The 72,089-nt window shown below is 33.0% G+C and overlaps 5 protein-coding genes across 9 annotated transcripts in view; 2 read left to right on the forward strand and 3 right to left on the reverse strand.

The window, feature by feature from the left end:
• Positions 1–1,741: 1,741 nt before the first annotated feature.
• On the forward strand, positions 1,742–10,382 carry LOC142622157 (vesicle-associated membrane protein 711-like). Its single transcript, XM_075795589.1, has 4 exons — positions 1,742–2,132; positions 3,402–3,592; positions 4,100–4,263; positions 10,084–10,382. The coding sequence occupies exons 1-4, from the start codon at positions 1,904–1,906 to the stop codon at positions 10,172–10,174; spliced, it is 675 nt and encodes a 224-aa protein (XP_075651704.1). The 5' UTR covers positions 1,742–1,903; the 3' UTR covers positions 10,175–10,382.
• A 7,101-nt stretch (positions 10,383–17,483) lies between these two features.
• Positions 17,484–30,544, forward strand: LOC142621666 (uncharacterized). Of its 4 annotated transcripts, XM_075794997.1 has the most exons (8): positions 17,484–17,654; positions 18,490–18,522; positions 18,959–18,994; positions 22,244–22,434; positions 24,345–25,264; positions 26,244–26,364; positions 28,675–28,734; positions 28,866–30,544. In XM_075794997.1, the coding sequence occupies exons 5-8, from the start codon at positions 24,408–24,410 to the stop codon at positions 30,300–30,302; spliced, it is 2,475 nt and encodes an 824-aa protein (XP_075651112.1). In that variant the 5' UTR covers positions 17,484–17,654; positions 18,490–18,522; positions 18,959–18,994; positions 22,244–22,434; positions 24,345–24,407; the 3' UTR covers positions 30,303–30,544. The 4 variants fall into 4 exon arrangements, with proteins under 4 accessions (XP_075651112.1, XP_075651111.1, XP_075651110.1 ...); XM_075794996.1 differs by lacking the exon at positions 22,244–22,434; XM_075794995.1 differs by lacking the exon at positions 18,490–18,522.
• Positions 30,545–39,849: 9,305 nt separating this feature from the next.
• LOC142621829 (uncharacterized) lies at positions 39,850–43,785 on the reverse strand. The gene is made up of 3 exons (XM_075795195.1): positions 43,046–43,785; positions 42,073–42,257; positions 39,850–40,762 (listed from the first exon to the last, which is right to left on the reverse strand). The coding sequence occupies exons 1-3, from the start codon at positions 43,569–43,571 to the stop codon at positions 40,232–40,234; spliced, it is 1,242 nt and encodes a 413-aa protein (XP_075651310.1). The 5' UTR covers positions 43,572–43,785; the 3' UTR covers positions 39,850–40,231.
• Positions 43,786–49,532: 5,747 nt separating this feature from the next.
• LOC142621397 (putative clathrin assembly protein At5g35200) lies at positions 49,533–56,081 on the reverse strand. Of its 2 annotated transcripts, none has more exons than XM_075794700.1 (16): positions 55,941–56,081; positions 55,141–55,263; positions 54,985–55,054; positions 54,758–54,855; positions 53,886–54,027; positions 53,691–53,791; positions 52,954–53,037; positions 52,701–52,751; positions 52,537–52,602; positions 52,389–52,454; positions 52,208–52,288; positions 52,017–52,094; positions 51,210–51,365; positions 50,922–50,997; positions 50,528–50,640; positions 49,533–50,330 (listed from the first exon to the last, which is right to left on the reverse strand). In XM_075794700.1, exons 2-16 carry the CDS (start codon positions 55,237–55,239, stop codon positions 49,965–49,967), a joined length of 1,647 nt encoding a protein of 548 aa, XP_075650815.1. In that variant the 5' UTR covers positions 55,240–55,263; positions 55,941–56,081; the 3' UTR covers positions 49,533–49,964. The 2 variants fall into 2 exon arrangements, with proteins under 2 accessions (XP_075650815.1, XP_075650816.1); XM_075794701.1 differs by having other exon boundaries at positions 55,141–55,255; positions 55,941–56,060.
• Positions 56,082–67,632: 11,551 nt separating this feature from the next.
• Positions 67,633–72,089, reverse strand: part of LOC142622060 (uncharacterized) — a 10,625-nt gene continuing 6,168 nt past the window's right edge. The window contains exons 9-16 of the mRNA XM_075795474.1: positions 71,194–71,328; positions 70,717–70,815; positions 70,088–70,144; positions 69,703–69,907; positions 69,048–69,166; positions 68,659–68,727; positions 68,148–68,246; positions 67,633–68,067 (exon numbers count right to left, since the gene is read on the reverse strand). Of these exons, the coding sequence (XP_075651589.1) occupies positions 67,828–68,067; positions 68,148–68,246; positions 68,659–68,727; positions 69,048–69,166; positions 69,703–69,907; positions 70,088–70,144; positions 70,717–70,815; positions 71,194–71,328 (1,023 nt within the window). The 3' untranslated portion in view covers positions 67,633–67,827. The remainder of the gene's footprint in view (positions 68,068–68,147; positions 68,247–68,658; positions 68,728–69,047; positions 69,167–69,702; positions 69,908–70,087; positions 70,145–70,716; positions 70,816–71,193; positions 71,329–72,089) is intronic.

Consider the following 72,089-nt stretch of genomic DNA (forward strand, 5'->3'; position numbering starts at 1 on the left):
GAACATGATGCTTTTACTGTGCAGTTTCAATGGACAAACATAAAATTTTCTTAAACAATTGAGGTGATAAGTTTTTATCTTGGAGCACTGTTGATATTACTTTATCATGTGTTGTTCACAACTTGCCATCTCAGTAGATGTAAAATATTTTGTGCAAATTGTTGTGAATCTAGACTTATTGTTTTCAATATGAAATGTTTTGCCTATATGCTAAGACTTAGGACATGTATGGTATGTTATAATATATCCTATAATAGAATGACTATATATGTGGTATAGCTATTTGATTATTTGGTTGCATTTTTATTATAAGTAATATCATTCTTAGTAATAGTTATTCCTTAATTGAGGAAAAACTATTCCTCTCTAAAAAAATGTAATATCTATTTTTTAATATGTATAATAACTTTTAAAATTAATATGTTTTCAAACGTATAAACTTTTCTTATGCACGTAATAGTTTTTTTTTTTTATTGGTGCAAATAATAATTAAAAATTATCAAAATAATCTCTCTCAAATTATAAAACTATTAGTTTTTAGGAAATATAAATAAATATGTAATATATTCCAAAAATATAAATCTTGAGTTTTATTCTAATGTTAAGACAATAGAAGTTAGTCCATTACAACATTTTTATTTTTAGTAATAAATTTTATCATTCTTATTGTAATCTCTATTCAGGGGCGGAGGTAGGGGGGTCGAGAGGGGGCAATTGCCCCCCCTGACCTCACCCAAACCCCACCCCCCTTTTATATATATATATATATATATATATATATATATATATATATATATATATATATATATATATCTTTTAGATTTAGTATTTGTTTTGTATAAGTTTTTGTTTGCTTTAAGCTTATGGTCTTCAACTTTGTAATTGCATGTAATTGTGCTACGAGGTTGTCACTCTTGGCTCCAGTTGTAATATATTCTTCTAGGCCGGTGATTAGTAAAAAGCTCTTTCAACTTTGTATAATAATGACTATATATTGATTTTTTTTTTTTTTAACTTTTACCTGTTTGAAAAATATACTTATAGTTACCTATGAAGTATCTTAAATACAACAACATTTATACTAAATCTAGCATTACGCACAAGGAAAAAAAAAAAAACTTAACACTTACGTTATATTTATATGTTAATCAAATTTTTTGTTTAATTAGTCAAGTATTTTTTTATTATACTAATTAAAAAAATTGAAATTAATTTTCTCTTCAGTTCTTTATTTTTATCTTGTCCCCCTTAAATTAAAATATTGGCTCTGCCACTATCTCTATTCATTATATGTTTCAAGTGAGTTGGCACCGTGTTTGACGATCTCTTTGGTGTATATGACTAATGTGGATGGCTGCTCCAAGTGTTTCGTGCACACTCGCTTTCTCTATTAATCATTATTTTCTATTAATAACTCATAGATGTGAAAATTTTAATCTTCAATAAAAAAAAAAAAATATTATCGGCTCATATACTGATATACAAGCCCAGATGTACCAGAAGGCAGATGCCACCCAAAGTCCTATTTTTTTTTTTTAATTATTATTTTGAAAAGGGAAGTCCTATTTAATTAGGACAACAATTTTCACCTTAACCATCTTAAATAGTTTGGAAAATTCCTCACTCTTTCTCTGGACACCCTTTGGCCCTAGTCCGTTCAAATTCCACTCTGTCCTTTCCCAAAAAGGAGTTGAATGAAAGTTGAAAAGTTGAAACCCAACGTCCAGTGTCCACTTTCCACATGGACATGGTAATAGACTCTCGCTCTATCTCTCCTAAATTTATGTTTTGTTCTTCCAAACCCCACCTCTCTGCCGTAAGGCTAACCTAGCAGCTGAAACCTCCTCATCTCTCTCTGTTTCTAGAATTTGATAGACAGACAGACAGACAGACAGAGACAGAGATGATGGGTATATTTTACTGCTTGGTGGCGAGGGGCAACGTGGTATTGGCTGAGTCCAGCGCCGCCTCAGCCACCAATGCAAGCTCCTTAGCCAGGCAAGTCCTTGAGAAGACGATGCAAGCAGCTAAAGATAACAGCAATGCCTCTTACTCCCATGATCGCTGCATTTTTCACGTCAAGAGAACCGATGGCCTCACCGTTCTTTGCATGGCTGACGACGCCTTTGGACGTAATTATTATTATTTACACTTTATTTTCTTCTGCTTTCACGATTTATTTTTTATTGGATATATATATATATGCAGGAAGGGATGATTTAATCCTTGAACGTCTCCGACTCACGTTAGAGACATCAAAAAGTGTCAATTAAGCTATACAAATTTTTGGCTGTCTGTCTTTGTCACAATTAATCCCCCTCCATTTGTTTTGTTTTTTTGTCTGTTGATATTGGTTTATGTTATGTAAGCAACAACTTGCATGGTAGATGAGGTGAATCTAAGCCTTCGAATTCTACATTTGTTTGGCCTGTGAATTATTTCATGGTCCTTTTGTTTAATCAATTAATTAATTAGTATATCGTTTTATGTTATGGAATTTTTGGTTTGATGATGTGAATTATTTGGAATGAGTTTTGATAAACGGAATGAAGTTTAGGAATTTGTATTTATTTTTCTTCTGGGTTTTTTTTTTTTGTTGGGCTAAAAAATTGTGGTTTTGTTAGGACTTAGGAATGCAGGATTTTCTCTCTTTTTAAGATCATGTTTTGTGTATCGGAAATATAGTGATATTTGAAGTCAACAAGTCACGTTGCGTGTCCACGCATCTAATATAGTGATCACTTTTGTGATGATAGATATAGTAGTTCTTGGAAATTTAATGACATACTGAGCTAACATTTACAATGAAAAAAGTTTTAGGATGGTCACATGATTTTGCGGGGTTGAGATTTAAGGATATCCAGGGGTAATTATTATTTGTTAACAGTGACTTCCACTTAACAAAATGGCTATATGAATGAAAAGAAGGAGAATAGCTACTAGGAAAGAATTTCAAAATTATATTTCTGGAGGGCTATTTAAGAGATTTGTACACTGCATTTGGCCATTGTTACATATAACCTAATGCTTTGAAACAAGAAGATGTGGCTGGAATTTATAATTGGTGAAACGGTTGAAATCATGAGGATCTTTAGACTTGCTCTTCGCTTTTAACTGCAAACAGACTCGTTTTGCAATACACTAATTTATGCAGAAACTCTGATGTAATTTTGAAATTAAGGTCAAGTAGTTTTTGTGGTTGGGGGGGGGGGGGGGGGGGGTGGTTTAGAAGAATGTCAGATTGTTAGTATGAAATAAAATTGAGACTTCAGTAACAGTTATTACTCTATTACATACAATACTTTCTGTGGAAATGTTTGTAGTACTCTAACATCAGGATGAAATTCAGTCTTGTTTCTATTGATTTGTAATGCGTGTCCACTTGAATTAATTATGCACAGGGAGACTCCCTTTTGCATTTCTTGAAGATATTCATCTAAAGTTTGTGAAGACTTATGGTCGTGCTATTCTTTCTGCTCCTGCTTATGCCATGAATGAGGAATTCTCAAGGGTCTTGAGCCAACAGATGGACTATTACACAAATGATCCAAATGCTGATAGATTAAATCGTTTGAAAGGTGAAATGAGTCAGGTAAGTTCATATTATATGTCTCTATATTCTTTCTATAAAAATATGGGTGTCTGTATATGCCTGTGTGAGCATGTGTGAGTTTATATACATTGGTTTATTGGATTGTAGTTACTTGTTTCTCTATCATATTCATTCATGCTTGTCTTTTGAAAGACATGATTCCTTTTAACTTTCCATGTTTAGTTGGTAACTGTCCAATTTGTACTGGCTCTTGTCAATTGCTCCTGTTGTGCAGTTAACTATGAATAAATGCTAGTTGGTTTATTATGAAAGATATCCCACACGAGATTCTAGGGATGGATTTGGAATCATTTAACCAAATTGATTTTTTTGGGCTTTGGGGAGGTTTTACCAATCATTTTAGTCACCATGCTATTTGTTATTAGATATCTTCACTCAGCTTGGCTTTGAATGGTCTCAAAATACACTAGAATGTGATATCCAGATTATCTATAATTGATTCTGAAGATTAAATTCTTTCATATGTTGGTCATGTGATGATGATAGGTGCAAAGTGTCATGATTGACAATATTGAAAAAGTCTTGGACAGGGGTGACCGCTTGGCATTGCTGGTTGATAAAACTACTTCATTTCAAGGGAGTGCAGTTCGCTTCAACAGGAGTTCCCGTCGTTTTAAGAATACTCTATGGTGGAGAAATGCCAAGCTTATGTAAGTAAGCTTGATGCTGTCCACTTTCACATAAATGGACTCGTTAAACATTTGCAAATGTGTGTACAGATGCTGTGCAAGTCACTATTGTCAATGAAACTACTCTATTAATTGGATGCCACTTGTTAGGTTAACTTGTCTTTAGATTTCAAGTTGTCATATTATGGAGGTGCAGCCCTTGAGTTTCTTGTCAAGAATGCTTCTTTTTCTTCCATTATTTTCATTATATTAAGAAAATGAAATCTTTTTAGTGTCATTAATTCTTTGAACACTGGCACAAAAGAATTCTTCCCGAGAGTTTTCTAGTTGCCATCACTTGCAGTCGATATGAAATGGTGGCTATTTGTCACCATTAGATCTCTCTCTCTCTCTCTCTCTCTCTCTCTCTCTCTCTCACACACACACAATATTAGGAAAACAGAGAAGATTCTGGAATGAATTTCCGTATACATTGATTAGAAATGAAAAAGATACAACTATAATGAAAACAGAAGGTAACTAACTAACTAACAGATTTTCCCTCCAAAACCTAACAAACTAACAAACTCCATCACATGTGGCGTCCACACACTTCACATTTAATTTATATACAGTAATCTAAACTACATGCCGTTTATACGCTATTGCTACATAACATTTATAAATCAACTCTATCGTTTAGGCTTGACTGCTTGATTTGTGATGGTTTTCTTCTTTCCTTGATCTTTGATTCTGTCGTTCTTCTTAGTATCTTGACACCCCCCCCCCCCCCTCAAGTGGAAGAGGGGCATGTATATTGACCATATTCAACTTGGACACAAGCAAAGAAAACTGTTGTGCATTCATAGCCTTTGTCAACAAATCTGCAATTTGTGAATTGGTTCTAACATGTAGCATTCTGATATAACCTTCCAACACTTTGTCTCTCACAAGGCGACAATCAATTTCAATGTGTTTGGTTCTTTCATGAAACACCGGATTTGTAGCTATGTGAAGAGCTGCTTGGCTGTCACAGAATAACAGAGTTGCTTGAGGGTGCCTTATTTGGATATCACTAAGCAAATATAGAAGCCAAATAACCTCACAAACTGCTACTGTCATGGCTCTATATTTTGACTCTACTGAGAATTGTGACACAGTTTGTTGCTTCTTGGACTTCCATGAGATCAAAGACTCACCAAGAAAAACACAAAAACCAGTCACTGATCTTCTAGAGTCAGGACAAGAAGCCCAATCTGCATTTCCAAAGGCCTTTAGATGCAATTTTGACTTACTTGAAAAGAACAATCCTTGACTTGGTGTTGCTTTGAGATACTGCAAGATCTTATTGGCTGCATTGAGATGTAGTTCTCTAGGGTGTGCCATAAATGGGCTCAATCTGTGCACAACAAATGTGATATCAGGTTTGGTTATAGTTAGATACAAGAGTCTTCCTACTAACCCCTTATAAGAACTAGGATCTTGTAATTCTTTACCCTCATATTTACTAAGTTTGAGGTTTGGATCCATTGGTATCTTTGCTAGTTTACACCCCAGCATGCCAGCATCACTCAATAGTTCTAGTTTATATTTCCTTTGACATAAATTGATACCATCAGTTGTCCTTGCCACTTCAAGACCCAAAAAGAACTTCAAATCACCTAACTCTTTCAACTTGAATTGCTGATCTAGTAAAACCTTTAACTCATCCACTGCTTGCTTATTGTCACTAGCAATTAAAATATCATCAACATACACCAAAAGGGCAATGAAAGAAGTGGAAGTCTTCTTAGTAAACAAGGAATAGTCAGCCTTGGATTGTGTGAATCCTAGTAAGAGTAAAGCAGTGGAGAATTTGGCAAACCATTGCCTCGAAGCTTGTCTCAAACCATATAAGGATTTAGCAAGCTTACACACCATCCCCCCCTTGCTGTGGAAGCCAGGTGGAAGATCCATATACACCTCTTCCTTCAAGTCACCACGAAGGAAGGCATTGTTGACATCAAGTTGATAATCAAGACCCTCCTTTTGAGTGAAACCTTTAGCTACTAATCTAGTCTTATACCTCTCCACACTCCCATCAAACTTATATTTCACCTTATACACCCATTTGCAACCAATGGTCTTCTTATGAGGTGGAAGGGGAGTGAGGGTCCAAGTATGGTTAGCTTCAAAAGCAGATATCTCAGCTGCCATAGCTTCCCTCCACTTGGGATCTTGAACAGCTTGGAGAATTTGGGTTCCTCAATTAAGGAAATCACATTACAGAAATGCAAGTGTTTAGGTGATAATCTGTGAGAGAACAAATATGAAGATATAGGGAAGGCAGTGCTAGAAGGAACCTAAGACACCAGATTAGAAGAAACTTGATAACACTAATATGCATCTAAGTAGGCAGGTTTATGACTAATCCTAATGGATTTCCTAAGAGGGTGTATAAAGGGAGGAATGGTGGACTGTACATACTGATCAAATGTGGACCATGCAAGCTGATCAGATGTAGTAGATTGACCATGTTGACCAACAGGAAGGGGAGTGGACTGAACAGGTGGAACAGTAGAATCTAGAGGACTGGACTGAGCAGGTGGAGTAGTAGAATCCAAAGAAATTGGTAAAGAACCAATTAAAATGGAAGATGAAGATGAAGATGTAGAGGAGTTTGTAGAATGGTTGGTAACATGAGAGCTAGGAGAGATAGGTTCAATTAGGGGGGCATTTGCCGAAACAGACCTAGGACAAGATGAAGGATCAAAAATAGGATCAAAGGAACTAGATAAGGGCAATGATAAAGGAGGTGAGTTAGACAACAAGGATTTGTAAGAAAAGAGAGAAAGGAAATATGGATTCATGAAAAACAACATCCCTAGAGACAGAAATTTTCCTAGTGTGAAGATTAAGTACCTTGTAACCTTTCATATTGAAATGATAACCAAGGAAAACACAAGGAATAGCTCTAGAATCAAACTTCAACCTATGAACAGAAGGAGTAGAGATAAAACACAAACAACCAAACACTTTAAGATGATTGAAAGAAGGTTTTTTATGAAACAAAACCTCAAAATGAGATTTATGATGTAACAAGGGTACAAGCAATCTGTTAATGAGATAGGCTGCAGTGAGGATGCAATCACCCCAATAAACTAAAGGAAGGTCAGACTGCAACTTAAGGGGATCTAGCAACATTCTGAAGATGTTGATACTTTCTTTCAACCACAGAGTTCTGCTGTGGTGTATAAGCACAACTCTTTTGATATACAATGCCATTAGCACTATAGAAATCAAGTAAGGAAAATTCAGGAGCATTGTCTGATCTGATTGCCTTAATACCAGTGCCAAATTGGGTGAAAATCATGTTAACATGAGATTAAAAGATGTTTAACATCAAACTTAGCTTTCATGAGATACACCAAAGTAGACCTAGTGGCATCATCAACAATGGTAAGGAAAAACTTAAAACCATCATGAGTACAGACAGAATATGGACCCCATACATCCACATGAATCAAAGAGAAAGGTTCATTACACAGATTGTTATGAGAAGGAAAAGGCTATCTCTTTTGCTTAGCCAAAGGGCAAATGGTACAAACATCAATACACTTGGCAGAGAAAGAAGGCAATACACTTTGTAAAACTGTCATTTTACTCAAAGAAGGATGCCCTAATCTAAAATGCCACGGAATTGACATATCTTTCTTTGAAACAGAAGTTGAAAAGGCTTACTTGAAAGGCTTGTTGGTGGAAAGATGATTTGACAGAGAAGGTGCAATCCTAGAATTGGATTTCTGCAGCAAGTACATACCATTTTGGACTTCACCCACTCCAATCATCCTCCAACAAGAAAGGTCCTAAATGAAACAAAATTGAGACAAAAACACAAGACACAAGGGCAATCTTTGAGTGAGTTGGTTGACAGATAAAAGGTTGAATGAAAAAGAAGGAACACAAAGAACATGTGCAAGAATAAGAGAATTGGAAAGCTTAACAATTCCAATGTGAGTGACATGTGCTGATTCACCATTAGGTAATTCAACAACACAATGAGAAACATTGGTGTATGATTGAAAAAGAGTGACAGAACAGACTATATGATCACTTGCTCCTGTATCCATGACCTATGTGTCATTACCAAAGGCAATTCTATTCACAAGTGCAGCAGAAAATATGGAATGCTTGAGATTGCCTACTAGTGGTGTGGACTGAGAAGATGAAGCTTGATTGAAGGAGACATTATTAGCCATAGCAACAATGTTATTCTCAGCTTCAGTGCCTTCAATCATAGCAAGTAACTTCTGACATTGCTCCGATATAAAAGGAAAAGCTTGTTGTGTGGTGGTAACAATAGGCTCTTGAAAAACATCAAAGGATGAAACTTGATTGGCCCTCAATTTGGGTTTGTATCCAAAAGGATAACCATGAAGTTTGTAACACTTCTCCACAGTATGACCACGCAATCCACAGTGGTTGCAAGTAGGCCTTTCCTTTCCTTTCTTTTAGGTCTTTGAATCAAGATTCATTATCTTAGCTGCAAGAGTTATGGATTCAACAAAAGGTCCATTGTTGTTGCCTTGTCCAACTAATCTTTGCTTTTCATCTTGAATTAACAAGGAGTACACCTTGTCAACTAATGGAATAGGATCCATTAACAGAATTTGGCCTCGAATGTGAGAGAAAGAATCATTGAGACCCATCAGAAGTTGCATAATTGCTTCTCTATGATGAAGATTAGAAATCTTCTCATTCACATGACACACACATTTCTCACATGAATAGAGAGAAATTGGTTTATAATTCTATATTTCATCCCACAAAATTGAGAGATTAGTGAAATAATCACTCACAGAAAGTTCTCCTTGATAGAAGCTTGCAAGTCTTTTTGCAATTGGTAAACCCTAGGTCCATTCCCTTGAGAAAACATGTTTTGAAGCTTCTTCCAAACTTTCTTAGCAGTATTGTGATACACCATGTCATTGCATCATGCCCAGCTCTGAACCAAGAGAGGAACTTTCTCCATAACTGAAGTCAGAGAAATAGATCCATCAATCAACCAGAACTTGTTCTTGATTTTGAGGGCTCTATCCATTGATCGTGCCCATGTAGGATAATTCTCTCCTCCAATTAGTGGTTGAGATACAAGTATCGTACCGGGGCTCTTAGCGTGATGAAGAAAGAATGGATGCGATTCATCTATGGTGATGCTTGCAGATGCTTGATCAGTGGAAGCCATTGATGAAGCTTCGAGAACTTGAAGAAGACAAACCCTAACTTTTGGAGAAGAAAAACTGAAAAACTTGTTTTAAGAAACTAAGCGGAAGCCAAAAATTGCTCTGATACCCTATTAGGAAAATAGAGAAGATTCTGGAATGAATTTCTGTATGCATTGATTAGAAATGAAAGAGATACAACTATATATATACAACTAAAATGGAAACAGAGGGTAACTAACTAACTAATAGATTTTTCCTCCAAAACCTAACAAACTCCATCACACGTGCCGTCCACACACTTCACATTTAACTTATATACAGTAATCTAAACTACATGCCATTTATATGCTATTGCTACATAACATTTGTAAATCAACTCTGTCGTTTAGGCTTGACTGCTTGATCTATGATGGTTTTCTTCTTTCCTTGATCTTTGATTCTGTCATTCTTCTTAGTATCTTGACACACAATGTGGCCAAATCCATCTTCTGTATTCATCTGCTATATTATTCTGCATAAAATGGATAGTTCTACACATATTGGTAATCGCCTAAATAATCTGCGAGTGAGATGGATCTGTACTGTTTTAATTAAGTTGCAATGTACCATGTCATGAAAAGCTTACTCAGCTTATTGCGAATTTCATTTCGTGCTGCAGGTTTGCTCTGGTAGCTGTTCTCTTGGTCATCATTTATGTTGTGCTTGTATTTGTTTGTCATGGTCCCTTGCTGGCGTCCTGCTTCAAGTAAACACAGCAGTTGCAGTCGAGTAATTTTTGTATGGCATATTTGTAGATCTTATAGCCTATTCTTTTAAATCTGCTTTTATGATTTATTTATTCAAAGCGAGATGATGCAATTTCACATATAGTACAGTTGTCCCCTTCTTGTAAATCTTACAATTGCTTGTATATGTTTTTTGAATTCCCAGCATTGCCAACATATTGAAGTCATATAATCTCATGTACTGATTAGTTTTGAAAGATCATTCTGATACATACATAGGTGGAATTTAGGACATCGTGACTTTAATGTTTACAACTTTTACAAATTTCTATTACCAATTCCGTAGGAATTGTGCATATGATGGATTGTCCAAAGCATTTCATCAAAAAAAAAATTGTCCAAAGCATTTATTCTTTTCTATATTTTGTTTTTTTGTTTTTTGGGAGAAGAATTCTTTTCTAAACTGAGTCTAAAAGATGTCATTTTTCTGGTAAGAAACAACACTCTTGTAGTAGTTATGATTCGTATGGCTCTGAGAGTCTGAGTGTTACCTCAATATGTATTGGATCGATACATAATTAACTGGGGCAAGTTCTGCCTAACTAACCTCAACCACTAGATGATAGTACATTTTGGGATCCTTTCAACCCAGTTAAAGCTTTCAATGCATAATTGACCGATTGTGGTACATATTAAAACCATACACTATCACTACCTTAAGTAATTTCTATTCGTTAAAAATTAAATAACACTACTCTCTCTTTGAAGTACGTACATAAATTGGTTTTTGTTGCTTATGGGGGACACTAAAACTTTGTAATCAAAATTATTGGTTTTTGTTGCTTATGGGGGACACTAAAACTTTGTAATCAAAATTATTGGTGCTTGGTTTAGACAAGTTGGTTTGGTTTGAACTCGAAGTCAAAATCGCAATATTGTGGGTATCAAGTGTAATCCATTTTTTAATAGTATATGATAAATTTTGGTCAAAGGCTCTCGTTAAAGGATACGGGCTTTTGTGGCTTATTATGTGCAATGGCCCTTTTATGCTAATTTACTATCACCTTAATAATATTCATGATATTTTTCTTCTATAAAAAAAATGATAATCCTCAATTTTGGAGATTATCATTTTACTTTTCATTATCAATTTTTATTTCTCTTTCTTGTTTTCTCTCCTTTTCATTTTTTCCTTCTCCCATTTCTATTCCCTCTTTCTTTGGTTATTATTATCATTTTGCCTCACAAAAAAAAAAAAGGAAAGAAAAAGAAATGTAAAATGCATTCTTCATAAAATGCATTTCAGGAAAATTGAAAAGCTTTACAAAACAAACAAAAAAAAAATTGCAAAATTTATTTTACTACCTAAAAAGATTAAATGCATTTTTTGGTAGAGTTACCAAACATAGGCTTAATAGTATGCAAGTGGGTTCCAGGGAAATTGAAAAGCTTTACAAAACAAGAAAATTGCAATATGTATTTTACTACCTAAAAGATTAAACGCATTTTTGATAGAGTTACCACTTACAAAACATAGGCTTAATAGTATGCAAGTGGGTTCATTTGCTTTTCACTGATGAGATAAGTGATAGTGTCATAGTAATACAAGGGATCCGTAGAAGAAAAGAAAATAAACTATCAGTCCATTATTTTTTGATGGAAAATTTTTTGCGAAGATAGTTTTATGTTTGTTCCATTGTTCAGTAATATCGGAAAAAATATTTTGAAGGAAAACTATCCTTGGTTAATGGAAAATTCTATTGAAAATATGACTTTAAGATTGTTTTTTGCTAAAATATCCCGGAAAAAAAACTATGTCCATGCTAAATGAAGGATGATAAGAGGCAATATGGAAAATATAGAAAATAAATTTATTTTATTTTTTGAGAAATTGAAAACAACTTCATCTCATTTTTAAGGATGCTACCAAAGTGTTACCAAAATAAAAAAGAATGCTACCAAATATAGGAAATAAGGTAATATTAAAAAAAAAAAATACTACCAACCATAGGAAAAATGAGATAAGTTTTTTAAAAATATTAATGTCTAAAAAAAGTTTTGGACAAAGTTTGGCTAAAAAATTTGGTTTTAGCCAATGTCTACAACTTCACTTAATTAATATCTATTGGACAAAATTTGGCTACAAACTTGGTTGTAGCCTAATGCTACAACTCCCACTAAAAAAAAAATTAACATGACTTCATTTTTTGAGAATCTATCAGTTGGAGTTCATGTTCTTTATATTCTTAACACATGTCAAATTTCATGCAAATTAATCAGATGTTATTTAGCACTATTTAATTCATAAACCAATTAATTATGCATAATTTTAAACTACAAAACTTGAAATTTAAACACTTGATTAATGACGTAACTATTGATCTTTAATTTTATATAAATTTTACAAGCATGAGGATACAAAAAAAAAAATTGTAATTCAATGGTGGATTTGTCAAAATTCATATGTAATAAAATTCATGCCATCAAAATTCATATCTAATAAAATGATATTGCAGTTCAAATCAAATAAAATGATATTAAATTTTACAATCAAGTTTGTGGCCAAACATTGTTGATATCTTTTTATTATATGTGAATTTTGACAAATTCACTATTGGATTATATTTTCTTCCTATATCATTCATGCTTGCAAAATTTTCAAAAGATTAGAGATCAATAGTTATGTCATCAATCAAATGTAAATTTCAAGTTTTTGAATAAAATTGTGCATAAAAAAAAGGATAAAGTTTGGCTACAAACTTGGTTGTAGCCAATGACAACTCCACTCAATATCTTTTTATTTAACATGAATTTTGACAAATCCACAATTGGATAACATTTTCTTTTTACATCCTTTATACTTGTGCAAAATTTCTGGAAGATCAAAAATTAAAAGTCATATCATCAATTAAATTTATAAATTTTATGTTTTTGCAATCTAAGATTATGCATAAATAAAAGTTTATGGATTAAATAATAAATAACATTTGTTTGACAATAAATTTGACATGAGTGTTAAACACATTAAGAGCATACAATATAAATATTAGATTTTCAGAATATGTAGCCATGTTAATTTTTTTAGTGGGAATTGTAGCCAAACTTTATCCAAATATAAATATATCTATAAATAGAAAATAAGATCTAATTGATACAACATTTGACATGCGTATTAAAAATATTTAAAAAAAAACATGAAATCCAATGACTAAAATTTCAAAATATATAGCAAAATTTGAAACTATATATGTGTGTGTGTGTGGAGAATAAAAGCAAATGTGTGGGGAGGGGGGGGGGGGGGGGGGGGTAAATACATTCCCCCTGTAGTTAAGGTCAATTTACTTTACTTTCTCACCTTTTCAATGTGATACTTCGTCCTGTTGTGCATTGTTAAGTTAATTAAAAATGCTACCTTTTCCATTACTATTTATGAAATTACTCATATCTACCACACTCTTCCACACATGTGACATAAGTTGAGAAAAATAAAGCCATAAATGTGCTCAACTAGTCTCTCTTTTGGACACACGCAAATCAGCAAAGTGAATGGATAGAGTTTGGATTGAAAAATGAGGACAATCAATCGCACTTTGTGTAGAACCATCTTTAGGTGGCTATTTACTCAAAACTTCATTAGTCTGTGAACAATAATGGACAGACTAACATTTTCAATTGACTCAATACACAAAGGATAAAATGTAGAATTGAAAAGGTCAAAGAATTAAAGTCAAGTAACCATAATTACATGGGGGGTAAACTGTCTTTACCCAAAAAAAAAAAAAGTTAAAGTTTGTCCCCTCTTTTTAAAAGAAATTAATGAACCATATTTACTAGAGTAATGGGATATGAAATTTTTTATGATATCTTATTGGAAAATTTTTAAGTACTCTTAGAATATAGAGATATAGTACTTTATCTTTTCATATTTATAGTGGACCCCATCATAAATTTAATAAGTTGACTCCACCATGAATATGGGAAGAGTAAGTGCCATTCTCGATACTTCTAGAATACTTAAGAATTACTCTATTTTATTCACATTTACTAGCATGATAATCTTCTTTAAAAAAAAAAAAAAAAAAAAAAAACTAGCATGATAAGGTTTTCTTTTTAATTAGAGAATTTAAATTTTATGACATCCACTCTTGATGATTGTTCTTTATCAATTGGTTTTTTTGTGTAGGCAAAAATAAAACCCTAGATCTCTTATTTAAGGATAATAGATTTTACTAATTAAGCTAACTAAAACCCATAAGTAGCATGATAAGGTGTAATTAAAATGACATCACTTTCATATAGGTCTGATATTAACACGAATCACAACATACCGCCTCAACAGTTGTGAAAAAGGTTATAAAATACTTTGAAAATATATTTATTGTATTTAATTTGGAAAATTTTTACATCTAAATTGGTTTGAAGGAAAATTGTTGTAACTTAATATACAGCAATTGATAAACTCATCTATGTGTATATCTACATAATATATTCAATTGGAGGAAAACTTTGTCAATTTAATTATACTTAAAAAAAAATTCTACCAGCATACATGGTAGAATTTTGTGATACTCAAATTAATTAACAAATTTATGTAAGAAATATTTTACAAATATTATTAAAACTATCATAATAATTAGAGTGCCACTTGAAACTCTAAATTAAAAATCACAATGTGTGTGTATGTTGGAGGGGGGGGGGGGGGAGTCGAGGCCCAATGGAAGATTAGACTTGGATCAAGGCCCACTATTATTAATTTGTAAAGATGGGTATGCTGACCAATACTCAAGCTTTCTACATGATGAATTATCTCAAAGAAGTAAGTAAAGGCAAAAAGATTAAGTCAAATAAATTTGATTTAAGGTAAAAAGAGTCGGTTCATTGTTCCTCGAAGTGGCCGAAGAGCCCTTCTACATTTGGAAGATTACAAGGTTTAGTATTTTCTCTCCTCTCTTTGGGATCTGATTCTTATTCATTAAGAATCTCTACCCATTTATAGTCATCCAGCTCTCATCCTGGCCTTCCACATGGAGGGTTGTTGATTTCCCTCCAGGGTACTTGTCTCATCTTTTCTTTTGAGGACATGTTGAGTAAACTACAAGCTATATTGGCACTATTCAAGTGTCATTTAGCCATTAATGCAGTTGACATGGTTGGTGCAGTGCATTCAATGCAGATGTGATGGATGCTTCTTTGGGAAGCTTCCCTTTTCCCCTTATCCATGCTTGTCATTGTAGCCTCCCTTGGTTTCCACATTCCAGCCTTACGTGGCTTTCTCATCCTCTTTGTGTCCTCCTCACCTGAGAGTCTTCCTCAAGCTATCCAACTCTTCGGCTACAAAGCTCTTCTTTTAAGTTATTTTGGCTCATTTGGGTCAAGTTGATTATTAACTAGGCCTACATACTCCTCGGACCTGACCTAACAAGGTTACTACCCTAATGCTCTGTTTGGATGTTAGAGAAAAGTGGGGGAGTAGAATAGAGAGAGGGAGAGTCATTAAATTACCTTATTTGAAAGTTTTTTAAGGAATGAGGGGAAGGATTTGGAGGGGTTATAACTACTTCTAACCCCTCATTTTTAATTCCCCCAAATTGGAGAGATTTGAAGGGAAAGTAGAGTACATAAATTATTGACTAAATGAATTACCCAACTTACTCTTACTATATTAACAAAATTGATCATAGAACAATGTTGCAAGTCCATTTTCAAATAGAGGTAAATTTGTCTATTTAAAAATATTTAAACATTTTCTCTCATTTCTATCTCAATTTTTAAAACATCCAAACAAGAGGAAGGGCTAATTACTCCTCTCTCCCTTACTTAATTTTAAAAACATCCAAATAAGATGAAGGATAATCATTCTCCTGTACTCTCTTCCCCGCTACTCCCCTCTACTCTCCTCCCTCTCTAAACTTCCAAACGGGCCATAAGCCTCCCCCCTCCACAATATATATATATATGACAAAACTTATATATAGTACTTTAGGTACTATTCTTTAAGTTCATCTCTTAAGATTTCACTATGTGGCTACTTAACTAAATAATACATTTCTGTTCCATGAGAAAAAAAACCACATAGCAAAATTTTAAGAGGGGATCCTGAGAAACGGCACCTAAGTATAAAACTTATATATAGTACTTTAGGTGTTGTTCCTTAAGTTCTTCTCTTAAGATTCTGCCATGTGACTACTTAACTAAAAAATACACTTCTATTATATGAGAAAAAAGTCACATGGTAAAATTTTGAAAGGGGATCCCAAGAAACAGCACCTAAAAACTGTACTTAAGTCTTGCCCACATATATATATGTGTGTGTGTGTGTGTGTGTGTTATACCTGGTGTAACTCTAAGCAATATTACACCACCCAATAACTTGTTAATGAATTTATATTTTGAAAATTTCACCGTTAGATTACATGTTCTATACGTTCTAAACATGCAAGCCAATTTTCATACTAATCGGATGTTATTTACCATTCAATTCATAAATTCATCTTTTATGCATTATTTTAAACTACAAAAATTCAAATTTATGCAATTGATTGATGACGTGACTATTGATATTTAATCACCTTGAAGTTTTGTAAGCGTGAAAAATATATAAAAATGATTACAGTCGATTTGTCAAAATTCACATCCAATTTAAGAATATTGATTAATATAATATTACTTAGAGTTACTCCAAGTGTAACTTGAACTCAACCTCTCTCTCTTTCTCTCTATAAATAAATAAATAAATATATATATATATGGACAAAACTTAAATACGGTACCTTAATTGTTATTTCTTAAGTTCTCCTTTTAAGATGCAGTCATGTGGTTACTTAGCTAAAACATATGTTTTCATCCTATAAAAAAATATTTATATAGTAGAATCTTAAAAGGAAAACCTAAGGAATAACACCTAAGTACTGTACTTAAGTCTTATTATATATATATATATATATATATATATATATATTGTATGAATAATACATAATATGCAAATTGAAATACAAAATTATATAGATGATTAAAATAATTAAAATAAATATTAAATTATATTTTAAATTTCTTGAAATTTTTGATAATAAAATTTTTAATTGTACTAGAACATATCATAGGTGTCAAGTTATTATTGACTATTACTAATGTTTAAAAAAATAATTTCGCTACAGATTAGAACCAATTTATGGTGTGGACAATTGACATAGTATTACCCAAAAAAGCAAAAAAAGAGAAGAAAAAAAATTAGGCCAAATTAAGTTTTGGTGAGAAGACGGGTGACGTTAACAATATCCCACCACGACGCTGACAGCAGAATCCCTAAAAACAAAGGCCAGGATTTAATAATCCGTATCAGTATCGCATTCACACCGTTGCTCTAGCATGTACGGCTCCTTCAGATGCTAAGCTATGCCTACAGAGAATCAATGAGATAGAGAGAGAGAGAGAGACACACACACACAGAAGATAACCTTTGAAAACAGCGTCCCTCTTACCCCGCAGGAAGGACCAAGCCCACCAGGTAAAAAACCCCCATCTTTGATTTTCTTGTTTTTGGGAATATTCATGCAGATTTTGACTATGAAATTTTCATTTTCCTCTGTTGCTTTTGGGTATTACATGCTTCAATTGATGCAAGCGCATTGTTTATTGTTGTTGGGGTTTCTTGTTTTTTCGATTTGAGGCATTTGCTTCAGATCCAAACTATTAAAAAGGTGGAATTGTTTCGAGTGCTAAAATGTGGGGTTTTTTTTTTCCTCTCCAAATGTTGAGAATTCTTAATTTTTATCTATAAAACAAAAGAATAGCAAGTGTTTTTCATCTGGGTATAGAGAATTAAGCTGAAAACTGTAAATCTATTTGTTGCTTTGATTGTATTTGGTACTGAATAGGCCTCATATTCCACCCGTTATATATATGAAAATTACATGAAGTTAGATTTCATGTACTCTTTTTCATCACTGTATTAAGTTGTTCTCCCAACTGGGTTGTGATGGGGAGGAAGTTGTTTTCCTTTTGATGTTGGAATTGGATATCTTTTTTTTTTTTTTTCTCAAGTGAAAAAAAATTAATGCAAAAATATATTTATGGAAGACCAATTGCGTCACCTTTATGATCTGGACCATTTTGCCTGCATAAAATCATAGTTGTTCAAGCACATATTAAAATGTTATTAATATTTTTCCCATAGGAGACAACATTGTTTTCAACTAGTTTTAATTGGTAAAGAAATCAGCTTTATTTTATATATGTATGTATGCATTTATTTATGATGATATGAGTTTCTGCTCTTTCTTGAACGAAGCTGTATTGGGGTATCACCTTCTAATTTGTCTTCATTAATTTCTTTGTAGCAGGGAAAATTTCCATATACTTGCATAGATGACAAGGTTGTACATTGTTTTTATTTTGTTCTCTATTACATAATAAGCTTGAAATATAGATTACCAGTCATATGTATAATTTGTTAGCTGGTGCAAACAGTACATTGAGAGATTTTTTTTTTCTAGATAAATAGGGGTGGGTTTTGGTGGGGTTCAAAATCATATCGAGAGAAGATTGCTTTGTTCTTCTTGTTTTTACCACCCTTTTTTGTGCCTTTCGTGTTTGAACTTTGAATTAGCAAATTTACTAGTTTTGGATTGCAGTGAAGTTAAACAATGTCTATGCCAAGAAACAAAAATTCAAGGCTGAATGCACCATTCTTTACATATATAGCTGTTATGCTTTGTTATATAGGATTTAGCATTATCTACAGTTTGTCATAGATGAGCCAGTGGCCTCTTTAATCTGTGGTCTAAACCTGCAATTGTTTTCTCTCTCCAGATGTTATACACCACAGCAGTCAAAGCCAATTACCAGGTAATTTTCTGAGTAAAACTTTTTCGTTATTAACATATTATGCCATTCCATCATGATTCTTTAACTAACCAATTATGTAAAAATATGTTTTAAATTCCATTTGTGAATTGGCAATCCAAAAGATAATTAAGTCTCTCCAATTCTAAGTATGGACCTTTTGGGGAGAACTAGACATCTTTTAATCCCATAAAAGCACTAGACCCTATGTAAAATTGAACAAGTAGAAAGTAGAGAAAAATAATATGGTAAAAAACTTAGGGGTAGGCAAAAACATCATACCTGGTGGTTCCTTAAAATAAATAAATAAATTTAAAAAAAAAGACCTAGGAGTCTTATGCCGTGTTTGGATGGAGGGGGAAAGAGGGGAGTTGAGAAAGGGAATAAAAGTGGTATAATTCACTTTGTTTGGATGTGTTTTTTAAAGGAAGGAGAAGGGGTTTGAGGGGATTTGGAGAGGTAAGATTCCAAACCCCTACTTTTTTATTTCCCCCAAATTGGGGGAAATTGGAGTGGAGGGGTTCCACTTATATAAAAAAATATATATGAAATTGTTAATTTTGCCATGATGATGTCAATTTCTATCTATTTATTTAAATTGAATAAAAGAGAGATATAATTATCAATTTATATGATGTGCTAACATTTCCTTGCCTTCTCAATTTAATTTTTAAAGGGTCCAAACAAAGGGAGCGGGACATATTTATTCTCTTCGCCCAACATTAATTTTAACAATGTTTTTGGATACATGGATGGGGGGGGGGGGGGGGGGGGAGGGGAGAGGGGAGGAGCGTAGAGTGAAAGGGGATGGGGTTTTAATTAGGGGGATTTTGAGAGAGTTTCCACTTTTTTTAAAAAAATAATAATAATTGTTAATTTTGCACTTATGATGTCAATTTCTATCTATTTCTAAAAATTAGATAAAACGGAGGTATAATTGTCAATTTATATGATATCATTTCCTCATATTCCCTTTTTAATTTGTAAAACATCCATACAAAGGAGAGGAATATCTTTTCCCCTCCCTCTACTTAATTTTAAAACATCCAAACAAATGGATCATTCTCCTCCCCTCTCCTCTTTATCACCCCCTCACCCGCTACTTTTCTCTTCCTCCAAATTTCCAAACATATAATAAAATATCCCAAGGGGAAAGGATAATCTCCACTCTCCTCCCCTCTCCTTTTCTTGTATCCTTATTGCCTCACCACACTCCCTCCAAACTTTCAAACACACTGTTGGGCCTCACGCTGAAGGAGGATGTATTTACACAAGTGTGGCACGTTATCATTCTAATGCACTAGAAGGATCGAGCAATTCGTCATTGTTTTGTGCTTAAAAATATGCCAATCAATCATTTAGGTAGAAGAAATGCTTGGAGATTTAGAAAACTGGGAAGTTGATCAATCTTGCTAGTTTAGTGAAGCTAAGACTTGGGATTGGTGAAAGGCTGCTAAAGTGAGCAAGGTTATACATGCTAATAAATCGTACCAAAAGTTCATTATGTATACCAAATGCAAGGGTGAAGTGTGTGTTAGGTGTGTTTTAAAAGAGTTCCCACATTATTTAGTATGGAAGTTTTGTAAGTTTCATTTATTAAAAAAAGAAAAAGAAAAAGAAAGAAGAATAAGCATCTTGCAGCTTAAAATTGACCCAGACTAATAACTAGACCTTCTAAACAAAACCTCACAAACTAGTTGCTGAAATGAATAGAAATAGATCAAATTCCAGCAATTATAAAGTTACAAAGTACCTCAAATCTTCAAATCCAGCAAGTTCCATCCTTTTGTATATATTGCTTGGTAATTTAATCATATATAGTCAAAGGGACATAAACGCAACAAGGGGGTATAATGAAAGTACATAAGAAGTATGCAAGAGAGAAACAAACTCTTAATTGCTATAGACTATTTTTTATTGAAATTTTCCAGCCTTGAAATCGGACTAATTCAAGAATAACCACTTACGAATAAAGTTTGTATTTTTCATGGCCCTCTAATTTCTCCGTCACATACTTTACTAGATTGTCTTGAGAGTAGCTTTTCCTTTATTACCATCCATAGGGTGAAAGAATGTTGCGAGAATTGCTAAGGAAAACCAATAGATATCCATGTAATTCACCATAGGTTTGTTACTGCTAACAGAATTCAATGTATCACTAGAGTTATAAACTCCACTCGGAGAAGAAAGTCGAGTAGTAATCATTTTTATTACTTAAGAAATCAGTTGTGGGAATACCCCTACCCTTTTTGAATCTTCTAGTCTCATTCTCTGTCACTTCCAGCAATTAGAGTAAAACTTAGGTACAATAATTTAGATGCAGTATATTAAGTTTTCTAATTAAATTCAAACACTTGAATGCATTGTCCAATAAAACAAAATTAGTGTTTCTTTTTTAAGGATAATTAAATTTAATGCAATCATAGAATTCAATTGAGAAATCTAATATACTATACCTAAGGTACTATACTTAAGTTTTACCTTAACAATTATTAGTAACAATTTGGCTATGGGTATAATGTTGGTTATCATGCTCTAAGATTTAATTTATTTATTTATTGAGATTTTCAATAACATGCTTTGTGCATAATTTTTTGACTCGGCAAAGAAGTCCGTTGAAGGATGCCTAAACACAATGAAATATGGTCTTTGATAAAGAGTTAGCATAGATTATTAGAATTCCAATTTTAGATATTATAATCATAATAAAATTACAAGTTACCTCTATTTGATTTGGCCTTACCACAATGTAGTCCATAAACTTTCAATTGTTACATTTGACCTTCTAACGTTTGGATTAAAATGAAATTATTAGGGTTTTGTCCAAAGTACCCCTGTTGGTTTTTTTAACCAAACCTTAAGGTGCCAAAATGCAACAGTTGAAAAAGTATGTGGGACTAAGTTGTGATTGGATCAAACCATTATGGGGTAATTTGTTTGTCCAAAAAAAATACAACATCTGTTAATTTGGATGGAACCTAACAATGTCATTTCAATCCAAACTTTAGGGTTCAAATGTAGTAATTGAAGTTTGTGACTAAATTGTGATAGGGTCAATCTATAAAGGGGTACATTATCATGTGATGAGTATAATTATTTATTTACTTTTATTTTTATAAAAGGTGCTATGATGTGTACCGAATGTGGTTATCATGGTTTTAAAATCTTGATGTTAAAGTCATAGATTCTCAAATAGTTATTTATTTTTCTATGAAGCTTGTAATTAAGACAGAATTGAAATGTTTATATTAGGTGGTCTCTTAATTTTAGCAATCAGATAATATGGCCCGTGAGAAGAATGTGAACCGTGCTTTCTTTAAAGTCTGAATATTGGAAAATTATATTTTAAAGATCGTTTTGACAAGGGAGTTGCTGATGCTGGTAGACATATTTTTTCCACATAAATATCGAAGCACCAATGAAATTGGAATCACCAAATTAAGGTAATATTTGTTACAAAAGCCATTGGGATATATACAAATGATGCTATGAGAATTACAACGAACATTTTGATTACATACAAAATTTGATTAAAAACGAATTACAGCTTCGTGTAAAAGCACATATGAAGCAATCAAATATGAACAACTCGTTCATTACAAAAGGAAATTCATGGATATTTATATTTAAATGGAGGGCTCCAGTAAGAAACGTGTGAATATCCAAAGAATAAGATCACACAACCTCGAACCTTAAGAAAGGACTGATTTTCTTTACATGATTATATCCATAGAGCTCTTACAGCCAATACTGCAACGAGAAAGTATCTCATGAGGCGTTTATGGAGTGTTCCTCTCAAATTTGGCGGGTCTAATTATACTCTTGTGGGATCTGTATGTTATGAGGGAAACGCTGCATTAATTGGTTTCATAAGATAATTTTTCTAGTGCAACACGCCTGCATTGAAGAAAATCTTATTCTTATTCTTATCCAAAAATAAAATAAAAGTAACTTGACTAAAGATGTCTTTGTTTGCCAAAGGAACTAACAATTTTATTCGTGAGAAATTCTACTTAAAAATATGAAATTATATTTATAAAAATAAGAAAAGAAAAAAAACCAACAACGTTTGTACACAAGCAGTCTATCAAGAAACCTAGAGTTGCACAAACAGTGATGTATCACCAAAACATGCCAAAAGAATTATTAGGTGTGGACGCTGAAAAGCAATTCCTTTTTTCTGAAGCCAAGTGATAGTCAAGCATGAGAGACAACACAACTATCATATGTCCTTTGAAACAAAAGAGAAAGAAAGAAAAAAAAATGTAAATCTGGCGTTGGCATTAATAAATTATGTAAAATAAAGTAAAAATGGAAGACCTGCCTTTTGAGTGGCTTCAAGAATGATAACCTATATGCATATTTGCATTCTGAATAACCTCAGGTTGTATGTAGCAATTGCACAAAAAGTCTTTTGTTTTGTATAATCAACCCACAAACTTCAGTCCTTGCAGTTCAATTCCCTTTTAGATTTCAAAGAACCACTTTATTTGTGTATTTTTTTTAAAAAAAAAAATCTTTTAGGCTACTTTGTGTTCATTTTTGTGTGCACCAAGTTGTCCATTCTCATAATAAATGCCATTGGGTCATAGTATGCAAAACTCCCACTTTTGTAGGTTTTGGGAAAGGTGATTGTAGATAGTTTTATCTTTTTTTTTTTTTGAGAGGTTGATTCTCGAACTTAAACCTGCTATATATTACTTTTGATGGAAGACACTTGCCATTGCACCAAGTCCGGACTTCAATAGAATACTATTGCTTAAAAAAAAAAGATTAACTGAAGATTGATGATGATATGGTTAGGATGCTATTCATTAGGCTGCTGGAAAATATGTGTAATAAAAATTGAAATCCCATGTCTCAAGTTTCTCATTGTTTGAGGGTGTGCTCACCACCAGAGAATGGTGGCAAAAGTCAAGTGCTATATATTTTCTAAGGGCCAAGTCTGTTCAAGAAGGCTCAGTCTTGGGTATCTTTTGGCTTGTTAAGTTTAGAGGGTTCAAAGGCATTGATGCTTCAGAGATTTACTACTTTTTTTTTTTTTGCTCAACAGATATTTACTAATTGAAATTTAATTGTTCTTATTTACTAGTAACAACTAACACCACCACCAAAAAAAAAAAAAAAAAAACTCTATTGTCTAGTAGAGTAACTTGTTTCATCCAATGGGATATATGGTTGCATGATTTTATAAACTTGGTTTTTAGAAGAAACTGGAAAGTGTAGACAGAATTAAGTTACTTTTGCAAATTGTTAAACTTGAAAATGTTAGCAGTTGCAATAACTTACCTATTAGAATCACTGAATTCTTGCATACTTGGGCCTTGATTGAATTTGTATGTCCTGAATACAGATCTAGTGCAAGAAGAATTATTTGCAAGGACTGAACTTTGTTGGTGGATTGGATTTCTAACATATGTGGCATGAGAAACAAGAGGGCACAATCTTACCAGGTCAGACAATGCATACACCTATAAGTCAGGGTGCATTCATGGAGAACAAGATACTGACACCTCATTCAGGAACTTCTGAATCATCACGAAAGAGGAAGTTAATAGCTGTTGATAAGCAACACACCACTTCTGAACCTGTTCATGAATATGGGTTCCCTAAAGAGATTGAAGAAAATTCCCTTGAATTGTTTTTAAATCAAAGTCAACTGTCAATTAAAACAGTTGGCATCAGGAATCAATCTAAGAAAGATCAATTTGATGGTCAGAATACTCTACCGGCAACTCGACAAAATTATAATGGATATTACAGAAATGGAGCTGAGAAAATAAGCATTGCATCCCCAAGCGTGCTGCCTCAAAGTGATCAGGCTTCAAATTGTGAAGGAATAGAAGTTGCCTCAACTGCTGGACCAGGCTCTTTGTTAGCCCCTGCGGCTATTGAACAAAAATACAAAAATGATATGTCACTGGAAAATGAACTCCAATTTAGCAGTGGCCCTTTAGGTGTTGGCTTGGGTGATAATTATAAAAAGGAAAATGGTAGAGCTCGTGGAGACAGAAATAGCCAAATAGTGAAGAAAGAAGAAGGATCAGAAGTTGAGAATATTAAGCATTCTTTGGAAGAAACTTCACCTAGACATGGTAGTTGTTCTGCTGCTGTGAATATCAGGCATGATCTAAAGCATGGTTCTTTAAAGTCCACCGATAGAACGAAATTACTTGTCAGAAAAGTGGCTCCCACATTTGCTGAGAAGCTCTGGGATGGGTCCCTTCAGTTGAATTCTTCTGTAAATGTGTTTGCAGTTGCCTTCTTTAAGAGGTATATTCATCTTCTTTTAAAGTTCAATTCTTTTTTTAATAGACACTTGAAAATGAAATTCATGGTTGGATTTTTGTCCATGTAACATTTATCACTGTTGCTTGTTCTTTCCCCCCCCCCACGCACACACAAAAAGAAACATAGTTAACAGGATAGAGATTGTAGTAGAATGGAAGAGCGGTGTCTATTGCAAGAAAAAATAAAATTATTTTAATGTCTCCTCCCCTTTTGTAAGAAAATCTGCAAGAAGATTTAGCTGTCCTAGTAATCTTTTGATTGTTCTAAATTATGCATTTCCCATATTTGTGCAGACTGACCCCCCCACCCCCCCCCCCCCCCCAGATGTCTCTCCCCTATTTGTCAAACGCCCATATGAATGAGTCACAAGTTGATCCTACTGTAGTCTGGAGTCCACAACATGAAATCTCTATAAGTTTCTTTGATGGAAGCAACCTATCTGGAAGTTATCCCTCTAATATTATAAGGGATTTCTTCTAATATTGCTTTATTCCTTGTGTTGTTTACAGTGAGCACTAATCTGAAGACACATTTTTGTTTGAAGTGAAGTAAATAGTAGTTTAGGCATCATAGCACAGAACATGGTTTTTGTTTAGTATTACACTTCCATTGCCAATACATTTCCACTTTTCCTAAAAGACCCTATAGACCTTGGATATAAAGCTGACTTTTTGCTTTCATTTGATTGATGCTGGCTGTTGGAATGCTTCATGCACATAAATTTCGTTGCCTTGTGGGACATATAATTCATTAATCACTTAGCATGCTCTTATTTAAAGGGAAAAAAAAAGTCACTTAGTGCAATATAGAACTCCATCTCAAGCAATTTGTCTTGTAGACCACATTCCCAATTGTTTGGGATAATAAACAATAACCAAACATGATATCCACAATGTATGTATAATCTTGAAAGGGTTAAATTTTTTATTGTTAACCTGTGTACGATAATCTTCATGTGTAGCGGTGAGAGGATGCCTAATATCAAGTGGTGTGAATCTGTAGAAGTCAAAGGCAAAGTGAGGTTAGAGGCTTTTGAAAAATATATTCAAGATCTTCCTCGCTCACGAAACCGAGGGTTGATGGTATGATGCTCTTACTTTTGCCCATCATCATGAAATAAGAATTTATATTTCAGGGTCTAAATTAGTTTTATAGAAGTAAATTGAAGATCTGCCTTGCTTATGCTACTCGCTTGCTGATGATTAGTAAGGCAACTGGATAGTAAGTTTCCTTTGCTTCAATGATAATAATGTAAAGAAATGAATGTTATTTTCTGATAGAAAAAAATGATCAAAGACAGTGATAGAAAATGCATGTTATATCAATATAGTTATTTTCTCAGATGCTGTTTGGATGAACTATTAAAATGTGGAAGGAGGAAAGAAAAAACAGAAATGATGGAGAAAATATGGTTAGTTTGTTAGAATCAAAAGACAAAACGAGAACAACCATGATTTTTTCAACTCACTGGTGGATCAAAGGACTTTGGAGGCAATTGAGAATTCAAATGTGGTCCATTCCGGCAATTTATGAAAATTTTCTGCTAATATAGAATCAGATTACCTGGGGTGACTTCACTGTAAACTGAAAGTGTTTCTGAACTAAAGTGGCTGATTTACTATTAATTTCACGAGTTAGATGATATGCATTACTGAAAGCAATTTAGAGGAGGTACAGGAGTGTAAATTAAAGGTGTCAGTGGAACTGGATCTTAAAGGTGTTACAGTTTATTCTGCTGATGTTGACATACGAAAATTGCAGATAGTTATGTGTTCATTGGGAAGTATAGGAGTTGAGACCCCCCCCCCCTCCTTTTTATCTTCTTCTGGAGATCTCATCTTGTGTAATATATAGCATGATTGTGTGATAAAAGATGGATTTTTTTTTTTTTTTTGGGTGCTCTCAATACCAGATTTGCGTGGTAGGAGGCTTCTGTTGCCAAAATTGTTATAAAGATCTTCACTATGGTCATATTGAAGTTTCGAAAGTTAATTTAAGTTTATAATTGGGCGGATATGGTGATTTTGGAGAATCCTTGAAATGAAGAATTATAAATTAGTGCCAATATAAGCCAAGTGCCTTGTAGCTTAACTAGTTGAATATCCTAGTATTTCTAACAAAAACATCTAGGGTTCAAGTCCCCTCCCTCCCTACTAATATTTTATCAAAATAAATTAATTTATTAATGAATGCCAATATAGAATTCTATGTGGGCTAGAGTGTTTAGTTGTTAATATATAAATTAATAGAAGATCCTTCAACTGCCTAAAAGTAGGGGAAGCATTTTGACACTAGATAATGGCCAGCATTTGGATTTGTTGGCTTTCATGCTATTTCAAAATCACATATTGCATACTTGCAAAGTTGCATATATTAGGTCATAGGTTATATAGAAACTACATTTGTGGTGGTGCTTGATGATTGTGTTTGTAAGTTATAAGAGAGTTTTAGTGTGATGGCTTGAATCCCTTTTTGAATTCCGAGTTTTCTTTTTGTCCCATCTCTACACCTTGCGCAAATCCAACCCAAGCTTTTTCCCGCTACTCTGTTTCGTAGACATGAATCAGCTAGATAACCAATGAGTCATATCTAGTCTAGTCCTTGACCCACCATTAACTGAAAGTATGGACTGTAAAGGATCTTGAGCAAGAACAACTTGTGCACCCAGATATCCTGCATTTTTGGGATTAAGTGCCATAAGATCATGTTTGGTTGAGTGAGACAAGAAAATTTTCATTAACTATTGACCAGCTAATTTAATGAAAACCAATCATTTTGGTTGCTATAATAAATATGAATCAGTTGGCAGGTTAAGTGATAAAAATCAGGCGAATGTTGGGCTATTAAGAAGCAAAATGTTCATAAAATAAGTGTAGTTGAAATGAAAATGTTAAGATAGGTAAGTGGAAATACAATGAAAGATATGTTAAGATAGTTTGATTATGTGCAAAGGAGAATGATTAATGCACTAGTGAGAAAGAGTATTTAAGTTGAAGGGACAAAGAGAGGTAGAAGACACCTAAAACAATATTGGTAAAAGTAGTAAAAAATAACATGTTAATTAAGTAGGTGTTATAGATTGGATAGGATAGAATGATGGGGAATATTAGTAACACCCCTGATTTGTCTATTGAGGATCCATAGCTGACCCTAAAATTTTGGAACTTAGGCTGTATTGATAAGAGCCCAAAACATGTCTTATGTAATTCTATAACTACTGACAATTTTACAATGCTAGGATATGTATTACTTATTGCATGATAAGATTCTTGATTCTATTTCCTATGAATAATATCTTTGATGCATTTTGAGTTTTATACTACCTAGAGACCCAACATGTTGCATGTTATACATTCACATGAGATTTAATTAATCTTAGCATTTGTCTTCAGGTAATATCACTTTGCTGGAAAGAAGGGTCTTCTAAAACTGGACTGGCAGGCATGAAAAAGGTGAGTCAAAAAGAGTAATTTGGAAATTATTAACAGATAGTACGGATTTAATTGTTAAATGCTAAAGCTGAATCATAGAAATTTCTGATGAAAAGATGATAATTTTTTTTTCTTGTCATTACATTAAACAGGTTGCAAAAGGGTACAAAGAAGGGGAGAGGGTTGGCTTTGCACAACTCTCTCCAGGTATTGATCTTTACATCTGTCCTCGTAGTGAGACCATTATCACAATACTTGCTAAACATGGGTTCTTCAAGGGCATGGCTGCTGTTGAAGACAACCAAGATTCCTTGATTGGTTGTGTTGTGTGGCGAAGGAACCGAGCAACTTCCAATACTGATGTAAAGAAACTGAATAAAAAGAGTTGTTCCTTGACGGAGCGGCCTGTCAATTCACCTTCTGACTCTCCTACTCAAAGAAGTGCAGAAAATAATTTGTCTCATACACCACCAGCTGAGGAATCCATACCAGTTGCGTCAGCTACAGATTATGCAACTCTTGAGAGTATAGGAAATAATGGTATTGAAAGCAAGAATGTTAAGCATAGTAATGCCCAACTTGAGTTCTGTAATCCTTCCACCAGTTCTAAACCCTTGCCAACACCTTCAGTCCCAAGTGATTCTCTATCTGTTTCAGTAGGAATCAAGACATCATGTTCTGACTGTGACCCTCATCAGGGTTCTTTGGGACAGTCATTGGAAGTTGAAGCTCCTCAAATGCACAATTCAGGACAAGAGAAACCTAAACCGAGTTTGGAACTTCAAAAACCTGTCCTGTCTCTTCCAACTGATGTCACAAAGAAAGTTGTGTCTGTGCCTGACGATGATGATCTTCCTGAATTTGACTTTGGGACTTCATCCGGTATTTCTCAGACTATAACAAGCAAGCCTCTAGATGCTTATATAAGGGAGAAGAAACTTTCAGCTGAAGGATTTAGGAATATTGATAGGTCCCTGCCTCCAACAGTATCACTAATTGTCAATCACAGACGATTGGAAAATTCAAATATTGCACAGCTTCCCCTAGGTGCTATTCAGAAGAAGACTCCCCCGAAGAATTTTTTTGAAAGCAACAATATCTCCAGATTTCCCATTGTGGAAGGAAAACACACTACTCAAACCATAGCTGTCACCACACGAGGTAGCATTAGTGCTGTTCCATGTACAAAGAATCTTTTTCATGATGATGATGACATGCCTGAATGGTGTCCACCTGACGTTGAGCTTCACAGGCAATCGGTTCCAAAGACAAATTGGCCATTAACAACTTCAATCAACTTCAAAGTACCAAACTCAATGTTTGAAAGTTTCCATGCTACTCCAAGTCCTCTGCTTCCTTCTACATCTCGGGTTGCTATTCCTCCACCATTTGCTACTCAAACAGTCCCTTCTGCATATAATTGCCTCAATGAAGTAACTATGAGACCTGTGCAGCCAAGACCAGCTGATGGACATATGCAAAGGGGTCCAACTTCTTTGATGAGATTCAATTCTAATTCACTATTGACACCTACTTTAAACACATTTGATGTCAAATTTCCTATCCATCATGCTGGCTGGAGAGGCTAGAGGTAATGATGCTTGGAAGGAGCAACACAACTAGTAACCTGACACCTTGAACTGTATGTGAAACAGTAAAAAGACGTCTTAGAGAATATTGCTTCAGGTAGAAAAGACACTGAAGAAGTGTGATTTAAATAGGGATATCAAGTTGTAGATATTACATAAGCAGAAAGTTGATGTGCAGGCTCATGCTTAGGGTCTTTTGTTTTCATATATATAAATATATTCATTTCTTTGATATTCTGGTCACACAGTGCTCCCAAGTTTCCAACCAACCATGCGTCAATTAGAAAGTGCATATGAGGACTTCTCAGTCTAAGAAACCGAACCCTGCCATGGCTCAAGAGTCGAGCCATAAAGATGACAATGATATGCAAACTCATGGTATCTCTTAATCTTATTAGTATTATTGAAAAATTATAGAATATTATTTTATTGATAATTTCTCCAACATAATATAATTCTTTCTGATTCAGCTTCCAGTCAATAACAAAAGTTATTTTGTTCCCTCTAAAATAAGATATAAATTAACTCTTTCTTTTGGTGTCCTTAAAATATGCAAGCAATATATCCTAGGAAAGGTCTTTCAAATAGTAACGAATTAATAGCTCATAAATTTAATTCTATTTAAGGGTCATGTTAATTGATACCTTTAGAGAAATTGTTAATAAATCTCAGTAGGAAAGTTTTGACACTACTTTTATGAGAGATATAAAAAACTATCAACAACATTTAGTGTTTTATCATTCTCTCAATAAAATAGTTTCTAAACAAATGCCCTTAAAACATTGGTTAACATTTCCCTATATTTAATATTATGTCAGTAATCAAACTTATTGGATAAAACATGTTTATCAAAAAAAAATATTGGATAAAACAAGTTTATAAAAAAAAATATTGGATAAAACAAAAAATAAACTTAGCCTACTCTGGGCGTTGATTTTGTTGAGTGTAACAAGAAATTATTAGGTCTATCGAGAGGACTACTAAAATGGTCCTCTCAACCAATGAAATAATAAAACTTATATAAATGTGTGAGTCGAATTCCAAATCAACACAAAAAATAAAATTAAAAAAACCACTAGGTGATGCCATATATGCATAAATGACAGTGTTTTATTGGTTAGAAGAACCAGGACCAGTTCTCCTAGTGGACCTAATAATTTCTCGAGAGTAACAGTAACTTAGTATGTGAGTGTAAGGTGGATTTTCTTTCTGTGTTGTGTGTACTGTTACTCAATGAGTGTGCCCTGCCACATCATCTAGGTGGTAATTGACTTCCCTCCGGACACAAGCAAGAAATTAGCTAATCTTGTAATAACGTAACACACAAATCATCACAACTTCTCTGCCCCTCTCTCTCTCTCACTCTTACTCTCACCGCATCTTTCTCTTACAATCTCTCTCTCTCCTACACAAAAAGTTGTCTTACTTCCTCTTGCAACCTTCCTTGTTATCTTCATTTTCTTCTTCACTAAAAAGAGGAAGAAAGCAATGGCGGCTCAACCATAACACCATTTTGGCTATGGCCTTTGGCCCCCAAATGGAAGAAGCTCCCTAAAATAGAATATGTTATATCTATATTATACTCTTTTTGAATGTTCAACATTTGACAGTTTAATAATGTAAAAATTTTCAATCTTCCAAAAATTTTACTCTTCTTTTTACTCTATCAAAATTAGAATTAGAATTAATAGTTTTTGAGACAAATTCATTACTGAAAATTTGTTGTTCAATAACTGAACTCCAACATTGTCAAGAGAGATAGTGACCATATAAAATATGATCCCCTGATCTTGATACTAATTATTTCAATATTTTCGGAATTAAAAGTTTTAAAATACATTTTATAATTATACAAAAATAGTCCAATTAATGTATTAAATTATAAAAAAAGGTTGGATTCTTTTTTTATAATTCATATATCTCTTATAAAATATTAAGTAACAATATATTTTACATTTGTGTCTGCCCCCAAAATGTGTGTAGTCGGTCCTAGAATAGGCCATACTTTGCGAGAATTGTGAATTTGAGCGAGGTTTGAAAAGAATATGTTTAACATAGGATTGAAGTATTTAATAGAAATGACATTGTTTAGAATTTACAATTTTTTAAAACTTTTTATTTTATATTTAAAATACTTTGCTCATGTGAAAAATCTTCATAGAAATGTGTGGTCATATTTTGCATGAAAGACATTTAGCATGCCAATAACATGGTTAATATTTCTTGATTTTGACATGAACATAGTGACCTTAGTACAAAGAAACCAAATCAAGGCTAAAGTTGTTTAAAAAAAAAAAAAGCAAATATCAAATTGATGGTTTTGCAAAGAAATGTTCATCGAGTACCACCGGTGGGATATTGGAGGAAACTAATAACTTTTTATAAATGGGTCTCACTTTAAATTGTTATGTTAGGTCACAAAATGTGTTGAGCCGAACCTGGATGAAAGAACCCACCAACAGCAAACTTTCCTCTATATGAAACCGATAAACCCCACTGAATCTTATAAGTATGAGCATAGGGCAAGTGAATGACTTGCACGTGAAGTGTAAGTGGTTCATCCCAAACTACAAAAACGTAGCCGTGTCTCATAAGGGTTCTTCTGCATTATGTTCGAAGAGCACACCTTTCCAAGTGGATGATATCCAATTCTTATAACTGGTTTCGACATAGCCAATTGAGAAGAAAATTTCTATCCACACTTCAACCTACATCCCAGAAAACTCTGACCTCACCTACTTTGCTTTCATTGAGCAAAGAATTGTGAGCCATGCATGTTTCTCTAATTCTAAGGTCAATCAAGTAGTCATAGGTTCTCTTTTAAAGAATCCACATGTTCTTTTTTTTTTCCATAGACGATACACTTATTCTTGATTCTAATGAGTTCTTGTTGCATGTTATGGTTAAGATGCAGATATTAGATGAAACTAGTCATATATATCCTATTTGTTATTGTAGGAAGATTTCTTGGAGGATACAGAATTTTGGGCTCTTTAAGGAGCTCATTCAAAATCATGCAGTAACAAGTCTTCCTCTATCAAATTGTTGTAAATGGAAAAGAGAGTGACCATGAACATACTTGAGTAGCTGGACTAGTGTATATATAATATTTAAATGTCAAACTTGGATTGTACTTGGAGCAACAAGATCTTTTAGAAGATGTCTAATTGAAATTATCAAGTCAAAATCAAGTTGTTATTGCATGTCATTGACTACGCTTATCATATCAACCCTAAGGGTTATCAGGAGATATTTAGTACCAAGGAAAAGATGGATGAGAGTTACAAGTATCGAATCATTTGGAAAATATCAAATTTTTCTTACTTCGAGAATGTTTTGAAGAAGGAGAAGATAATGGATGCTTGATTTCAGACTTGGTCAATGATAATTGAAATACTGACCTTGAATCTCACAGTTTATCCTTGAAGTATGTGTTTGCTACTTTGTGTTAAAATTATTTATGGTAAATTTGTTAGTTTGTGTTTCATAAAGTTGTAAGTTTGGTAAAAAACTTAACTAATCACTAAAACTTGATGTGAAAAAGGAAATCTCAAACTCCACCTAAGGACCTTTCCTTTTTTATAGAAATAAAGGAGGATTCCAAAACCTATGAAGACTTCATAGTCTACTATCGGTTACTAGTCCATAATTAAAAAGATGAAAATAAGCATGATTTTAGGCATGCACTAGATCGCCCCTCTATGGATAGAACTCAATAGGGATGGTCAGACTTCATGAGTTTTGATAGCATATATTGTTGTAACATACATTACTACAACAAAAAATGTTTATTACAAAAAAAAAAATGTTGCAATAATATGAGAGTCATTGCAATAGTCTAGGCGAAGTGTTGCAATAAAATTTAAGATAATAGGTTTGTGCTACAAAGTATTTCGTTGCAAGAAAATTTAAATATTTTAATGACAATTTTGATGTAATAATATTTTTATGTCTAATACCACTATAATAATTTTATTGTATTATCATTTGATGTAATAGACTTATTTTGATGTAGTGTATTAAATGAAAACTCTGGACTTTTTGTTTGCTTCTTCTATTGTTGCCACATAAATTTTGAAATCCAATATTTTTTCCCATATACTTTTGAAATCCTATACTTTGGACTTTTAAGTTACTTTGAAATTTTGAAATCCTATACTTTTTGTTTGCTTCTCAAACTACAAAGACATAAACTACAATATCTGGTGGGATACAAAAATAATGATATGATTCACCATACATGCACCATAAACTACAATATCTAGTGGGATACAAAAATTTCAAGAACAGAATAAAGGGGCAAACATACCTTGTAGGCCTCAAACTTTGCTGCATAATTTGCAATCTCTACTTCCTTCTCCTTTTTCTCAAGGTTAGTTTTTTCAACTTTTTGTTGCAATTGGCGTACTTCCTCCTCTGTACTTCTCAAATTTATAGCAAGATCGTCTCTCTCTTTAGCTACTTCCTGTATCATTAATGATTAAACACTTTAAGGTAACATGACTTTCTTTTTTTCACCTTTCCCATTTAAAAATTAAAAAGAATGATATGATTCACCATACATGCACCATATGCCACAATAACTTCTTGGATAAATGCATGCTTCAATTTCATAGGTTTATATTTCAGTTGTTCCCCACAATGCAAAGATGTAAACCTTTTTCTGCTTCCTGACTTACTAAACAATCAAAGACCTGAAGGTTTAAGACTTATAGGATAGGATCCAGAATTGAATTCCAATATGCAATCTTTATAACAATAAGATCCTATTTTAGTTGCATATTTATGACTGACTAAATCAACAAAGGTGATATGACATACCTTAAAATTAGACAAAGCAGTCTCTAAGGAAGAGTTCTTTGACATCATGCTTAAAAGTTCTTGTTGAGTATTGGTACTTTCTTTTCTGGTATCCTTTAACATAGTATCAGCAGCCTCTCTCATCATCCATAGAGCTGATTGTGCTAATCCTTGTTTCCCATCAATTGAATAAAGCAATATGTCAAAATTCTTATCACAACAACTATCATCAAGGTTCATTGCACGATTAACCAGCTCTCTCAGCATATTCCTACAATCCATCTCATCAAATAATCCAAAGTATATTCGATAAATCCTCTTCACAAAATCAAGCACTCGATGGTGTCCAGAGACAGAGAGGGATTTGGCAAGAATTACAACATTGTCAAGCACAGCCTTTTCAACAGACAATGACTGCATATTTTCCAACGCATCTCTTTCATTAGAAATTATTGAACCAGATCTTTGCTCATGGTGTATTTTCAAGACCTCATTCACTGAATCAGCTGTGATGAATCCATGTGTAACACCTCTCTCAAAAGCCTGGCATGCTCTATTGTAAAGAGAAGGCACCAACAGAATATCAAGCAAAATGTAGATATCAAATAAGTGATCATCACCAAGCAAGTACTCAGTGTCTAGTTCGATCATTTCTATTAACCCCAAAAATAGAATCAATTTCTGTTAACATAGCTTGAGCAATTTCAGTCTGTTTTCTCACATGTTTGTCTAAAAAACCTAGCACACATGGAGATGCCTTACGGCCCAAAGTTTCTTGCCAATTTCTAACAGCGCTGACCTACAAAGGCAGTTATACACATTAAGAGAGAGGTTAGATGCAAAATACAGCTTACAAAAAAATAATATATATATATATATATATATATATATATATTCAATAACAACTTCTGGTTGCTCTAGATACATACTACTTTGAGTATACGCTGGTGTTGAGACGCAGCTTTGAATAACAAGCCAATAGTAGCTTCAAGTGCTCCATCATTTAAATCTGCTAAGAAAGTGGGAACTTGAAGCAATATCTGTTCTCCCAATTCACTGCCAAAGTTCCATTGACATATAGAATCCAAAACCTGATGACACTACCAAACATAAATGTCAATACCTAAGCATCATACACAAGAAAAATAAATAATATATTGGAAGAGACTCACATGTTGTTGCAGTGCAGGTTCTGAAAAATAGCAACACTGAACAATTATTTGTAGTAATACATCATTAATTGTCTGTTGCAGGGACACATCAGCTTCCTTAGGACCATCAAAGTTACACTGCTGCAACTTGAGTAGAAATCTAGCCAATCCACCAACACCCAACAAACGTTCTTCTTCCAAAAACAATTGTTGTGGAAAATCATCTTCACCTCTTTGGAAACACACTTCACTTGAAAGTTTTTTGAAGATGTTGATAATCAATTCTTCTTTATCAGAATCAGTGAGCTGATTGCAAATATTCTGCTCATTGTTTGAGGCCAAAACCTAGTAGCATGAATATCCAAAGAAGAAGAAAGAACTCAATATGTGTACACATTGAATTCAGACAAAAAGGACATCAGCTTCTAAATGTAACTCACAAAAGAACTAGTTGGGTACTATGCAAACTAACCTCTACTTCCTTGTAATCAAGAATCTCACAATAAATAATGACTGCAATAAGCTATTATTTCACAAATTTTATTGCAATAGATTGCAAATAATTAACAAAAATAATTTCGGTCGAATTATTACAACGATATCTTCATTGTAATAGATAATTGTTTCATATTTTTCATTACTATAGAATGTAAAATAATTGATATTAGATTATTTTAATTACAGCTTCATGTTTGTCATTACAATAGACTGTAAAATAATTGATATTTAGCTATTGCAATAATATATTTGTTAAATTGTCACTTTGAAATTTTCATTGTAATAGATTGCAAAATAATTAGTGTCAAGTTATTACAATGATTTCTTTAATTTAAGTTATTGTAAAAAAAAAATTCTCAATGCAATTTAGTATTAAAGCCTCTATTGCAACTGAAAATTATAAGTTATTATAACTAATTATTATTAGTGTAATAATTTACCATTTTTAAGTTACTATTGCAAAGATTTTTAATTTGTAAATATGATATTATGTCGAATACTACTATACTAATTTTGTTGTATTAACATTTGATATAATAGACTTATAAAGTTTGTAAATATTTGTGAATTTCAATTAGCTCAATTAATAAAATCTATAATCATAAAATAGGAGACCTATTTTTTAATCCTAATCGAATACACTATTGGGGTTTTAGCCTTATTGTAAAATGCAATTATAATGGATGATTTTTTGATGTTGGAACCTCAAATAAAGGAGATACAATTTTAAAATAATAATTTTAAAATCGTGAAAAAAAAATTAATATTGTTTTTCTTTTTCTTTCAGAAAAACCAAAAGAGCATATATTCCCTCCGTCCCGATTTATTTGTCCTGTTTCAAAAATCAAACTTTTTGAAAGAATATCATTTATTATTTTATCTGCCTTGAAAGAATGCATAAATTTCCAAAACTACCCTTAAATAAATTTATCAAAAAATTGAAATATTAAATCTGAAATTACAGGCGCAAAAATCTACTCCTGGCCAATATTAGCATTTTTGAAATTACACAACACAAAGTGTAACTTATCCTGTTAATCAAATTTGAAAAATCTACAACTACCACAATACAAAAACTATTGGGTATTGGCTCTAGGCAATTTTGGATTACTAAAATTATAGCTTTTTTTTTTTTAGAGTTATTCTTAATGAGGCAACTAAAAAGGTGCCCAATTAGTTTTATTTTTTAAATAGTTTGGTTTTCTTTTCAAATGGTTTTAGAAATAAAATAGGGGCATAATAGGAACATTAGTTAATTAATGACTTCTAATTTTTGAAACATGACAATATTTTGGGACATCCCAAAATGGAATAGAGAACAAACAAAATGAGACGGTGGGAGAATAAAAGAGCATATTAACAAATAAAGTAAAATCGTTTTATCATTAAAGGCTAGAGAAACAAAAACACAAACTTTTTTTTTAATGATGAAACTGAGAACCTCTTATCTGAAAGAGGGTATTTCAATACAAATACAAATTTTTGTGTTTCACTTTATATTCTACTAATCAAAATTTGTCATGTATTTATTTGAATTTCTCTATAAAATCACCAAAGTTTAATAATAATAATAATATTCATCATCATCATCATCATCATCATCACTTGCATGGCATAGCATAATTAGTGTAGCATAAAATGGAATACAAAATGTAAAACAAATGATTTGTATATGAGATCGTCACATAAGATACATTTTTCTTGCCTTAATGGTATATTTGACTCTCCACATGGAGAGTGCCTCGGTACAATCTTAGGTGTATCATTCACATAGACCCTTTACCTGACCCACCAAAAAAAAGAAAAAACCATTGATGAAATTTGAAAAGAATCGCTCGTTCAATTTCCACATTACATTCTTGATGAAATAAGTAGGAAAGTAATGGCAAAAGCCTTCACTTCCTTGTATTTTCCCTCCTGTTGTAACTGTTGGATTAAAAAAATAAAATAAGTTGTCACCATCCAAATTTTGAATAGGAAAGTAATACACAATCCAAAACACTATAGTAAATTATCAAAGCAACTGTATATTTATCCAGCCTAGTTCTGACGGCCGATGGTTTTTTACATCACTTTGAACCAAACGTATGTCTGCCTGAAAGCAGCGTAGCCCTTTGGTTAGGAAGGTACAAAATGGGGTTTAGAATGGGCCTAAGCAGCTAAGCCATGATGATTCAGTTGTTGGGCTTAAAACATGGTCATGTCATATAGGTAGAGATTGTGGTTAAGGAAGGTGGTGAGACTAGGATATTGGTGATGGTGTGGAATTGGCAACCGAGGACAAAGAGGTCATCTTTCTTGCCATGTGGAGTCATGGATGGTTGTGCTAATGCTCCTGATTTGATGAATCTGGACCATCGGAGTGGAATGATTTTAATTTGTGAATTTTGTAGTTGTTTGCTATTTAGAAGTTGAACCTTGATGAGATGACAAGTGTCTTTCACCAAAAGTGATAAGTTGTGGATTTGAGTATGCAAATATCTTTAAAAAATTCAGGATAAAACTACCTACCATGACCTCCCACAAACTCCCAAAAGTGGGAGTTCTGTGCATAAGATACGAACCTTGTAATCATTCTCTATTTGAGAGAATGACTAGGTTAATGAATTTGAAAAACAAAATCAATGAGAAGCATAATCAATGAATAAGGAATTGATTTGAAGTTGAAGCTATCTCATAATTGTGTGTATGCATGTATGGTGGTTTTCGTGCACTATGGTATCTTTATGGAAGAGAAGCTTCTTTTTTTTCTTTTTTTTTTATGGGGGAAGAGAAGTATTAGTATTGCCCCAAAATAGCCAAATTCATTTGTTCTTTGGAGAATTTTAGGACTTCCACTAATTAAACAAGAACAAAACAAACTTCCACCATTTCTTTCTCATAAAAAATCTCAACTATGCAATGTAGAGCTTGGTTAGCGAGTCCCAGATCAAAGTATTACACAAAATATTTCTTATCTTTTGTTATTTGTGAACTTGACTTGTTCAATCATTTTGTGATTATTCCATCAATTTACATGATATAACAATAACTTGGCTCAGAGATAATTGCAAATAATTATTGTGAGAAAAATTTGAGAAACTCACGAAACTATGATAAGAGCTCCAATGGATGAGAAAGTATATCATACATTTACTGCATGTAGCCTCCCTCTTACAGTGGATAAGTCCCACAAATCAATGAAGCCCACCCACTATGAGAGGGAAGCTACATTGCAAATACATGGTATAATTTTCTCCAATTGAGATCAAATAGTGTGGTAGTTGTTGGATACAATAAATGTCACATAATAGAGTGAACTTATATGTCCCAATTTCTATACAACCTAAATCTGGCTATTTAACAATGGATAATTCTCTAAATGAAGACTGACTTATTAATATAAACAATTAATAATTCTTAGGCACAGGACCCTCAAGGATCGAAAAAAAAATGGTAGAAACTTTACAATAAATCAAGGACAAAACAAACTGCCAAACTCTAGTCAAAATCATCAACAGTAAGCCAGTCATTTGAATCCTCACCTTCTGAATCTTTATCTCGAATATTTGACTCCCCTTCCTTTTGCTGTCCATGGCCACACTGAGTCTCAGGACTTCGATTGAGTTGAACCCAGTCATTGCATCCATTTGAATGGCCTTCCTTTTGCTGCTTTAGACTAAGGCATGAGAGTCTATTAGAAAGATCATTATCATCATCCTCCAGATCACTGAATGATACGTCCTCCTCATCGTCCTCCTCATGTTCAACATTGTTTTGAGCACGCACGGAAGTCCCTGTATCAATATCTTCCTCTTCCAACCACTTTTCAGTATTCTCTTCATTATCCATTGCAACTTCTGCTCTTCTGATATCAGTTGAATCAACCTTTAAATCAGATTGCATATTTTCCCCTTGTGGCTCGCTTGCCTTGCTACTATCTTGAGATCTATCAAGAGTCTTACTGTTCTCATTCTCCAAGTGTGCATTCTTTTGCAGCTTTTGCAGAAGTACATCCCTCACTTCAAGAATCTGCAAAAAAACAAATTTCAACAAAGATACATTTTTTTGAAAAATGTTTGTTTGAAAGGGAAGTTTCTTACACAAAATGAAAATGGGAAAGAACATATATATTTTCTTTACTAGCTTTAATAAACTAATTTCCTGAACAATACTACATGGGAAGCTCAAGGTCAGTGTTTCTGGAAATATAACAGTAAACATTTTGAAAGTGCAGTTTTTACTTTTTTTTCTTTTGACCTCTCTCATGGGAAAAACTTTAAATATAATGAAAATATAAATAAAATGGAAACAAATTATTTAGTACTAGTAGCACAGAACAGCCAATTCCTTTGAAGTAATAGTTCACTCTTTCAACAACTAATTTCTATCTAAATACTATGGAAGTACAAAAACTAAACGTTTAATAGCCAGTTTAGAAGAAACAGAAAAAGAATCAGAGCGTCATTTACATCAGAAAGACAGGGAAATGTATCTATGGACTTTTAATATCAAAACAACACAGAAGAAACAAGATTTTCAGTAATATGAACTAGAAATATAATCCACAAACATGTAATACTAGAGCAAGATGATGGATTGACCATCCCAGCAGTATCACAGGATAACCCTTCAGCAGAACATAGTACAGCTTTCCACAACCTATGCTTTGGGATTAGTGAAAGGCGGCTATAATGTTTACAAGTAGGGTGGCACACAATGAAGTTGAATGCTCAACGAAAGCATGGTGTGAGAGCAAGAGAGGAGAAAAGAACCACACACAAACACACACACACACAAAAACAAAACAAAAAACAAAAAACAACAAAAACAGTATCAACAATTACTGACTGGGTTGCATGACAGGGCTCATAAAAGATTACAAGTCATGCATATCATGGGTCCATTTATTTGAGTCACATAACAGGCTCATAACAGGAACTTCAGGACACAACAAAAGCTCGAACGTACAAAGAAGCATTCAAAATCACATACAAGATGCACAAAAACTAACCCTTGAGCAAAACATGCCAACGTCATGCTAAAGAACCTTTTTGGAAGAAGAACAACTTTTTGGCTGGCACATTGGGTTTAGCATAGTGAAAAACAACAATTTTAACTATCACTGTAAATTGCAGAAAATACGTTTCCAATAGTACGATGCTTGCGCCTAATAGGCATAGTTTTGCGCTGAAAAGCCAGACAACATGCCATAAGATCATTTCCAGGCCCATTATCAATCTGCCCATGGGATTGCCAATAGCAAATTATATTTGAGTTTATAATGCACGCAAATGCAATTGAAAAGAAACGAAAGACAACATAGAGAACAAAACTCTTGCCTTAGACGTAGATAGAAGCTCAAAATCTTGTTCACTTAATCTTGGCAGCAATAATATAAAATAAATTATCCAAAACTGTTCTTCACTCATATAACTTTGAAGTTTAAGTCTGAGAGCAACCAAACTTGGGGCCAAACGTTCAACAGTTGAAGCATGTTCTTTCTGAACATCAGACATATTAAAATCTGCGATAAAACAAGCCAAACCGTAAAAATTATTTTTTTAATATGCATCTCCATTCATTTATTCCATCGTCTTAGATAACAGAAATAGAGAAATATAACAGAAACGCATGACTTCAAAATAAATATGCAATGTTCTAAAGCTTTGCTCTAATGATCATCAGCTTTCATGAACACAAATGTTATGACTAGCAGTCAGCAAATTTTAAATTGATAATCCACGGTAGACCATGATAGAACCACATTCTAGCTGTCGCCAACGACAAGGAAAAGGTGTCATCTTGTTTGATAAATTCCATAGCCCACTAATCCTCAAAGGTTTTAGATTCCTTCTGTATCCCACCAAGCCCAGTTCTTGGCTCTGTACAATTTGTAAGCTATTTGTTTCTTCTTCTTTCTCCTTCTCTTGTCTTTCGCTTGCCTTATGCATATAAGGACTATGCCCATTTCATTTTCTTTTCTAAATTGAAAAGTTAACTAAGGACTAGTTAATTATCAAGGTGATAAAGTGTATGGTTTTGATAGAATACTATGACAAAGAATAAACAAATGTGTCCCAAATCCGATTAGTCTGTTGAGGATCAATAAGAGCCCATCAAAATCCAACAAGAAAAATTGGTAACAAGTAGCAACTAAAGTTTAACTAACTATCTCACTATCTAATTCCTTAGCAATGAAACTAAATTGAAAAGAAAGAAAAAAAATTGTAATCAAAGCCAATGCCATGCTATTTTACCTAACTCACTAATATTAACCAATTCAAAATATTTACAGATAAACATAAAAGCTACCATTATTATCGAGTGGTAAAGGAAAATCGGTCCAGAGCTCGGGTCGCGTGGAAATCTCCGAAACGAAATCGAGAACATCATCGGTGACTCCAGGAACATCATCGTCGTCGCCCTCGTCTTGTCGAAAAGCTTCTTCTTCTTCTTCTTCCTCTTCCTCGTTGTTTTCGAACTGTAACAAGTTGGAAGCGAGCTTCGAGATCTCACTCACGGCTTTGGCACTGGACAGAAGGGACAACCTACTCTTCAAGCTCCCACCGATTTCAACAAGATCGTTGCGAATTCCAACGAGAGCTTGAGATTGCGATTGTGATTCTGATGATGATGATGAGGGATCAACGGCTGCGATTGAAGAAGGTGGTGGGGCCAGGAAATTAGCGACGCCGCGGAATTGGCGGCCGAGGGTTTGGCCGAGGGCGGAGAGGTCGTCTTTAACGCCACGTGGAGTCGTGGATGGGCTGTGATCATCGTGATCCTGCTCCGACGAATCTGGACCGTCGGATTGGAACGATTTGAATAGCCAAGACATTACTGTAAATTTGTGTTAACGAAATTGAGAAACAAGAACATAATCGAAGAATGAGGATTATGTACTTGAATTTGAAGCTCTCTGTTTTTGTTTTTGTTTTTGTTTTTTAAAGTGCTCCTTCTAGTCTTATCTAAACAACTGTTAAAGCGAGAAGCCGAGAGTAATGCTTTTTTTTTTTTTTTTTTTAATGTTAAAGAGTTTGGGTTTTTGTTTTGCTTCGCTTTTTGTTCTAGACCTTGTTGTTGTTTAGGAACAAAGGATGTTTTGTTGGAGTTGAGTTGCCACGTCAGTTTTCTTATACAACCCGTGACTCTGTTTCTTTCTCGAGTCTTTTCGGTGGTAGAGTCGTAGTAGTACGCCAGTTCATTCATGGGGATTGTGTTTTGTACCATTTTCGCATTTTTATTGTTGTTTTTATTGTTTTGTTTTTAACTTTACCTGGCACAAATATTGACAAGTACATTTAGAACTAGAAAGCTATGTGATCATTATTAATTAATTATACAGTGAAGGAAGTTATTCACCGCAAGAATAAAATTTTAAGGGTTGTTTTAACGAACATTTTTAGTTTTTAAATAGTTTTACACATTTTTATATACGTTTTTACTTACACATATTTTTACAAATTATAAATAACATTACTCAAATTTCTCTGTCAAACGAGCTTTAAATAGTCAAAGATTTTTTAGTTAAATTGACACCTCTCTATAAATAAAATATTAGCAGCATTGTAATTATTTCTAAAAAAAAAATTCCAAATTAAGCACGTTAATGAAAACAAGGGGCTACATCATTGTCACCCATGTGGGTATAATTGTGTGTGGTGGTTCTAGTGTAGGGTAGGGTGGTGTCTATTGAAAGCTATATGAATTTATGGTGGTGCACTACGGTTTGGTTAGGGGTTTAGTATAACCCAAAATAAGCTCATTTGTTCTTTGGAGAATATTTTACAACTTACACCGTTTCTCTTTCTCATTAAAAATCTCAACTATGCAATGAAGATCTTGGTTGAGTGAGTCCAACATCCAATTATTAAGCACGAAATAATCCTCTCTATTTTAAAACTTTTGTTATTTGATTGTTTAAATACAACATAACCATGATAAGGACTTCAATGAAGATCAAATACTCAGCTTAGGTCTTCATTCTTTGGTTCCTTGGATTTATCCTTACTCGACTACTCAACTACTTGATCTGAGTTGCTTGGTTACTTTTTCATGGCTGCAGACCCAACCCCCACAAGTATAAAGATTAATCTTAAACTAAAATGGGCAAAAGATCAACAAAATATTCTTATTATTAACTTTCATTCTCTTAAATTCATAATATGGCGCCATACTATCATGGTGAAATTCCCACAAGTTAATCATTGAGTATCATGTAATTAGAACAAAATGGATTTCAAGAGGATTGAGATCCTAGAAGTTGAGTGCTTAATTATGATACTAGTTATGGCTTAAGAACATGGTCCCAGAAAAATGTTTGCATTATCTGCTGAAATACAAAGTTGTGATTATCAATTGGCTTACTAACCAATTCAACTAAAAAAATGCACCAAACACCAACCACATGTGAGGCAAATTGGTACCTTCCCAAGCACTATAAGTGCTTAGTGCTTGGATTGAAGAGGGGGAGAATGGGTTCAAGTTTAGAGGCAGTATATCTACTTATCTTCTAGTATTTATAATCAAGTTTTTAAAAAAAAAAATTTTGCACCAAATAATCCTCAACTACAATAAAATGGACAAGGAAGAGTTAGGGGTTTGGAGTGAGACGTGGAGAACCATAGGAGGTAAGCAAGGTTTTCTCCTAAAGCTTCATTTAAAGTTGTCAATTTATTACCTAAAATTGTATTCTTAATGGGATGACAACATACTCTATTTTATTAATTTAAGGCTAAAATGCAAAACTGACCTTCTAAGTTTCAATTTTTGTCATTTCAATCCTTTAGGTTTCAAATTTTGTCAATTCAGTCTTCTGTTACCCTTTAGTTAAGTGCTGCCGTTGATTAAACCAAAACGACGTCGTTTTGGTTTTTTTTTTTTTTAATTTCTTAATTTTACTAAAATACTTTTTAATTATATAAAAAAAAATCTAAAGGGAATGACGATGTTCCCCTACCTCTAAAAATCAAAAACATCACCTAACAGTCCTACTAGCTAAGAAATTTTGGGGGAGAGAGAGAGAGACTGCGAGATCTAGACCGAGAGAGAAGAGCGTGGGGATGGACAATTCGGTAGAAGAGATGAAGTTGCTCGATACAGAGGCGTTGAAAATTGGGGCTAGGGAGGACGATGCGGCAGGTTCTGCTGGTGTTGTCCTTTTCGATCTCTAGACGAAGTCTACGGGGGACGTGGAAGCTTTGCGAATGGCGGAGGCGAAGGCGGAAGCGGAGGATGCCATGGAGTCATCTTCAGCTCCTTTGTCATCTTGATCGTTGTCGTCGTGGTCATATATATATATATCGATGATGTTTTTGGTTTTCAAATAGATCTATAAAATTAATTAAATGGTTTTGTTTTAAAATCGATGATGTTTAATATCGGTGATTATGCAATTTTGGTTTAATTATCGGTGATGGTTTTGGTTTAATTATGCATTTTTGGTTTTGGTTTTTGGGATATCATTCAATGATTACTCTCCATGTGAGAATGTATTGGTGATGTTTTTGGTTTTCAGAGTCAGGGGAATGACGTCGTTCTCATTAGATTTTTTTTTTTAATTAAAGTATTTTAGTAAAATTGAGAAGTTAAAAAAAAAAAAAAAACACCAAAACAACGTCGTTTTGGTTTAGTTAACGGCAGCACTTAACTGAACGGGTAACGGATGACTGAATTGACAAAATTTGAAACTTAGAGGACTCAAATGACAAAACTGAAATATAGAGGACTGAAATGACAACTAAAACTTAGAGGGTCAATTTTGCATTTTAACCTTAATTTAATGTTATTGACCCGTGATCATGAGGTTTCAAAAATGACAAAACTACTAAATGTGTTTTTGTCTTTTGTTTTAATTTTAATTTAAAGAAAAATATATATAATCATTTTTAAATTTTCAGATAGTTTTTTATTTATAATTATTTGGTCACTTTATGGGGAAAATGGATTTTTGCCCTTATTTTTCAAAAAAATCTAGCATAAGGTCTCTGTTTTGAAACTATTAAGCACCATGTCCCTGTTTTGAAACTTAATTTTAACAAAATCGAATTACAGGTGGAACTCGACTTTAATGCATATTTTACCACTTAATTTTTTTTTGAAAATTTAAGTGAAACTCAACATTAGCAATGTCGATTTTCACTTATAAATTTACATATAACTTGATTTTGAGGATATCGAGTTTTATACAAAAATTGATTTTGTTTAAATTGAATTTCAAAAACAGAGACATTCTACTAAATAATTTCAAAACAGAGACATTGTGCTAGATTTAAAAAAATAAAATAAGGACAAAAACTCATTTTCCCCTTCACTTTCCATCCATCACAATAAATGGGGTATACAACAAAAGAATAAGAGCACTAGCATTAGGGGGTGTAAACACCCTCAATTGCTATGTTACAACCAAAGGCACCCAAAACCCTCTCCATTTGGGTTTGTAAACTTCAAAAAATTTGCATCCGAGTTTGCAAAAAAGTTCTATTTTGCAACCTAAAAATTTACTTTATCTATTTTACAATCTCATTTTACAACTCACCCAACATCTTAGTTTCTATATTTAGATACAACTTATTAAAATAATATAAACTATACTACTTTCTTTTTTTTTCTGTGAAAAATGCCCACCAATGGACTCCTGCTGGCAACAAGACTTGAACCTAAGTGGGTTAGACGAAGTGTTCAATCCTTACCAGCTGAGCCGAACCACCGTTGGCATATAAACTATACTACCAAATAATATAAAAAATTCAATTTCTCTATCTTCTCTTCCAACTCACCAGCTAAACCCGCTCAACACCTTCCACCAAAACTTAGCCACACTCAGCCACAAACACCAATTCTATCACCACCAACCACCAAACCAACCAACCAGCCACCATCATTGAAAATCCTTACCACTGAAAATCCTTACCACCACCAAAACACCCACAGACCCACTAAATTTGACCCACCACCACCATAGCAACTCCTACCGCCACCACCATGAACCTGCAAATGCACCGATACCCATAACAAAAAATCAAACCAAAACAAAAACCCGATATGAGAAACAAAATCAGAGTGACAGAAATAGAGAAGAGAGAGAATCGGAGAGTAAAAGAAGAGAGAGGGGCCGCTGTTCCTAGTCACACACCACACGCCGTTGACGCCAATCCATGACCTATGGCTACCGTCGCCTTCAAGGTGGAGGTGGTTGAAACAAATGGCAGAGAAAAGGAAAAAGTGAGAATGAGAGAGAAAGAAGAGAAAAAGAAGAAGTGAGAGAGAGAGAGAGAGTGACTGTGAAGAGGAGAAAATACACCCTGTTACGAGAAAATACACCCCATAAAGAGAGAGAAGAATGAGATAATTTTAATAAAATAATAATATATATTTTTTCCATCTGGAGCTACAGTTGGTTCTAAATTTGAGAAGCAACCATTGACACATGTTAAAAAAATATAGGTACCCATACCCGGATGAGATCATCTTTGGTTGGTTGGTTGCTAAAATAGCAACTAGGTGTGTTTACACCCAATGCTAATCCTCTTACTGTTCATGAGTTGTAAAAATATATATATTATTTTAATATGTGATTATGTATGAAGAGAAAAAATGAGTGGCAAAAAAGAGAGAATAATATTTTTTATTATTTTATTAGATAGTTTATATTATTTTATTAGGTTTTATGTAAAAATAAAAATTGGGATGTAAGATGAATTGTAAAATAAATTAGTAAAATAAATAAAATAGTGTTTGAAAATGCAAAATAAATTTTTTATGTATCTCCAAATGTTAATATTCTAATAATTTCATCAATTCTCAAACTCAAACTTGTTTAACAATAATATTAGTAAATTGTTAATATAAGGGGTGCATCTGAAATAAACCTAAACAATATGGTTTTTTTTTTAAGCAAACGATATGGGTTTTCATTTTGATCATATTTATTTTTTATTTGTACATTTTACGGTAATATTTATAATTGATTTTATGAGTTCAGCTTGTTTGTACTTTTCCTCCCAAAAAATAAATAGTTTTTTACTTTATATTATACTATTTAAATAATATTTTACCCACTTTTTTTTTTTATCATAATTTTTAGCGCATAAAGTAGAAGCAGTGTTGACCTTTGATCCTTTTTAGGCCAACAACTTTTGAGTGTGTTGTCACTTGTCAATTGCCTTGGAAACATCACTCATTACTATCACATCACTCCCAAGTCCCAAAACCAAACTCAGTTTTAAAGGGCGTTGGGCTGTCTAATCCACACGAGCCAAGTACATGAATTCAGGATATCTGTCACTGTGAGCCATTGCGTAAGGAATATGGGAAAGTTCCTATCAATATTAATTTACTATAAAGATTCATAAATCCACTGCAAAAATAGACATGATTAATATCATACATATTACTAATGATAATAAATAAGTATTTATATTTTATATTTAAAATTTGACAAATCAACTAATGCTATCGTTTTTATGTGAGTCAATCATTAATACTATTTTTATTATATAATAAATAAGTTTTTACATTTTATATTTTTATTGGTTGGTTGGTTAATCAAGTACATTCTTTCACTGAAATATAATGTGAAAGTAATTAGGAAAAAAAGTCCAAAGCAAACCAAAGAAAAAAAAAGACCTTGCCATCTTTGGGAAGTAATGGTGGTTGTAGCATTCTCAATCAACAAGTTATAGACCTTATTACAAGTATATTAAAAAAAAACACACACACACACAAAAGCACACTGACAAATAGTTGAAAATAAGAGGTAAGTGACAGCGGAAATATATGTCAAACCAAAGCTGACCAGGAGCCACAAATTGAAATGCCTATTCATTACATGAATGTAGAATCAACAGTCATAGTTTACAAATCATTCCTATAATCTATAAAAATAAATAATAAAATACCAAAAAAAAAGGGGGAAGAGAGGAATATCAGAAATTAACAAGAATAAATTTCCTGCATAGGCATGAACAATAGAGCAGGTTCAAAAAATTCCAAAATCCAAAGTAGTCAGAAAAATATTATTACCAACCTTCTTGTCCATAGAATAATCAAATGATCCAAAGCCCTCTCCCCTCAAATTATTAAACAAAGAATCTCACCCTAGCTAACTACTGCACATACACAACATATGGTACACATCTGTCTAATCTTCATATTTTGCACTCTCAATATTTAAAACCAACTAATCTCCCCATGTTTCCTGATAAAGAATGTGTTTCTCTGGACAAATGATCTAGATAAGGCCTGTATATGGATTGTACGCTTGAACGGGCATACCTGAGCCATACGGGTGGACAGTGGCTCCATAAGGAGCTCCGAAAGGATTTGAAGCCGGTGGTTGTTGTGGACCCATCATCATCATCTGCTGCTGCTGCTGCTGCAATATGAAAGCCTGTTGCTGGTTGGCCATTGCTGCCATTTGTACATGATGTGGTGCAGCCACTGTGTTTGAGGCATAAAATGGATCTTGTGCTGTCGGATGCATCATGACACCAGCCATTGGGACTGGCTCCCAAGGGTTGTAGCTTACATTCTGGTTGCTTCTTCTGATTGCATCTTCATAAAGGCTGTCTAGTGTAAGCTTGTCTAATCCTCCCGCCTATTTTCAATATCAATAGAGTTGGAAAGAATTAGTGAAGTATCAGTCATTATGCTCAGCCAAAAGTATCATTCAATAGCAAAACAGCAATCTCGTTCATTACTGAACAGCTAACTTGTGTTTGCTGTGCATCTCTGTGAGCATGTGCATGTGTACTATAGCCGTTAAATGTAAGAAAATGTAAACATCTTAAGTACCAGTTTACTAGCAGCCGCAGCACTCTCATTTGAGCTTGGAGCTGTAACAAGCGCCAACTCCCAGCCTGTAGTTCCATTAGCTTGAATTGGAGCAGTAGATGTTGGTTGAATATCTGTAACAACCACCAGCAGAAAACATATGAGCTCGCCCCTATAAATGAACAAATTTTTAAATTATGATTAAAGCTTAATCCAATTGGCAAACTAAAGCTTGTATTCTCAATTTCCTTAAATTTCCAGCTAGAGCTTTATTATTTAGAATAATCTCTCTCAATCTTGGAACAGAACCAGTTCAAGTTGACTATATCTGGGACAAAATTCAGTTCTCAAACTTCAGTGCAGGCTAAGCATTGCAAATCAATTGGATATACTAAAAAATGGAAAAATGCCTTACCAACTGGAACAATAGCCAAAGCCATAGCGTTCTTCTCATCTAGTTCTGCAGCTTCAGGAGTAGGATCATTCAAACCCTAGAAACCGAGAAAAATAAGGTTCACCTTAGGTAAACTATGAAGGACTCATCAAGTTTATAGGCATGCTAGCGGTAAAAAGGGGTGTTCAACTATATTTTAATCTTTCCAAGATAAAAATATGTTACACATACACATAAGATTCAGCTTAACTGAAAACTTTCCAATATAATAGTATGCAAAATACAAGAAAGAAAGATTTTGAGAATTACCAACAAATCAGGTGGTTCAGTTACAGCAGCTTCTACTTTGACTGGTTCAGCTGGAGGTGGAGGAGGCGATTCAGTACGTGCCTCCTGCACCTCTGGGGGCTTCTTATATTCTATGGCCAAGACTTCCTTGGGGGAAGCTATTTTATTGTTAACCACCTACGTGGTTTAAAATAAGAATCAGAACAAATTGATATGGTCAGAATATTTATTATTCTGAACAATGAAGACACCAAGATTATAATTCCTTCAATAAACTAAAACAAAATGTTGAAGAATTTTTCCACAGTTCACTAGGATTAAAGTTTTCCAAGAAAGATAAGATTTAAACAACTATTAAGTGGCATATACCACAAAGATAATGCAAAAAATTCCAAACAAAATAAGAGAACACTAGGGGAAACCCAATGGGAAATGTGAATAATGAACACAATTTGCTCCAATTGATACCTAATTGTCCAATATGCACAAAATGGTGCATTATCCTTTTATTAAAAAAGAAATATAGGCTAAACATTACAAAACATGAAGTTTCATATTTTGTTTTTGTTATCCAACTGCAATGTCATGTGTGCAAACTGCAAACCTACACACGCCTGCCCTAGTGACAATAAGCCAAAATTTTGTAGTTTTTTTGCTGTTGCAACAAGAAGCTAGGTTTGGACAGATTATTATAGCTCCTGATGGTCAAGGATATCTGATGTTCTTTTGCTTTCCCGTTTTCATATAATAAAGCAACATAGAAAATTATATCTAATTAACATCTTCATATCCAAATCTAAGAAAGTTTAACAAAGAGCAGTTCCATACTTGATCCTTGACAAATGATGAACCCCGTGGAGCTTCTCTCACATACTCTTCCATAGCTTGTAGAAAAGATGCAGGGGGCTTCAACAAGAACAAATAGTTCTCTCAATAAAAAATTTTGGTTAAAATCAACGAAAAAAAACTCAAAGACAGAAATATCTGTTCAAGAAGGCACCACAAGTGAGACATTAAACCTGCTCAATCTTAATAAACCTCTCTCCACGTCCAATATCAAGATTTTTACATATTTCATAGAATTCTGATAGTCGCTCAGCCTGAAAATATAGAGAATAGAAAATGACATAAAGTAAATTCATATGCCATTAAAACTAAGCAACAGTCTGTATTAGAACAAATATTCATAGAAGATATTACCTGCTGCCCAGCCCTTCTGTATATTTCCAGAGCCCTCAAAGCATCAGGGCGTTGCATCTCAAAAAACTGTCAGAAATTGAGGTTATCGTAAAGCATTTTATGCTCAATATCCAAATTTTTTACATAAAAAGCCAAGATTGCATCCTACCTTGTCAACCAAATTGACAGTGCCATCACTTATAGCTTGGTAAATTTTAATGCTTTCTATAGCAACCTGTTTAAATGATAAAATTGTCAGGGGAAACAAGAATAATGTGAAGTTGATTAAAGCTAAAATTAAGGATAAGCAAAATGGTTACAAGTTTCACCCACCAATGACAGTGCTAACTGAATCACAAAGTTGTGAATTGCTGCCCCTTGTGGCTGCACAAAGTTTCATCAAATTTTCCCATTAGAAGAGTCTAGGATCATGTTAAATTTAGACTATAAGTCCACATAGGATAGCACCCAATAAAAAAGTTAAATTTGACCTATAATTGACATGTGCTGGCACCCATAACTTGTGCTTAAACAACATTCTACCATAATCACATCCATCTTGAACTGATTGAACTCAAGAAATTACCTGGCAACCAAGCACACGGTAAAGTAGCTGTTGCAAAGATGGCAAATGCTCAAGCAGTTCAGCAGCGTCCAGATCTTTCGTTCTCTGCATCAAATTTGCAGCTATCAATTTCCTATAATCTACTTTTTCCATAAGATCACCAATCTAGAGTTTCACAAGTCAAATGCAACGCAAGAGAAATGTAGAAATAAACATCTGGCAGGATCCTTCAAATTGTGTAAATTTGGACTCACGCATATCAAGCAAAGTTACATAAAGAGTATAGAAGAGCCTGCAACTACAAGTGAGATAAGGTGCTGGAAACCACTTGCAGAGCCCTTTCAAAGACATCTTTAGGGGGATATGTTGTAATGCATGATCCATATCCAAAAAGTGACACGGGCAAGTATTATTGACGCAGTTTTGAAAATGACAGCACAAACTAAAAGAATTTGTGCATCTAGTAATTCACTACCAATGCCAGTGTGACACTACTATAAAAAGTGTAGGGAGGAAAAGGGTGACAAAGTTTTATCCTTCTGAATCTACCATTTTGAAGAGGGGGATCACTTCCTGATTAGCTTCATCAGAAATTAACCTATTAATACCTATCAAAAGCTTACACTTTCTTGATTTTGAACTGTCAAAATGCAATATTTAGCTGGAAAGTAGCAATCTAAATGTGAGAGAAAGAGAGAGAGAGAGTGAAATCAAAATTCAAAAATGAAAGATCTTTGTAAAAGGAACAATCTTCTTACAGGGCGATCTGTCTCAATGTCATACTTCAATACACGAAAGCACTCCAGTCTCTCCTCCAAATATAAGGCATAAGTACGGACCCAAGCAGAATAATCCCATGCTGCACAGCAGATCAAAACAATCTCAAAAATAAAAATAAAATACCCAATTCTTCAATAGAAAAGTGTCTACAATGGGTGAGAGGAATTTGGTACCATTTGGACTGGAATCATCTTTGAAATGAGCCATGTTAAGCATATGGCTTCTGCTTCTTCCATAATTAATGAGTTCTTCATGAAATGTGGGGTCAACTTCCCTCAAAGCACGATGAATTACAATCAAAGTTTTCAATGCAACCTAAACAACCAATAATCAGTAAACCAAATTACAACAATAAGCACATACATCAAATTGATAATCATACATAATGAATAAATAATCATGTAGTTCATCACCAGATTAACAAATATTCATATATAAACCACAGTCATCACCACTCTGAAGTGCTTAACTATCACTACTACCACTCTCATTAAATCAAATCCCTCATTACAAACTGGACAACAATAAATGCAGTCAATAATGAGAAATTACTCCAACGGTAAAGCATATTAACCGCACATGAGTACCTTATTGTTTCACAATTTCCTTTAACTAATTGATTTCTTAAGGAAACAACATGCATCTCACATCAGACCATTCTAGTCACATGCACAATTCTGTAGGATAGCAAAGTTTATGAACATTATATTTAAAGCAGCTTCTTTTGGCTAGATTTGTTTGATAGGGAAGATGAAGACCAAGATCATTATAACTATAGATACAGAATAATTGAAAAAATATGACCATACATGAAGTCTCCCCCTAAAGGTTACAAGCTATACCTTCAATTGCATAAAGGAACACTGCTCTATATAATCAAGGGCTACTAACAATTTAATCAAATTTATTATTTCTCCTATTCAAAATTAAAACAACTATAGTCTATAGAATGATAAAGAAATTCTTGATTTACTTCAGATAATGAAGGATAAACCCCTATGCTCATTCATCTTATGATAAAGTATCATTGAGGTGATGCACATACCGCCCAATTATGTGTCTTTGCTAACCGCCTAGCAAGAGCATGGATGCAGTATGCAACATCCGCCCGAGGTCTTGTAGCTGAAATAGCAGAGAAAATAGCTGCAAAGGAAAAATAAAATAAAATCCATCAGGGCCCCATTCAACAAATTACTTCTACTTAAAGATCACCAATGAATCAAGCACATAATTGCATCCCATCTCCAGTAGAGAACAAGAGAGAGCACCCACCTCTAATGTGTCTTTCTTTTGCGGGGCTCTCAACATGATTCGTGGCTTTAACAATAGCAATGTCCAATTCCTGCAAAGTTTTATGCCACACCCAGATAGTTAGACACATCCACATTTCAAAGAGCCCTCAAAAGCATTGTATGTAATTTTTAATACCTTGTAATCACTGTTGACTTTAGCCAATGACACTGTGGTGGTGTCCTTGATGGCTCCAAGTGCTTTTCTCAAGCTATTTTGAGTACCCCCACCTGACATTCTCTACTTCTCAACCCTGAAATTCTACAATAAAACACAAAAAACACTTAACCTGGGTTCACTTGTATAAAACCCCATTACCCACCCAAACATAATAAAACAAAATCCCACTCCCCAAAAAACAAATTTAGTGACATCAAACACAAACCACCTACACCAAAGTTTAATATATTTCCTTAACAAACCACAAATTTTTTCAAATTAAAGAATGAAGCTCTTTTAACTCTAATCAGATCCAGCCCGGATAGAATTTCATCATTGACCACAAAATGGTCACCATTAAAAACCAAAATTCAACAAGTTTTATAAACAATCAATGAGTAATCATTATTCTATTTTTTTTTTTAAAAAACACAAGATTTCAAATTTCTGATAGAAAAAATTCATCGAAGTCACATGAATAAAAACATATATATGCATGACAGAACAACCACCACCACCACCACCAAAACAACGAAGAATGAGGCCACAAATGCAAAAGAAGTTTGATTCTAAAAACAAACAAAAGCATCAGAGATACTCATTAAAGATCTGAAGAGAAAGAAAGGCAAAAGAGTAAGAAATCTACGCTACAATTCAACAATTACATTCATAGTTAAACCTCCAATATTTGAAAAACAAAAAACAAAAACAAAAAAAACCACAGACAAACACAAAAGCAAAGAGAGACACACAGAGAGAGATCAGAAAGCTCGAATTACCTGTAACTCAATCAATGAGAGAGAAAGAGAAAGAGAGAGAGAGAGAGAGAGAGATATAAAGAGAGGTGGAGACTGGTGTGTCTGCGACCAGAGAAAAGTCGACCAAACAATTGAGTTCGGTTTGGTTGGGTCGTCGGCGTCTAACACTGTGTTTTTTTAAAAAATAATAATAATAATAATAATAATAATGATAATAATAGTAATAATAATGTAGTGGTTTTTCAAAAAACTTTATTTTATTCTTTTTGGGGAAAGAGACTCTTGGGTATTTATTATTATTATTGTGCATATCAATGCCAGTTTTCTCTATCTATCTATGTATCTGTGTGTCAGAAAACTAAGGCAAATGTAAGAAATTTTGTACTATCCTCTCTTTTTAACTCTATCCTATCTTAGTAGAGTTAAAAATTAGAGACTCTGATTCTCTGCACTTTTTTTTTTTTTTTTTTTTTTAATTTATTTTATGCTTCCTTCTTACTTCTTACTCCGCTCTCCCCCTTTTGATTCGCCACGTTGCAACAAGGAGATCCTCTCCTCTTTTTTTTTTCTTTTTTTTTTAAGGAAATCCTCTCTTAAACTTAATTATCCGATTAAACCCAATTAGTTAGTAACCCCGAACTGATCTATCTATTAGAGAAAAAAAAAATATTACTTTATAATATTTTTATAACATTTTCACAACAAGTTCTAAGTAGTACTTTCTCAACAAAAAAAAATCTTAAGTGGTAGGTTGTTATGAGTTGAAAAAAAAATTATTTCAATTTTAATTTTTAATTAGAACCAATAATAATATAGTATCTATGATTTATTGTAAAAATATTATAAACTTAATACTTCTCATTTAAAATAAATAATGAATTACAAACACTTTTATAAATTAATGACGTAGAGTAAGAAAGTCAACTTTGGTAATGCACCAACAATTAAATTAAAAAAAAAAAAAGGTAAAATACAAAAGTCATACTTAGTTTTCGCCATGTAAGGTATTATGATATTTTTTTTTTAAATATTTCTTGGCTTTTCTTTATTTGAAAATTCCTTGGCTTTTATTTTCCTTCTGTATCTTTGACTATTATTTATTTATCATTAACTTTTCAAACATTTTTTGTGCATCTAATTATTATAATGTAAATCACCGTGAGACTTATGCAATCAAGAAAATGAGTAATTCGTAAGTATTTTTAGAGGATAGTAAAATTGTGCTTCCTCTTATCGTGTTAATAGTGGGGTTCACACATTAAATTATTGGTAAGGTCCACCATGGATATGAGAGAAGTACCTAAGAATTTTTCCAAGAAAAGTTGTTGAAAAGAAGTAGAGTAGTAATGAACTTTCAAACGGAGTTTAGGGAAAAATTTGCCAAATAGCATGATTTTAGAAGAATTTTAGAAAAACAGCATATCATTGAAACTATTTTGTAAGTTGGACTATTTTTGAAACTCGAGTTCCATTCAATATTGTTGTATAGTGCTTGAAACTCGAGTTTACCAAACTCGAGTTTCAAAAATAGTCCAACTTACAAAATAGTTTCAAATGCATGCTATGTACCAAAAATTTTTCTAAAAAGCTACTATTCAACAAATTTTGCCGTGAGTTTAGTGTTGTTTTTGCTTAAGGAGAAAATTGATTACTTTTGAAAAAGCTTGATAATACTTGGTATTAGCCCAAACCTTAAGAGTGGTTATCATATTTTACCCAACAATCTTCATATATCATATATGTCTAAAATAATAGGTATTTAAATATTAAAAAAATTAAATTAAATATTTTGTACAAAAAGAAACTTATCTAGTTTAATTAGAATTTATTTAAAAAATATCAAGTTTGTTTAGTGTTGAATTATTATCTCCAAAAAGAAAATGAGTTATAAACAGTTTGAATTAACACAGTTAACATTATTTCTAAATTCAAAAGCCAAATATGAAATATAATGAGGAAAAATGAAAGCTTTCAAAAGATTGTGTAGTAATATATTAATATTACAAAAATTTAGGAAAAAGTTAAAGACTTTTACTGTTTATATATAGAAATGGTAGATTATACTCTTATATATATAGGTTTTTAACAACTCATTTTCGTTTTAGGTACAATTATAATTTTATTCAAACTTGTTTTTTCGAATAATAATAATAATAATAATAATAATAATGATTTAATCTATTCCAAACAAGTATTTACACATACACAAAACAAGCTATAATGTTCTTGATAAATTGTAACTTACCAATTTGATCTTTTACTTACAATGAGTGATTTTTATTTCAAGAGAGTACTAATCTATGACATCCGCTTTTGATAATTGTCTTTTATAATTAAACCAAGACAACGAGTACAGTAAGAAGGATTTGAACTAAACTAAACAATACCATTAAACTACCAGAAGTTTGACTTCCACCAAATTTGGTCATTTGGAACTAAGAGTGATAAAAAAAAAATTTATACTTATAAGTGTTGCTTGTCCTATTAATCAATTGGCCCATGTGGGTGCAGGTGTTTAAAGACAAGCAATGGCTATATGTACTAGATCTATTCTTATAAACCATAAGTAACTTAAGGCTTACTCTTTAGTAACAAATTCTTGCCTTTAGAACCAGGAAAGGGAAGTAGCATAGAATCAAAAAAAAAAAAAAAAAAAAACCCCACAAAACTAAACTAAACTAAACTAATACTTCCAGCTGGCTAAAGACAGCCAGTTTTAAATTAAGGTTTGATCCTAACCTTATTTTTTGATGAAACTACAAAACTGGCCTTTCCATTTTGAGAAAAACACAACTCTTTTTTAAATTGGTGAATTGGATGGGGACCATTTACTTACTCAGTTTAATGTAGAATGATTGCCACATGCAACAAAAAGAAAAGTTACACCTACAAATTTAAAATTTGAACATTATTGCCATGATGAATTGGAGGCACCAATTTTTTATTTTTTATTTGTTTCTCTATGTTTTCATTGTCTATAATAATAATAATTATTATTATTATTATTATAATAATCAGTCAAAAATATATATACATAAAAAAATTAAAAGAATAGAAATATAATTTCTTATTTAATTTTAACAAAAGGTGTTCCTAGCAAAATTATCACATATTTACCATTAAATATTACAAAAGTCATTCATTCTGTGTTCAGTTTACCCTAAGATTACTTGGCAACAAATCTAATAAAATTCATACGTTCTGATATCAATTTTAAATTATTTCCATATCTATCGCCTGCCGTCCTTTGAAATTCTAAGCAGTCAATGAAGAATGCCAAGTAAAAGTATCTAAAAATAAACTTTGAAGTTGTGATGTGGTAGCCTGTAGGAATTGACAATGCCATATGGAAACAAACATCCAAATGCTGATCTACAGACGCAACTATTCTTATATTCAATTTTATAATTTATTTACTTATATAATTATGAGTAGATAACGAAAACTTGTAGATCTCACAAGTTAGTAGTAAGCATAATATATCGACCGCTTACAATCGCATAAAAAGTCAATAAATTGTAAAAATAGGTGTCTCTTTAGAATTATTCTATACCTTCATTTCAGCCTTTTCTGTTTTGTGTCCAAAATGTACAAACTTTTATTTGCTTCAAAGTTCAAACTATAGATATATTCAACGTAAGCTGATTAAAAATATCTGACTATTCTCAGTATTACTGCCTGATGCATCTCATCCCTCTGAACCAAGGTCTTGGAATAAAAAGATGGGTCTCTATTTAAATTAAAAGTGGCTTTAATAATTGGCGTTTCAGCTTTTCTGAATCAATAGGCAATGGTATGGGTGAGCCCAGCTTGTTCAAAAGCAACAGTTTGGCTCTAAAGCAGCTTGAATTTTTTATTTTATTTTATTTTGCTTTTGATCCATGTAAGTGTAGAGATTTTTCTAATCTTATACGAGGGAGAAAGTATCTCATGTGACTGTCTCATAAAATAATTTTCTTAAATTTGATGGATCCAACACACATGAGATTCATATGTGGCAAGGGTGACACTCAATGAGACATCTCATAAGATGTTTTTTCTACGTGAAGGGTTAGAATGCTCTCAGACCATATAACTTATTGGCATTTTAATAATTGTTTTAAAAAAATTAATACACGTGGAGTAGGGGGAATTCAAATTCTAGTTCTACTTATAAGAGAAATCAGACAACGTCACTAAGTTACACGATTTTTGATAGCATTTATAAATAGTTAAAATAAAGGGGTTAACTTTTAAAAGAATTGAATGCTATTACGACAAAGTCATCTTTTATTATCTTTGGTTCTCTTAATTATTTATAGTTATTTTGATCTATGAAGTAAATAAACATCAACAGAACAATGATCTTATCGTCGAATAAGAGATTTGAGATTCGAACATCACCTACATAATAATCCAATTGATATTTTAACATGATAACAAAGAATAATTATTATAGAGTGGATTCGGTAGGTTGAAATTCTATCATATTTATAAAAAATTTAATCTTCCTTTTAAATTTTATTAAATGAGATCACATAATAAAGAGTTGTGGATTTAAAATTTATCGTTTGAGGTGCATCAATAGTGCTATTATATGCATAAAAAAATAGTGAGATTGAAAATTTAAATCTTATCTCAATTGAGGAGCTTTTCTAAAAACAGTGATTTTGTTGTTTATGGATATTTATTATAATCACCTTACCGTGTTCAGTAATAATGCCAAGTTATAGAATATCGAATTACTAATGTAAATCCCCTCTGGGAGGAAGTTTTCCTTCTTGTCCAAAACATAGAATCTGCAATGATGAAAGGTTTTAATTTCTTAATTTCTATACTTTGACTAAAAAATATTTATGACTTTTTCTTTTAATTTAAAAATATGAAGAACAGCTGTATGATATTTAATTATCATGATTTAGAAAGTAATTATCATGATTTTCATTTGATGAGTAAGCCGCATTCAAAACAAAAAAGAAAAAAGAAGAAGAAAAGTTAGTACCAAACACACATATATTACACATATATTCCACCTCAGACACATATATAAATGGTGCAGAAATAATTTTCTTATATATTAAAAAAGCGCACATGCATATTAAAAAACATATATGCCTGACTACCCCGACAGTATAATTTTATATAATTTAGTTTCATATAATTTAGATGACCAGATCTTAATTTCATATATAATTTGTATGTATGATTTTAAATAACTAGAGATAAATTTATTTAAAATTATAATAATATGAGATAATTTTTTTTTTGGTCGAGTACGGGTTTGTTTGGAATCTGCTTATTTTGTTGAAATTGAAAACTTTTTGTTGAAAGTACTGTGGATAAAGGTAAAAATCAGTGAAACTTATGAATAGTAGTAAAAATAAGTTAAATAGTAAAATAAGCTGGTTTTTTAATCTGGGGCAAACGCACACTAAGTCAATGGAAATATAATAACAAATAACTTAATTAATTTAGATGTTCCTTTAGAACCGAATGTTTTATTCAAATCTGAAATATAACAATTTATTACTATTTTTTCATTATCTTTTTCTATGACCTGATTTTCTAAAAAAGGTTTGTTGAAATTTTGAATGGAATGAAATGTTTATATTTTCCTTACCATTTAAATGGTATAAGTTTTATTGCGTATAGTACCGCTAGGAATCTAGCTCTAATGGCCTACAACCAATTAATATACAAAATAAGTCTTTTTTTTTTTTTTTAAGAAAGATACAAAATAAGTCTTAATCCAGCATTCATTATTTTTCTCTATTTTATAATTTCTATCATTTCCTCAAGTGATAAGTCATTTTCTATTATTTTTATTAATATTATTTTGAGTTTTCTAGTTTTTCTCAATTTTTTAAAATTTTCTCAACTTAAATCAAATTTTTTTTTTTTACTAATACATTAATCGCTATTATTTAAATATGATCAAACTACCTCAAATGACTCTCTTTTATTAATAAGAATTATCTCTATTTTTTAAAATATTTACTTATATCAATTGTATATACATACATATTTTGTTAAAGTATTTAAAATTTTTTTGATAGGAAAAGTATTAAAATAAATGAGAATAAAATTGGATTTGATAAGAATTTATTATTATTATTATTATTATTTGAGAATCTTGAGCCATATATATAATATATGGTAGATCCAGGGGTATTTGACAAAAGACATCACATCACAGCTATTTGGGGCACGTGGAACATTGATAGACACCAACCTGCCAACAGTGATGAGTGATCCCTGTTATAACCCATGTGAATGACACCTCTCCGAATCCCGTCCCATCCAAAAGGACGATCGTACCCCAATACTAAAACAATACAACAACCAACAACCACGCAGCCAGGCACCACAAATATGAACATCGATATGACTAACTGACCCTCCATCCATGCCTTTTTATCCAAGTGAAGGCAAAGGGTAATTTGGATTTTGTCATCAAATGTCTAAGCACATAAGTATTTAACGCCTTTCTTCAAACAAAAAAAAATTTATTTAATGCTTTATTAAATAATTTTTTTACACAATTTATAATAATAATAATAATAATAATAATAATAATAATAATAATAATAATATGTCAAATTGTACAAAATATATCCAAAAAATTATGTATAATCACAATGAATTTATCTGTGTAAGGGCACTGGTATCACTGTTTGTATAATAGAAAAATACCATAATTTAGCTAATTAAACTCAAAATTTACTTTAAACATCTTTCTCAAAAAAAAATCTAAAGTTGTATAAAAATGCATAGTTATTAACTTACTATAATAACCATATAAATTTACACTTTTTGCATTTGATTTTTTATTATTTCTTTATGTATTTTAAAGATAAAGAAAGAGAGTAGATAGTGATTGTATGTGTGAAAAAAATAGAAACAATTAAAAAATCAAGAAAATTTAATATTTTAATGAAATGTATAATGTTTTGAAAAATTAGTACTTAAAATAGAAAAGGAAGTTCTTATATCAAATAAATAATAATTTTTGCAATGCTGTCAATAAATTATTAAAAATATATATTTTATTTTAAAATAAATTATTAAAATGTGTATTTTTTTTATACAAAATAAAAATTCTAATTTAGTTTAATCTAAGTATATATGTGTGTGAGTTTCGCTCATGAGGACTTGAATTCTAATCATTACCCTTCATACTGTACAAATACTTATACTTATAAAATGATCATCACACCAAAAATACCCAATAATATGTCCGAGTATTTTATTTTTTTGAGAAGGGACGTTGCAGCTTAAAATTAAAGACCCCTTTATTGAGGTTTTGTTTTGCTACGGTACTTTTCATCGCCATGAAATGAATACATAAATTTCAGGACCCACCTTCAACCTGTAGACCAATGGGCCTCCGCTGTACTATATTTCACGGAATCACGGTCACGGAACACGAATGGATGTGGATGGTGGGGGCCCACTGTCCATCTTCGATTCCTTTGAAGATTTCTTCACCGTCTGATTTGTTAAATTTTTTAATGTACAAGGTTTTTCTCGTGCAGGTTACCCCTATTTTATTTTCTGCCTGTCTGACTATAGTATAGTCCAAGATTTGACATTTGCACTTATTTTGGTTGCGAGTTTAACAAAAGTCCATGTAGAAAGGAAACTGTTCATATTATATATATATATATATATATATATATATATTAATCTTTAATCGTAGTTTTTCCTTTACCAAACAAAGTCTATACAATAAAGATCATTGTAGTCCTTAATTGAAGCTATGTTCGTGTATAATTTTTTATAGTTAGGATTAAAAATAAAATTATATGTCAACTAATTGTGTTGCTGAAAAGTTAAAATGAAGTAGGTCAAAAAGATTCAGTCACAAATTAGACCACTCTTTAATGATGTGTGCCCTTTGGATTAGATTATTGAGATGTTAGTGGTATATCATTTTCACACAATAAGCCAAGCCACCCACTATATAATTTATCAATCTATACAAACTTGTAGACTATAAACTCTAGAAAATGTAACATCTTCGGTAACTTGAAAAAAAAATGTATATAATTTATAAATATTTATCTCTCTCTCTCTCTCTCTCTCTATATATATATATATATATATAGAGAGAGAGAGAGAGAGAGAGAGAGAGAGAGAGAGAGAGAGAAAATTGTATTATACCATCCATCTTCGAGTAATTTAAAAAATCCAAACGTAAATGTTCTTAATGCTTTTAAGAGTATTTACAGTGGAGGAGGTAAAACCTCCAAAAAGCTAGTTTTAGCACTCAAGAACCAAAGTACATACTTTATCAATGGTTGTAAAATTAAAAAAGGTTTGGCAATTTGCTACAGTAACTAGCTATTTCTAAGAGCATTCACAATAGTGGTTCTAAAGAATTTAGATTTTAGCATATCAAAAAGTTACTTTATCTAATTTACCACCTCACTTTACTAAAAACCCAATATCAATGGTTTTATTTTAGCATATAACATATTAAAATAATACGAATAAAATAATAAAATAATATATTTAACATTATAAACAACAGCCATAGCCACAACCATCCATAACAATCACCGCCATAGCCACAAAAATCCCCGCACAACCACAACCACAGCCACCACTACCCACAATTGCAATACCCAATCATCACAATCCCCTCAAAATTGCAACCCACCAAACCCAAAACAAAATAACCACCCAAAACCATCATCACTGCCACCCACAAAGGCCACAACCCCTACAAATTAGAACCCCCACCACCAAAAACAAATCACAAACCCACCAAACCCACATAACAACTATCTATCCAACCCACAATCCCCATAAACCACAAACCCACAACACAATCACCTATCAAAACCCAGCCACAACTTCATCGAAATACAACCACTGGTCTGCTAAAACCTAGCCACACCTACCAAACCACCGTAACTCTAATTAAAAATCCACCAAAAACCATTGTAAGACCCACGAACTGAACCACCCACGAACCAAGAAGTTGACCCACAATAGAGACCCACAAGCCACGAAATCAACCTAGACCCACAACCCATGAACTTTACCCAAAGCAGAGAACCATGAACCATGAAATTGACCTAGACCCATAATCCATGAACCACAAAATCAACCCACAATAGAGACCTTCGAGATCGATGGCGAGAGAAAGGAGAGTGAGTGAGGGAGTCGAAGAGCTTGGATGAGAGAGAGAGAGAGAGAGAGAGAGAGAGAGAGAAAATAAAAGTATTATAAAAAATGGTAACAACAAGTGAAAGTAAGTTGCTACAAGTAGCAACTTACTATAGTAGGTTTGCAAATTTTTTTAAATATATCACCTATGATGTTTGGTGGTTTTTTAGTGTTTGGATGGGTAAAATAGTTTTTGTGTGTGTGTGTGTGTGTGGCTATTTTACCATTTTCATTTTGAATGCTCTAACAATTTAGTGTAGCAACAAAGTTATGAAAAAAAACTATTTGGTTTCTCTTATTTATTTATTATTATACATTCTCTCTCTCTCTCTCTCTCTCTCTCTCTCTCTCTCTCTCTCTTTTCTTTGGCTGAGCCTCTCTCTACACTCTCCCCCTTCTCTTCAATCTTTTTTTTTTTTTGTTTTTTGGCTAGGGCTGTTCATGCCCCAACCGCAACCAAAGAAACTGACTGCCACTGATCTGATCGCATCATTAGAGATACTTGCCAATGATTGTTTGGATTTGTTTCGGAGATCCAAGTTCATGTAGCTCTAATCTCCAACCTCATATATGTCTTCCTCGAGCTTTATAGCTTGTTTGGATGGAGGGGAGAGTAGAGGGGAGTAGAGTAGAAGGAGGGAGAGTAGGCTAAATTACTTTGTTTAGATGTTTTTTAAGGGAAGAGGGAGAGGAATTTGGAGAGATTCTAACTAATTCTAACCCCTCATTTTTAATTCCCCCGAATTGGAGAGATTTAGAGGGAGAGTAGAGTATAGAAATGCTTGACCAAATGAATTACTAAATTTATCCTTACCATATTAACAAAATTACAAACTATGAAAATGCAAATTATTTCTCTAATTATTTCTCTCTCCCTTACTTAATTTTAAAAACATCCAAATAAGGTGAAGGATAACCATTCTCCTCTACTCTCCTCCCCTCTTCTCTCCTCTCTCTCTCCAAACTTCCAAACATAGCATTAGTTACTAATTTGGTTTGGGTTTTTGAGATCAAGCTTTGGTTTTCTCTCTTTGAGATCTCAAATTTGATGGGTTTCTTTAGATCAAAATTTGATTTCAGATATACTTTCTCTTTGGTTGTGTGTTGTTTTATGTTTTGTTTTCTCTCTCTCTCTCTCTCTCTCTCTAAAAATAATTAGGCTCCAATGATTGAACTGACTAAAGTCGCCACCGATCATAATTTTTTTTTTTTAACCGGTGATAGTGGTGGTTGGCAAAGGGTGTCGGTGGTAGAGAAGAGAGAAAAAGATGGAGAAGAAGATAGAGAAAGAGAAGAGAGTAAGAATAAAGAAAGAATATTTAAATAATATTTAAATGAAGTGATAAAAAAATAGAACATTTGATATTAAGTGTATTGTAAAGTAGGATATTAAAATAGATAAAGTATCTTTTTAAGTTGCTAAAAACTAAGTTTTTTTAAGCACCACCACTGTGAATGTTTCTTAAGTTGCTTTAACTATTGAATTATAAAAAATAAAAAATAAATAAAACATACATATCATATTTCATGCTAATTAGATATTGTTCACGTGTTGCTCCATGAACTCATATTTTGTATATAATTTTAAGGTTAAGAATCCTTAAAATTTAAACATTTTATAAATAATATTGTTATTAATCTTTAATCTTTTTGATGTGTTGTATACTTGAATTCATGTAAGGCATAAAGAAACCATGTAATCCATGGTTAATCGTCATAAATACATTTTTTTGAGAGAACGTGAGTGATTTTATGAAAGTTATGGTGAAACATAACATAAATCCATCTGGGCCGGTCATCCCAAAAAAAAAAAAAATTCCAACTGGGCCAACCCTAAGAAAAGAGATGATGAAATTATCAATATTTATCACGATTCATGATTTTCAAATTGATTTAAATGGATACGGATGATGTAATTGGGAAGATGATAATATTGTTATTATGGTATCCCTAATCATTCAATAATGCAACTTCGTTCAGACAGCTGAGATCATCCTAGTTGTATAGTCAGACAATAAAGATGTAAGACTTCTTCCTTTTGTAATGTTACAAGTCCTATTTTATCTCTATTCCCTGCCTCCATTATTTGTTTATTTTCAACTGTTAGTCATAGTCAGGTTGTGCCACTCTTTTGACATTTGGACACTTCTTACCATGATAATACCATTGACAAACTTTCCAAACTCTCTTTTGTTCCCCGTCTGACGGAGTTAGATATAATCAACAATACCACTGATGACCGTCCATTAAGGAAATTTTGTATGCATCAAAATTTATAGAAGCAATGCTGTTATTTTCAAGTACATATTAATACATTTCCAATACCATTTTAAAAATGATTGTACACTAAACGAAGTTTGATGAAAAAGGGCCTGTTCGACCTTAGACTTCTGATAAACTTTTACATACACATGCCAAATTCAAAATAGCCCCCCAATTTACAAACTTCGTGTATGATCCTAGGGTCTCGCGGTCGGTGACACATTTTCCGTGTGTGTGTTGAGATTACATCTTTGCCCACCCCAACCCCCAACCCAAGAAAAAAAAATAGACATGAAACTTATGCATAAATAATTTGTTTTTTTATTTTATTATTTGTTTCTCAATGAAAATTACAATCTCAATATGATAAATGATTGGGAAAATTGATTGAACAAATTGTAATGTTACAACTTACAAGTACCGTACTGCATGACCCAACTGCCTCTGAATCCTGTAAAGCGTTTTCAAAATTGTTGATTAATATAGGACACTTTCAAGATCTCTTGACAACGGCTGTAGCAAAGTACGGATGGTGGCTGAACTCAAAAGAAGCCTTTAATGTAGGGTCGAGGGCTCCTACCCGGGAAATAACATTTAAGGCAATGCTATTGTGCTCTGCCACTTGCTCTATTTTTCTGAGTTCGGCCAATTTGTCAGGGTCGTTGGAAAAACTACTCTTAGCCTCCTTTGCAATCCTCTGAGCATCTTTAAAGTAATTATACATAACCAGGGTCTAGGCGAAGAAAGAGAGATCAGTCATGACTGTATGAGAGAGGATTATAAACACATGTACAGGGTTAATGAAACACTTACGGATAAGCGAGCATAGGTTGTGGATTCTCTGAATGAGTGGAATGAGACGTGATCAGGAATGCAAGCTTTCTGTAAAAGTTCAAAGTGCTGAATGAATCTCTGCAAAAGAAGTTAAAAATTTTGTGAGAAGACAAATTTTTCATCTTAAACTAAAAAACCATGAGGCAAGTCAAATGGAGAAAGAAGCAAAAAGCAATCAAGTCCATATCGTAGCTTACATGATAATAATGATGGAACTTTTTCAAGAGTTAGATAATTAAATTTATTTTAACATGTAAATTAATCAATTTCATATGCAAAAAAAGTAGTCACTTTCTACTAGTGTCTTGAAGATGTATCTCAGGAAAGATTGTTTCCTCCATCCACACCAAGAAATTTATAGGGGTGGAAAAACAATTGTAATTGGCCTCAATATAGCTTAGAAATTATTCCAATACCTTGTTTTCCCACCACGGCTAGGATACTTCAGATATAAAAAAAAATATACAGAAAATAAGCTTAGAAGCTATACCTCTTGCTCTGTATTAAAAGGATTTCGACTTTGTAGGATCATGTGTTCATTCCTCAAAGCAGCAAGCATCTGCAAAGGACCGACAGATATATACAACTTTTGAGATTTTCTTGAATATATCGAGTGGTGCATCTAAGTAGAATATCTTTAATCAAAGGACCTATATTTAAGACCTGTCATCACATCTACAGCATATGATGGCCTGTCTAATTTAAACCAGAAAGACCTGTTTCATAAACCTGACCAGAATATGGGTCTACCAACCACGAAACCCAAGAACCTTGCGCAGGTCAGGAAGTCAACATCTATTCCCAAGCATCTTAAATGGCAATTCATAGAAGTGGCCATCCATGATCTCATAAAATAAAATTAAAATCAAGCAAAATTACCATTGTGAGCCCTTCAGCAAGACATATTTGGCATTGAAGAAACAAGACAGCTGGTGGGATTCGATATTCCCTTGCAACATCCTTCGGGGAATCCCTTTTCTTTTTGCCCTTTCGTTTGCCTGTTTGAAAGCACAGGAACACATCAAATTGGTATAGTTTTTTTTATTGATAAGTTACGCACACAATAGGCTTGAACCCATGACCTCACCCTCCATCCCATTATTATAGGAGAAGGAAGCGCCAATTGAGCTATAGCTCATTGGCCAACTGGGTATCATAAACTCAATAAAATTTCCCAATAGAGATACAATCACATGCAGATTACAAAAGAATCTATTTCAATTGTTCCCAGATATCTGATTGCAGATAGAAAGAAATAGAACACATTCACAGGGACCTGCTGAAGAGTTCCTTCATCCAAAATCACCTTAATCAGATAATCAATGCTACAGGCTTTCTCTGACCTATATGTCAAATTCCTAGCCTACCAAAAGAACACAGCATATTAGATGTTTGGAATTATTCACTATTTTTTTCCAACATCCTCATTTTCAAAGATGCAAAAAATCCACGGGTCTTATGTGTCTAATTAGATTCATCAAACACTGCAAGTTTCTTATCAAGTACCAAGTGACCAATTAGTGAGCATGCTTACCCGTGTCATTCTTTGCTGCCATCTTAAGATGTGTTTTCTCTGAAAGCTTAATCAAGACAACATAAATATACCAGTATACCATGCAATATTCACTTGGGGAATAGAGCTCCAACTCAAAACCCAAAATGAGAAAACGCGAAGCTATCCAGTATGTTTGCTCCTCTACCCAAAGGAGGATATGCTGGAATATTTTCACACAGACGTTCTGCAAAACCAAAAAATTTAAAAAAAAAAAAAAGTTTGAAATAGATCCTACTGGTGAAAGCATCAGGGTTTGATAATTTTAGCAACTTTATAAATCATAAAAATCTTGACCAAACAAGCAAACATTTTCTACAATACAGGTAGAAGACAATTCAGCTAAACCTACAGCAGACTAACATACCTCATCTTCTGGAATGCTTGACACTTCTCCAAACTCCTTTCTAAACGCTAGCTCTAGCTGTTTGCCAACAGATAAAAGAACATAGATGCATTAGATATCAAGCCTAATTCTTCTTGCGAAGCCAACATGAGATTCCTGGCTTAAGTTAAAATCAATAATGTAGAATAAATGTCAATGTAGCAAAGGTAACAGCCGCCTTATGCAGAATTCATGTTTGCTCCTAAAGATAAATCATACTTCAAACCATAAAAGTAAATATATCAGTTATATTTGCCAAATTGCAAAAGATACAGCTTTAGTGGGACTGGGGACACAGATCACTGATCTAAAGTTGACAGTTAACTCAAACATCATCAAGTTATGAATATATCATGCTTCAGGGTATAGTGAAATTTTTAAGGCGAATTCTCAGGGTAAACTACCAATAATAAACAAAAAGAAGGGTTATGGGATGCTTTTTGAAAATAGAATCTCATAAGAACACAGTAGCCACAACCTCACTGAAGCAGAGAACGAAAAATCAGATTACACCCCCTGTTATGATAACTTGCATGAAATGAATTTCAGAAAGAGAAGAACAAACAAATTGATAACACACGTGAAATATGGTTTACAAATATGGGACACACCTGCACATAGATAACACGCCAATCTTGTAGCATTTTGCCTAGCTTACGCCTTTGCCATGCAGCATTTGTACAAAGAATTTTGAGCATATTGATTACTAACTGCATTACATAATGACATTGCACATATTAGATGAAGCACCTTCCGCAACAAACCAGAAGAATGTTATAAGCTGTCCTGCTGCAGACACGCCAAGTGACAACATAAGTATAATTTAACCATGCTATCTTCTGATGAAGCGATTAACCTAAATTGATAACAATAAATATAGATCTTTCTTGTGTGAGCATGCAAGCATGTGTATTTAATAAGTAATATACGGATAATAGGATTTCAATGACCATTTCCCCAGATTCCAAACTCAACCCAAACCAGCAAATAGAACTAAATAAGAGGACAGAATGGGATTATCATTACTAAAATGACTTGGGAATAGAGAGCAATGGTATACATATGCCAAAAGATGATATTGTCTTCACCTGCCCTAATTGCAAAAAATATTCATTCTTCTGAACATCATGGTTCTTTGCAACTTCGGGCAACACTGCAGCTCTGGTGATAACAGCAAACATAGAATCCCGTCCATAGAGTTTCCCATCTTGAACCAGTAGAAGCTGTTCAAAAGTTATCAGGTTGAGAATCCAGACATAAGAACATAGGCAGAGAGATAACTACCTCAAATAAAGTAGACATCAAAACATTCCCACAAGATCAAGAACTATTAACATTCTAATGAAAATCATATAGAAGCATATATTACAAATAAGGAATTTGTAAGTGAGGCTATAATACCTCTGCCACTATGTGCTTCCCAAAATGCAGAATATCTTATTTTTGGTCAAAGCTGCATGCTACAGTGTATAAACATGTCACCTGGACGTACAAATTTCTCAATAATCTAGTTCAAAGACATAATCCACACCCAAGTTTATGCTCTGGCTCATGCATTTGACAGCACAACTAGTGTCACCCTGAACATCAGCTTTAGTTTCATGTAATTAACTATCACCAGCTTTTTTACTACTCACATGACTGTTTGTATTTTTCATAATTTTAATGAACTTGATTGTTCAAATATAAACAATTAGCACCAAGAGCCTTGTAGCTCAACTAGCACCTCTTGATGTTTCCAGCAAAGACATGTAGGTTTCAAATCCCTCCTGCCCCATTGTAACTATTGAATTATCAACAAAATATAAACAGTTAGCATGCGGACTTTTTCCTCTATAGTACATTTCCAGTGTACTTGGCTTTTAAAAAATAAAATTTGTTATGTTACTTTTATATATATATATATATATATATATATATATATATATATCACTTTCTTTTTTCAAAATAAATCACTTTTTCTTAATCGACCAACAATGGGGTT

The sequence above is a fragment of the Castanea sativa genome, chromosome 1 (assembly GCF_040712315.1).
Source record: "Castanea sativa cultivar Marrone di Chiusa Pesio chromosome 1, ASM4071231v1".
Classification (NCBI taxonomy): domain Eukaryota; kingdom Viridiplantae; phylum Streptophyta; class Magnoliopsida; order Fagales; family Fagaceae; genus Castanea; species Castanea sativa.

Excerpts from the sequence above, each read along its gene's own strand:
- LOC142622157 (XM_075795589.1), top strand. The coding sequence starts at position 1,904 with ATGATGGGTATATTTTACTGCTTGGTGGCGAGGGGCAACGTGGTATTG. Across the intron at positions 2,133-3,401 it reads GGCTGACGACGCCTTTGGAC|GGAGACTCCCTTTTGCATTT; the intron begins GTAATTATTATT and ends AATTATGCACAG. Across the intron at positions 4,264-10,083 it reads TGGAGAAATGCCAAGCTTAT|GTTTGCTCTGGTAGCTGTTC; the intron begins GTAAGTAAGCTT and ends TTCGTGCTGCAG.
- LOC142621666 (XM_075794997.1), top strand. The coding sequence starts at position 24,408 with ATGTGGCATGAGAAACAAGAGGGCACAATCTTACCAGGTCAGACAATG. Across the intron at positions 25,265-26,243 it reads GCAGTTGCCTTCTTTAAGAG|CGGTGAGAGGATGCCTAATA; the intron begins GTATATTCATCT and ends CTTCATGTGTAG. Across the intron at positions 28,735-28,865 it reads GACTGGCAGGCATGAAAAAG|GTTGCAAAAGGGTACAAAGA; the intron begins GTGAGTCAAAAA and ends TACATTAAACAG.
- LOC142621829 (XM_075795195.1), bottom strand. The coding sequence starts at position 43,571 with ATGTCTTGGCTATTCAAATCGTTCCAATCCGACGGTCCAGATTCGTCG. Across the intron at positions 42,258-43,045 it reads TTTACCACTCGATAATAATG|ATTTTAATATGTCTGATGTT; the intron begins GTAGCTTTTATG and ends GTTTTATCGCAG. Across the intron at positions 40,763-42,072 it reads AGCTTCTATCTACGTCTAAG|ATTCTTGAAGTGAGGGATGT; the intron begins GCAAGAGTTTTG and ends GTTTTTTTGCAG.
- LOC142621397 (XM_075794700.1), bottom strand. The coding sequence starts at position 55,239 with ATGTCAGGTGGGGGTACTCAAAATAGCTTGAGAAAAGCACTTGGAGCC. Across the intron at positions 53,792-53,885 it reads AGATGATTCCAGTCCAAATG|CATGGGATTATTCTGCTTGG; the intron begins GTACCAAATTCC and ends TCTGCTGTGCAG. Across the intron at positions 51,366-52,016 it reads CATCATTTGTCAAGGATCAA|GTGGTTAACAATAAAATAGC; the intron begins GTATGGAACTGC and ends TAAACCACGTAG.